At 39.6% G+C, this 60,948-nt stretch overlaps 1 protein-coding gene across 1 annotated transcript; it reads right to left on the reverse strand.

The window, feature by feature from the left end:
* Positions 1 to 26,791: 26,791 nt before the first annotated feature.
* RRM2B (ribonucleotide reductase regulatory TP53 inducible subunit M2B) lies at positions 26,792 to 60,748 on the reverse strand. Its single transcript, XM_043601498.1, has 9 exons — positions 60,411 to 60,748; positions 51,560 to 51,715; positions 46,615 to 46,731; positions 45,355 to 45,488; positions 44,378 to 44,472; positions 40,251 to 40,384; positions 33,404 to 33,508; positions 31,977 to 32,090; positions 26,792 to 30,738 (listed from the first exon to the last, which is right to left on the reverse strand). The coding sequence occupies exons 1-9, from the start codon at positions 60,717 to 60,719 to the stop codon at positions 30,586 to 30,588; spliced, it is 1,317 nt and encodes a 438-aa protein (XP_043457433.1). The 5' UTR covers positions 60,720 to 60,748; the 3' UTR covers positions 26,792 to 30,585.
* Positions 60,749 to 60,948: the final 200 nt, after the last annotated feature.

Consider the following 60,948-nt stretch of genomic DNA (forward strand, 5'->3'; position numbering starts at 1 on the left):
CACAACCTAACCTTACACCTTAAGAAGCTGGAAAAAGAACAAGAAATAAAACCCCAAAACAGCAGAAGACAGGAAATAATAAAGATTAGAGCAGAAATTAATGCTAATGAAACCAAAAAACAAAAAAAAACAACAAAAAAAACAGTAGAACAGATCAATGAAACCAGAAGCTGGTTCTTTGAAAGAATTAACAAAATGGATAAACCCCTCGCCAGTTGGATCAAAAAGAAAAAGGAAAGGACCCAAATAAATAAAATCAAGAATGAAAGAGGAGAGATCACAACAACACTGCAGAAATACAAACTATACTAAGAGAATATTATGAGGAATTATACACCAATAAAATGGGCAACCTGGAAGAAATGAACAAATTCCTAGAAACATATAAACTACCAAAACTGAAACAGGAAGAAATAGAAAATTTGAACATACTCATGAACAATAAGGAAATCGAATTAGTAATCAAAAATCTCCCAAGAAACAAGAGTCTAGGGCCAGATGGCTTTCTAAGGGAATTCTACCAAACATTTAAGGAAGAGTTAACACCTATTCTCTTGAAGCTGTTCCAAGAAATAGAAATGGAAGGAAAACTTCCAAATTCTTTCTATGAAGCCAGCATTACCTTGATTCCAAAACCAGACAAAGACCCCACTAAAAAGGAGAACTATAGACCAATTTCCCTGATGAACATGGATGCAAAACTCCTCAACAACATAATAGGTAACTGGATCTGACAGTACGTTAAAAAAGTTATTCACCGTGACCAAGTTGGATTTATTCCTGGGATGCAGGGCTGGTTCAGTATCTGCAAAACAATCAGTGTGATTCATCACATCAATAAAAGAAAGGACAAGCACCACATGATCCTCTTACTAGATGCAGAGAAAGCAATTGGCAAAGTATAGCATCCTTTCTTGATAAAAACCCTCAAGAAAATGGGATAGAAGGATCACACCTCAAGATCATAAAAGCCATATATCAAAAACTCACTGCCAATAGCATCCTCAATGGGGAAAAACTGAGAGCTGTCCCCCTAAGGTCAGGAACAAGACATGGAGGTCCACTCTTGCCACTGTTATTCAACACAGTATTGGAAGTCTTAGCCTCAGCAATCAGACAACACAAAGACATAAAAGGCATCCAAATCAGCCAGGAGGAGGTCAAACATTCACTCTCCACAGATGACATGATACTCTGTATGGAACACCCAAAATATTCCACCAAAAAACTTCTAGAACTGACCCATGAATTCAGCAAATTCACAGAATTTAAAATCAATGCACTGAAATTGGTTGCATTCCTATACACCAACAATGAAGCAACAGAAAGAGAAATCAAGGCATAGATCTCATTTACAATTGCACCAAAACCCATAAATACCTAGGAATAAACATAGCCAAAGAGGTGAAAAATCTATACACTGATTATACAAAGCTTACGAAAGAAATTGAAGAAGACACAAAAAAATGGAAAAAATATTCCATGTTCCTGGATTGGAAGAACAAACATTGTTAAAATGTCGATACTACCCAAAGCAATCTACATATTCAATGCAATCCCTATCAAAATGACACCAGCATTCTGCACATAGCTAGAATAAACAATCCTAAAATTTGTATGGAACCAGGAAAGACCCTGAATAGCCAAAGCAATCTTGAAAAAGAAAACCAAAGCAGGAAACGTCACAATCCCAGACTTCAAGCTCTACTACAAAGCTGTAATCATCAAGACAGTATGGTACTGGCACAAGGACAGACACTCAGATCAATGGAACAGAATAGAGAACCCAGAAATGGACCCACAAACGTATGGCCAGCTAATCTTTGACAAAGCACGAAAGAATATCCAGTGGAATCAAGACAGTCTCTTCAGCAAGTGGTGCTGGGAAAACTGGACAGCGACATGCAGAAGAATGAACCTGGACCACTTTCTTACACCATACACAAAAATAAACTCAAAATGGATGAAAGACCTAAATGTAAGACAGGAAGCCATCAAAATCCTAGAGGAAAAAGCAGGCAAAAACCTCTTTGATCTCGGCGGCAGCAACTTTTTACTCCACATGTCTCTGGAGGCAAGGGAAACAAAAGCAAAAATGAACTAATGGGACCTCATCAAAATAAAAAGCTTCTGCAAAGCAAAGGAAATAATCAGCAAAACTAAAAGGCAACCAACAGAATGGGAAAAGATATTTGCAAATGATATATCAAATAAAGGGTTAGTATCCAAAGCCTATAAAGACCTTATCAAGCTCAACACCCAAAAAACAAATAATCCAGTGAAGAAATGGGCAAAACACATGAATGTAGACACTTCTCCAAGGAAGACATCCAGATGGCCAACCGACACATGAAAAATGCTCAATATCACTCATCATCAGGGACAGACAAATCAAAACCACAATGATATACCATCTCACACCTGTCAGAATGGCTAACATTAACTCAGGCAACAACAGATGTTGGCGAGGATACAGAGAGAGAGGATGTCTTTGCACTGCTGATGGGAATGCAAACTGGTGCAGCCACTCTGGATAATAGTATCATGGTTCCTTGAAAAATTTAAAATAGAACTACCCTAGGACCCAGCAATTGCACTACTAGGTATTTATCCAAGGGATACAGGTGTGCTCTTTTGAAGGGCACATGCACCCCAATGTTTATAGCAGCACTATCAACAATAGCCAAGGATGGAAAGAGCTCAAATGTCCATTGACGGATGAATGGATAAAGAGGTGGTGTATATATATACAATGGAATATTACTTGCTAATCAAAAAGAATGAACTGGAGCATATTATGCTAAGTGAAATTTGTCAGAAAAAGACATATATCATATGACTTCACTCATATGAGGAACACAAGTTACAAAACAGATGAACACAAGGGAAGGGAAGCAAAAATAATATAAAAACAGGGGTGGGGGGATCGTCTAAATTGGTAAGGGGCATTAAGGAATCTACTCCTGAAAATATAGTTGCACCATCTGCTAACTAACTTGGTTGTAAATTAAACAATAAATAAATTTAAAAATTAAAAAAAAAAAGAAAAACAATGCTCTGTCCCAAAGGTATTTTTTTCTGCCAAAGATGATAGGATCAGTGTGTTAAGAATGTAGAAGTAAAGAATAAACAGCTTGGTCTTGTGTGTTTGGGTTTTATTTTAACCACTATACAAAGGGAGACCGAGAACTGGTGTTTTACATACCAGAAATTAGAACATAGTTTTAAGAGTGTTAGAACAAAAAACTTAGCTTTTGGCAGGAACAGAATTTAAACTCTTGAAAGTTTATTTTAAGTTTAGTTATATCTGAATTGACTAACATACATAGTTTATGAACCATTATTATTCTAGTCATGTTTTGTGACTTCTCATAATTATCTAGAACGTACTTTATGGTTCTTGAGGGGCACAAACACCTGGCAACTTTATATAGTAGGTAAGTAAAAATAGGTTCTTGTAATAAAATAATTTGACATCAAGCTAGTCCTCATCTTGCCACTCTACACTGAATAGCAAAGAACTTCACCACCTAGAACAGTAAAGTTTGAGATGTTTTCATTAATTATTCATTCTATAATTAATTCATATTCAGTGAATAAATATTTAGCTCCTGAAGGTGAAAAATATACTGAATCCTCTGACTTTTCTTATCAGCAAATAGAAAAGAAAGAAATTCACAAGCAGTTTTAGAATAAAAGTTTCAAATGTTTCCTTCAGAGTTTCACTGTTAAAATGAATTTCCTTCTTAAAGGATGCCTCATATTTCTGATTCCTATTTTTCTTTCTCAAAGAGAGAACTCTTGTTACTCTGTTTTCAGAGAAGATAAACATACCAACAGACTGATGGGGGAAAGTAACCAGAATAAGCTGTAGGAATATGACCAAGTGGGTGGGAATAAGAATGCAGATTTCTAGTCAGTAGATCTGTGTGTGACCTGAGATTCTGCATGTCTAACAAGCTCCTGGGTGACATGTACAGTGCGGGCATGAGAACCACACTCAGAGGAAGAAAGGTATAAGTAGTTTGAGGTCAGGATGAGCTGGGTGGGACAGCACATCCCATAGTGATCAGGGGGGTAAGCACGATAAGAAAGAACTAGGAGAACAGTGCAAATATTAACCTCATAGCCAAGTGACCAAGGCAATCTCTACTAGAGCAGAGTATCCCTACAAGTGTACCCGAAGACACTGACTCCTCAATCTTCCAGTGACTGGAACCCTGACCTGGTCACCCTCATACCCTTAAGCCCCCAGATCTTGCCAGTTTGCAACAGTACATAACAAAAATACCATTTTTTCAGTGTGCTATGATGGGTGAAAGATTGGGAAACACTGCTTTAGAAGCCTGAAATCTGGTGTGGCTTTCATGAACAGATACCTAAGAAAAAGTCTTCAGAGGCCATGCAGAGGGCAAACTGTGGAACAAAATGTGAGCTAAAGCTAGCTCAACATGGGAAAGTCCAGAGACCAAGAGAAGACAAGGCCAGATAGCTGCATAAGAATGCAGTGTATCCTTGTGGTAAACCCCTGTGATTCCTTGAGAGGTACTGAGGATATTTAGGAGTTTGAGAAGTAAAGACCAGTATGAAATTCTAGCAAAGAACACAGCCTGGGACCAGAAGTACAGAGTTCAGGAAAAGTGGGCTAGAACCAGATTTGAGATTAGCTGTTCATGGCTAGAAGATTTTACCAAAATCTTGAGAAGGTATTGGAATTTAAGCAAAAACACCTGCAATGTATAGTATATGTACTATTGACATGCATGTGAATGATCTTTTTTTAAAGCAAACTTTGTATCATTCATCTATAGTCATGTTTTTGTTCTCAGCTCATTCCTTTTGTTTTTTCCAAAGACTGGAGCATTAAAGAATACCCTCAGATACTGTAAACCAATCCTCAGTCTCGAAGCCTGGGCAAACCCAGCTGAGCACCTTGATCCTGATGTCTTTTGTAAGGTCTCCCCTTAACTAGGTAGCCATGTACCCAGTGATCTGTGTCTGGTTGCCAGCAGCAAAGGAACTATGCACTTAAGTTCTCCTTTTAGGCTTTTCCCTAAAGTCCTATACAAAACAAGTTATCAGTCCACCAGTTCCCACACTGAAGATGGTAATTTCATTCCCTAGCAAAACTCAACTTCACTTTCCCAGCAATATCAATCAGTCTCTTCCCAGGGGTTCAACTTTATCTTCCTTCCTTGCCCTCTCTGGAATCCTCCTTGATCACATGTAACTCTTCAATTTAAAGAAGTCCCAGTACATAAAATTAAACCTTTTTTGCTATTTTTTCCAATACAGGCAATTGTTTAGACCTGTAAGGTAAGTCCAGTCAATTCAAAGCACTTGACATTTCAGGATCTCTTTGTTCTTCCTCTTTCATATGCTAAATTGAGTGGTAAACAAAATGAAACTTTATTTTTGTTCCCCAATGACCTTTTAAAATGTGTTCAATGAGGATACTATTTCCCTGACCCTGGGTGAAAACTTAGTAAATCCTATGGTTTTTTTCAGTTCCTTCTTGGAGTATAGACTCTTCTAGGGTCCATAAATTGCAAATACAGATCAGATGAGTAATTTGAATATCCAGTAAAAGATATTAATCAAAATTTCTAACTTGATTATTAAATATACCAAATACATCCCCCTCCTTCAGTTCAAACAGATTTTCTTGCAGAGGAAAAAAGCACTGTGTTTGGTTTTGTCTCAGGATCATCACAATTATGCAAGTTGGGTGAAGGGAAGAGTGCCACCACTCATATCCATAGACTTTTCTCTGATTTTCACAAAGAAGCTCTTTGGTGAAAAGAGCTTTGGTTTTCCTCTCCACCTCTCCCCCTCTCCAGCTTGCCTGTGTCAGAAGAGGAGGAAGGAAGTATGGAAAGGAACAGAAAATTGCCTCCCGAAATTGGTACATCCTGCAGCTAGATTTGCCCTTTCTGGTCCGGCAGACGTGTAAAGCTAGCTCTTTCTTTTGTGGGCTCTTCTGAAGATTTGGGGAGGAGTCTCCCATAAGCCACTCCAGTTGCAATCTCATGACGTGGGTGATCCCAACTTTCCTCTCTCTGGCAGCTTTCCATCACCTTTAGCTTCCAGTCTCTTGGAGGACAACCCACACATACCCTCACTGATAAGAGTACCCTTCCTTCGCTCTTGGTTAGGATTGAGACAGGTCCAGGCCAACTCTTTCTCTCTGGTCCATGGGAATTCCTGCAAGGCCAGTCTCGCACAACCACCTCAATTCTGCTGCCACAGCACCAGAGTTCTCTCAGCTGTGAGCACAGCACCCCCCACACCCGCCATGTTTCTCTGCTGCAGGGAACACACATTAAGCTCTCCAAGGGATCCCTCACTAAACCTGAAATGGAAGTAGCCCTCATCCTTTCCTGGAGAGCAGCGAGGCAACTTTGCCAGCCTCTCAGACTACCTGGGTCTAGGAGATTTCATGGAAACAGGTGAGGGAACAACTGGGATCTGGGAGACTGGACACAGTGGTCTTTATTTGCACCCATGAGTGATTCACACAAAGACAGCATTTCTCTCCAAATAAATCCACCCACATCCTCTCTTTGTTCCACTCCAACCCCTACTTATATCTGGCTAAAGGGCCCAAGCACTGTGGAATCGTTCTGCACCATTTCGTGTGTACATTCTGCATCTGGGGGATTGGTCTTGCATGCATTTTCATATCTAATGGCCATTATCTTGTGGTCTTTTGAAATTAAGCCCCAGTTACATCCAGTTTAGTCACTCTTCCCCTCCTACTAGTAACAAAAGCATTAAGACTAAGCTTCAGGGAAAATCATAATTCTCTTTTTAGATTTAATACAAAAGACAACAGCAAAGTTCACTGAGTAACAAACATTGCCCAGATCCCTGCAGGACCTGTTAGGCAGCCAAGGTGAAGGTCAGATCAGGACTCTCTCAGACACCAGCTCCATGAGAGGCAGGCCACCTTCTGGTCCAGTCTGTGATGATGTGGTTCTTTCCATCAAGTTGGTAATTGCCCCAGGGCTAATGAACAAGTGTTAATACATCAATTTAAAAAACACCCTGTGAGTGACAGAGAGAAACCCCAAGGCATTTGGCTGTGAGATGAAAGTGAATTTCTTATAATTACATTTTTTACAACTTTATTTAACATTTTGAGAAATCCCACCCAGATTCTCCCTTGCTAACCACAGAACAATCTCCAAAAAGTATCTCTTCTCTGAGCATCCAAATTTCAGCATGCAAAGGTCTCCAAAGACGCCCTCTGTGCTCCAAACCCTATGACCAACTGTCTGGGATGAAACTGAGTTTGCAAAGCAAAATTACCCACTGTCCTTAGTTGCAAGGAAGGTGTATAGTAAGGAAAGACATCTCTCTAGCTACTGGAATCTTGGCTATAACACTGGACAATGGACTGGAAAACCTAAAGTCAAAGTCTTCGTGCTCCTGCCCCGAAGGACTCTAATAAACTTGGTGTCCTAGCATATGCTGAACTACCAGAATGTCCTAGTTCAGTCCACACTGGAATCTGAAATCTAGTTCCCTGAAGAACTCATGGGTTGTTCAAGGAGTTTATTTTCATGAGCCGATGGATCTAAAAGACATCTGTATACATACGTGTGTGTGTGTGTGTGTGTGTGTGTGTGTGTGTGTACAGACCTACCCAATCCCCTGGACTATTCTTTTTTTTTTTTTTTTCCAACGTTTATTTATTTTTGGGACAGAGAGAGACAGAGCATGAACGGGGGAGGGGCAGAGAGAGAGGGAGACACAGAATCGGAAACAGGCTCCAGGCTCTGAGCCATCAGCCCAGAGCCTGACGCGGGGCTCAAACTCCCGGACCGCGAGATCGTGACCTGGCTGAAGTCGGACGCTTAACCGACTGCACCACCCAGGCGCCCCCCCTGGACTATTCTTTAATCCCTTTGAAGAAAATTTTGAGGCAGACCTTGGAGGAACTGCTTTCACAAGGGAATTGGAGACACTGGGCACACACAGTATTACTCTCACAGGGCACCACTGAAAGTCTTTTGCTGAATGGAAGACATGGCAGAGGGAGTGAGAGGCAGACAGGAGATGTGGAAGACCCCTGTGGTGGTTGTGCCTGAGAGACTGAAATGGGAGCCACATGAGGCAACTTTGCCAGCCTCTTAGACTACCTGGGTCTAGGAGATTTCATGGAAACAGGTGAAGGAAGGACTGGGATCTGGGAGACTGATCACAGTGGTCTGTATTTGCACCCATGAGTAATCTCGTGACACCGAACCAAGAAGGAGCCATTTACAAAATATACCTGGATATGATTCACGTTGCATGGATTAAGGCTTATTCTGGGGAAAATCCTTTACTGAAAACAAGTTCACCACCCATTCAAACCTTGGAGTGCACAAGAAACACTTTCAGATTCTCTTTAGGCATGAAGAAGTCTGGGGCACCTGGGTGGCTCAGTTGGTTAAGCACCTGACATTTAATCTCAGCTCGTCTTGATCTTAGGGTCGTGAGTTCAAGCCCTGTGATGGGCTTCACACCGGACATGAAGCCTACTTAAAAAATAAAATAAAACATGCAGAAAGTCAGGCTGAGTGGATCTGGGGCCCAAGAATCTGCTAGCAAGGACCCTCAGGTGCTTCTGAAGCTAGTGAACTGAGGCACATGCTTTGACAAACACTGACTTACAGTAATGTACCACTGGGCTTGTACATAAAGCCACAAGTTGGGGACATTTTAACTTCCACGATGAAATTAAAGGTTGAAAACAAATCAGCACACTATTACTGCCAGGGTTCACTGTCCATGTGCCTCTCCTTACATGAATCACAGGAATAACCTTTGAAGATGGTCATGCTGCTTCTAGGCTCAAAGGTGACACAAGTGCCACCTGGCTGCCAGGTGGAGAGCTGGCCTTTTAAAGCAGGAACTTTTCATCCAAAGGCATCTGCCACTCTTCATATAATTGCATTTTGATTAGAATGAGATCAGGAGTGAAAGGGTCCTTGAACAAATGAATTAGGCAGATAAGTGAGGTGCCGTTGTTTTGCTCTGAAAGTTGCGATGAAGAACGTGTGTTAAGTTGCCCAATAACAGGGAAGGCACCAGGAACCATCCCCAGTGATGGAGACTTCTGTGCAATTCTTTTCATGAGCTTGTGAGAGATAACTAAATGTTCAAGAAGCTCAGCCTCCAAGATTTCAGAGCCCCAGGACCAAATGTGGGGTGGTATGGAAGGTGACAGATGGAAGGGGGCTATCTAGAAAACAGTGTTACCACATTGAGGGGGTTGGTATCTGCTTTGGCTTGGGAAAGAGCCAGAGTGCATGAAGAGGTGGGAAGAGAAAGAAGACAGGCTGATGAGACAGCCAGGCAGAGCCCAGGGAATACTCTGGGGCTGAGCAGGAGACAGGCCAATAGCCTAGCAGGCAGAAATACCAAGCTTAACCAGGGTTGGCATTCTGTGTGAAACATGTCTGATTGTATTGCCTTTAACATTTCCTGCTGTTATTTGGCTAATATTCCAACATCCTCTGACAGGAATAAATTACCAGTTTTACTCCATTCCACAGTCCAGTGGTCTTCAAACATTTATCTGTATCGTAAATGCAAATAAATGGAGGGCCTATGAAGACACCCATCTATGGACCTCAACCCAGGTCTTCTGACTCCATAAACCTGGGACAGGGCCAGAGAATCTGCATTCTTACAGGTTCCCAGGTGATGCGACTGCTGATGTGAGTATCACTTTAAGAAACTGATATAATTCATCCTTCCCTCAAACAGGTGAAAAGAGGAGCATAAGAGGAAGTTGGAGAAAGGAGAAAGAAGAGGTCTGACAAGAGGCAATATGTGACATTGCAGGTGGGCCAAGTAATTCTGTGGACAATGTGATTTCAGTGGCCATCGAAAAGTTCAGATTTTTTAAAAAATGTTTATTTATTTTTGAGAGAGAGAATGCAAGTGGGGGAGGCACAGAAAGAGAGGGAGACAGAGGATCCAAAGCAGGCTCTGTGCTGACAGCAGTGAGTCCAGTGTGGGGCTCAGATTCACAAATGGTGAGATCATGAGCTGAGCTTAAATCAAGAGTCACATGCTGGGGGGAGGAGCCAAGATGGCGGAACAGCATGGATTTTTTTGTGTGTGTCTCGTGTCCATGAAATATAGCCAGATCAACACTAAACCATCCTGCACACCTAGAAAACTGATTTGAGGATTAACACAACAATCTGTACAACCTGAACCACAGAACTCAGCAGGTGCACAGTGCAGAGAGGTGAACTAGGGGAGAGATAAGCCACAAAGGGCAGGGAACTGTTTTTGCTTGCAGAGAGAGGACAGAGACAGTCGGGGGAGATGGAAAAAGCACCCCCCCTCAGCGCCAAAGCAGCTGGAGAGAAAGTGGAAAAGTGGAAACAGCCTCAGGGACTGAACTGAAAAGGGGGAAAGGAGAGGGTTTAAATTCCATTAAGACTCTATAAACAGGGGGAGCGCAGAGTCTGAAACACCGCAGCTAGATACCTGGTGGTGCTCTGGTGGGAACGGTGAATCCACAGGAGCAGAGTGGGGTCTGGGAGATTCTCAGACCACACAGGGAGAAGCGGTTCCACTGCTGGGAGGAAATCTGGTAGAGGCTGAGTGGCCCCCCCACAGGAAAGACCCTAGTGGACCCAGGAGAACAACCACATTTGCTGGTGCTGGAACAAGGTCATTGGGGGAAGCCTGGTGCCAGATGTGTGTTGTGGTTTTCCAGAATCTCTGAAACACTGCTGCTACACAATCACGTAAACTTTTTCTGGGGCAGGCTGGCATCTGGCCTCATTTTCTGGGCATCGGCAGCAGCGCAGTCTCACAAGCTTTCCTGGGTGTGGCTGGCACCCAGTCGTCACTTGGTAAGACCCTCCTTACCAGAGGGGCAGAACGGGTCAAAGCTGCAGTCCCTCAGAAATAAGGGGTCGGGAAACACAGCCGCATTGGAGATAAAACTCAGAAGGGAGGTGCTCAGAAGGGCTTGGTCACCAACAGTGTAAAAGTGGGGAATGGACAGAAGCTGAAGGCAAAGGACAGGTGTGCGATAGCTGATCAGGGAGAACAGAGTTCCGATACTAGAGACAGGTTAGCGGGGTGATGCCATTTTCACCGCTACCGCGCAAGTGCATGCACACTTACAGGCACCACAACATTCCAGCCCAGTAAGCTAAGCAGCACCACCTAGTGGAGAATGAAGCCATTACACTAAGCCCCGCCCCACTGGGCCAAACTCGCTCATAAGGAACATAAATCTCTCTGCTTGCTTAGTCTATGGACTATAAGTGCTTCATATTTGACTTCTAGAGGAAACAAAGTAATTTCAATCGTACTTCACTCTGTTCGTTGGTCCATATATTCAATTTTCTTTTTTTTTCTGTTTCATTTTCTTAAATACAGAAAGAGAAAAAATTTACTTTTATTTTCCATTTATATTAAAAATATTATTCTTTAATTTTTTTCTACTATATTTTTTATTTTTGTGTGAATTTTTTCAAATTCTATTTTACTTCCATCATTTCATTTTATTCTATTTCAGAATAATCATTTCTATTTATTCTATTCTTTAAAATTTTTCAAACTATTTCCTTTTCTTTTCTTTCCCCTTTTTTCTCTAATCTATCAAACAGCTTTCAACACCCAGACCAAAACACACCTAGGATACACTATCATTTATTTGATTTGTGTGTGTGTTTGTGTTGTTTTTAATTTTAATTTCTTTTACCTCATTAATTCTTTTTCTCCCTTCAAAATTACAAAAAAAAAAAAAAAAAGAATTCACCCCAAAAGAAAGAGCAGGAAGAAACGACAGCCAGGGATTTAACCAACACAGATACAAGCAAGATGTCTCAATGAGAATTTAGAATCACGATAATAAGGATTCTAGCTGGGGGTGAAAATAGATTACAGTCCTTTTCTGTGGAGATAAAAGAAGTAAAACCTAGTCAGGATGAAATAAAAGATGCTATAACTGAGATGCAATCTCAAATGGATGCCGTGGTGGCAAGGATGGATGAGGTAGAGCAGGGAATCCAGGGTATAGAGGACAAACTTATGGAGAATAATGAAGCAGGAAAACGAGGGAGGGGGGAGACTAAGACAAAAGAGTACAATTTAAGAATTAGAGAACTCAGTGACTCATTAAAAAGGAACAACATCGGGGTGCCTGGGTGGCGCAGTCGGTTAAGCATCCGACTTCAGCCAGGTCACGATCTCGCGGTCTGTGAGTTCGAGCCCTGCGTCGGGCTCTGGGCTGATGGCTCAGAGCCTGGAGCCTGTTTCCGATTCTGTGTCTCCCTCTCTCTCTGCCCCTCCCCCATTCATGCTCTGTCTCTCTCTGTCCCAAAAATAAATAAACGTTGAAAAAAAAATTAAAAAAAAAAAAAGGAACAACATCAGAATTATAGGGGTTCCAGATGATGAAGAGAGAGAAAAGGGGGTAGGAAATTTATGTCAGCAAAGCATAGCAGAAAACTTTCCTAACCTGGAGAAAGACATAGACATCAAATCCAGAAAGCACAGAGGACTCCCATTAGATTCAACAAAAACCAACCATCAACAAGGCATATCATAGTCAAATTCACAAAATACTCAGGCAAGGAAAGAATCATGAAAGCATCAAGGGAAAAAAGTCCTTAACCTATAAGGGAAGACAGATCAGGTTCACAAGAGACGTATCCACAGAAACTTAGGCCAGAAAGGAGTGGCAGGATATATTCAATGTGCTGAATCAGAAAAATATGCAGCCAAGAATTCTTTATCCAGCAAGGCTGTCATTCAAAATTGATGGAGAAATTAAAAGTTTCCCATACAAACAAAAATTAAAGGAGTTTCTGACCACTAAACCAGCCCTGCAAGAAATTTTAAGGAGGACTTGCTGAGGGGAGAAAAGATAAAAACAACAACAACAACAACAACAAATGACCAAAAGCAACAAAGACTAGAAATGACCAGAGAACACCACCAGAAACCCCAACTCTACAAGCAACATAATAGCAATAAATTCATATCTTTCAGTACTCACTCTAAACATCGTGGACTAAATGCTCCAATAAAAGACACAGGGTAACAGAATGGATAAGAAACCAAGATCCATCTATATGCTGTGTAAAAGAGACCCACTTTAGACCTAAAGACACCTTCAGATTGAAAATAAGGGAATGGAGAACCATCTATCATGCTAATGGTCAACAAAAGAAAGCAGGAGTAGCCATACTTATATCAGACAATCTAGACTTTAAAATAAAGCCTGTTACAAGAGATGAAGAAAGGCATTATTATCATAATTATACTAATTAAGAGTCTATCCACCAAGAAGACCTAACAATTGTAAACATTTATGCTCCAAACATGAGAGGACCCACATATATAAATCAATTAATCACAAACATAAGGAAACTCCTCATTGATAATAATACCATAATAATAGGGGACTTCAACACCCCACTTACGGCAATGGAAAGACCATCTAAACAGAAACTCAACAAGGAAACAATGGCTTTGAATGACACACTGGACCAGATGGACTTACAGATATATTCAGAACATTTCATCCTAAAGCAGCAGAATACACATTCTTCTTGAGTGCACATGGAACATTCTCCAGAACAGATCACATACCGGCACACAAATAAGCTCTCAACAAGTACAAAAAGATTGAGATCATATGCTGCAGATTTTCAGACCAAAACTGAAAACTATGAAACTCAAAATCAACCACAAGAAAGAAAATTGGAAAGATAACAAATACTTGGAGACTAAAGAACATCCTACTAAAGAATGAACAGGCCAACCAAGAAGTTAAAGAGGAAATTAAAAAGTACATGGAAGCCAATGAAAATGATAACACCACAACCCAAAACCTCTGGGACACAGCAAAGGCAGTCATAAGAGGAAAGTATATAGCAATCCAGGCCTTCCTAAAGAAGGAAGAAAGTTCTCAGATACACACCCTAAACTTACACCTCAAAGGCCTGGAAAAAGAACAGAAAATAAACCCCAACACAAGCAGAAGACAGGAAATAATAAAGATTAGAGCAGAAATCAATGTTATCAAAACGAAAAAACAGTAGAACAGATCAATGAAACCAGAGCTGGTTTTTGAAAGAATTCACAAAACTGATAAACCCCTCGCCAGTTGGATCAAAAAGAAAAAGGAAAGGACCCAAATAAATAAAATCAAGAATGAAAGAGGAGAGATCACAACAACACTGCAGAAATACAAACTATACTAAGAGAATATTATGAGGAATTAGACACCAATAAAATGGGCAACCTGGAAGAAATGAACAAATTCCTAGAAACATATAAACTACCAAAACTGAAACAGGAAGAAATAGAAAATTTGAAGACTCATGAGCAGTAAGGAAATCGAATTAGTAATCAAAAATCTCCCAAGAAACAAGAGTCCAGGGCCAGATGGCTGTCTAGGGGAATTCTACCAAACATTTAAGGAAGAGTTAACACCTATTCTCTTGAAGCTGTTCCAAGAAATAGAAATGGAAGGAAAACTTCCAAACTCTTTCTATGAAGCCAACATTACCTTGATTCCAAAACCAGACAAAGACCCCACTAAAAAGGAGAACTATAGACCAGTTTCCCTGATGAACATGGATGCAAAACTCCTCAACAACATAATAGGTAACTGGATCTGACAGTACGTTAAAAAAATTATTCACTGTGACCAAGTTGGATTTATTCCTGGGATGCAGGGCTGGTTCATATCTGCAAAACAATCAGTGTGATTCATCACATCAATAAAAGAAAGGACAAGCACCACATGATCCTCTTACTAGATGCAGAGAAAGCAATTGGCAAAGTACAGCATCCTTTCTTGATAAAAACCCTCAAGAAAGTGGGATAGAAGGATCACACCTCAAGATCATAAAAGCCATATATCAAAGACTCACTGCTAATAGCATCCTCAATGGGGAAAAACTGAGAGCTGTCCCCCTAAGGTCAGGAACAAGACATGGAGGTCCACTCTTGCCACTGTTATTCAACACAGTATTGGAAGTCTTAGCCTCAGCAATCAGACAACACAAAGACATAAAAGGCATCAAATTAGCCAGCAGGAGGTCAAACATTCACTCTCCGCAAATGACATGATACTCTATATGGAACACCCGAAATATTCCACCAAAAAACTTCTAGAACTGACCCATGAATTCAGCAAATTCACAGAATTTAAAATCAATGCACTGAAATTGGTTGCATTCCTATACACCAACAATGAAGCAACAGAAAGAGATATCAAGGAATAGATTCCATTTACAATTACACCAAAACACATAAAATACCTAGGAATAAACATAGCCAAAGAGGTGAAAAATCTATACACTGAAAACCATAGAAAGCTTATGAAAGAAATTGAAGAAGACACAAAAAAATGGAAAAAATATTCCATGTTCCTGGATTGGAAGAACAAACATTGTTAAAATGTCGATACTACCCAAAGCAATCTACATATTCAATGCAATCCCTATCAAAATAACACCAGCATCCTGCACAGAGCTAGAACAAACAATCCTAAAATTTGTATGGAACCAGGAAAGACCCTGAATAGCCAAAGCAATCTTGAAAAAGAAAACCAAAGCAGGAAACGTCACAATCCCAGACTTCAAGCTCTACTACAAAGCTGTAATCATCAAGACAGTATGGTACTGGCACAAGGACAGACACTCAGATCAATGGAACAGAATAGAGAACCCAGAAATGGACCCACAAACATATGGCCAGCTAATCTTTGACAAAGCACGAAAGAATATCCAGTGGAATCAAGACAGTCTCTTCAGCAAGTGGTGCTGGGAAAACTGGACAGCGACATGCAGAAGAATGAACCTGGACCACTTTCTTACACCATACACAAAAATAAACTCAAAATGGATGAAAGACCTAAATGTAAGACAGGAAGCTATCAGAATGCTTGAGGAGAAAGCAGGCAAAAACCTCTTTGATCTCGGCGGCAGCAACTTTTTACTCCACATGTCTCTGGAGGCAAGGGAAACAAAAGCAAAAATGAACTAATGGGACTTCATCAAAATAAAAAGCTTCTGCAAAGCAAAGGAAATAATCAGCAAAACTAAAAGGCAACCAACAGAATGGGAGAAGATATTTGTAAACGACATAACAGATAAAGGGTTAGTATCCAAAGCCTATAAAGACCTTATCAAGCTCAACACCCAAAAAACAAATAATCCAGTGAAGAAATGGGCAAAACACACGAATAGACATTTCTCCAAAGAAGACATCCCGATGGCCAGCTGACACATGAAAAATTGCTCAACATCACTCATCATCAGGGATAGACAAATCAAAACCACAATGAGATACCACCTTACACCTGTCAGAATGGCTAACATTAACAACTCAGGCAACAACAGATGTTGGTGAGGATGTGGATAAAGTAGATCTCTGTTGCACTGCTAGTGGAAATGCAAACTGGTGCAGCCACTCTGGAAAACAGTATGGAGGTTCCTCAAAAAAATTAAAATTAGAACTACCCTAGGACCCAGCAATTGCACTACTAGGTATTTATCCAAGGGATACAGGTGTGCTGTTTCGAAGAAGCACATGCACCCCCATGTTTATAGCAGCACTAACAACAATAGCCAAAGTATGGAAAGAGCCCAAATGCCCATCAATGGATGAATGGATAAAGAAGAGGTGGTATATATATACAATGGGGTATTACTCGGCAATCAAAAAGAATGAAATCTTGCCACTTGCAACTACATGGATGGAACTAGAGTGTATTATGCTAAGCGAAATTAGAGAAAGACAAAAATCATATGACTTCACTCATATGAGGACTTTAAGATACAGAACAGATGAACACAAGGCAAGGGAAACAAAAATAATATAAAAACAGGGAGGAGGACAAAATAGAAGAGACTCACAAATATGGAGAACAAACAGAGGGTTACTGAAGGGGTTGTGAGAGGAGGGGATGGGCTCAAAGGGTAAGGGTAAGGGCATCTACGCCTGAAATCATTGTTGCACTATATGCTAACTTGGTTGTAAATTAAAAAAAAAAAAAAAAGAGTCCGTTATGGGGTTCCTGGGTGGCTCAGTCAGTTAAGCGTCTGACTTCAGCTCAGGTCATGAGCTCATGTTCCATGAGTTCGAGCCCCGTGTCAGGCTCTGTGCTGATAGCTCAGAGCTCGGAGCCTGCTTCGGATTCTGTGCCTCCCTCTCTCTCTGCCCCTCCCCTGCTAATGCTCTCTCTTACTCTTGAAATAAATAAACATTAAAAAAAATAATAAAGCCAGATACTTAACTGACTGAGCCACCCAGGTACCCTGACGTGAAAGGTTTTAAAAGCCAAGTTACCAAGCAAAATTGAATGTGAAAACTAAAGACCTAGGTCTAGTTGCAGTGACTGCTCTACCTTGCAATAGCTATGGGACCTTATGCAAGCTTCTTGACTTTTCTGGACCTTAGTTCCCTTGTCTACAGAAGAAGCCTGCACTAGATTATCAGGTGGCATTCTGAGAGTCACAGAGCTCTAAGGAGGGCCTGGCCTGACCACATGAGAGTCAGTGATCACTCGATCACTGTATTTAATTGTATTTGACAGTTAAAACCAAACAGGACCAGCTCAGCCACAACTGGGACTTGGCCCCCACCCCTCTCTCCCAGCACGCTCCTCTTTCCATTCTCAGCTCACATCTGCGTGCCTCTTAATTCACTGCAGTGAAGTGCACACCCTATACTACAACTCCTTTAAATCTTGAATCCATAGGCATTCCCATTTTACAGATAGAAAAATTGAGGTTCAGAGGAGTTTAAGTCACTCACCCGAAGTCATAGGGCTAATAAATGGTAGAGCTGAGACTTCCTATCCCATTTTCCCATCTGACTAAAGCATTTCATCTTTCCAGTTTACAGCTCTCCAGGACTCCCAACCCAGCACTGTTTTCACTGCACCACACATTGAGAACTTGGTCTCTGCCCCACTGGATCTTCTGCCCCTCCTCCCACTCTCTCCTCAGTATCTAACCCTGAACCAGGCAGGAGGCTTTCCTTACAGCCTGCCCCTTCCACCCCAGCTGCTCAGCGTGAGCACACATTTCTGTGCCACTCCCTCCCTCCCCCTCTGCTGGCTGTTTGTGAAAGTTTGGGCTGTAGGGTGGAATAAGCCCTGTAATTTATTTCTGATGCAGGAAATTTGAATATTAGCTAAATCACAACGGGAAACCAGCCATTCAGGAGTAATGCAATCAAACACTTCACTCAGTCCAAACATACCTGCAGAAGGGAAACCGATCCCAGCCGTCTCTGAGTCTAAAGGAATCACTAAGCTCGTTGTCTTCCAGCACAGGCACCTCATGCACTATTTTCAGGACAAAGGTTCTTGTTTGAACATTAAGCCTTTCTAACTTGGTCTCAGCTAAAAGGCACTAACACAGAGATCCCACTCACTGAGACTCCTCCTCAGGAAAGGGGCACAGTCGTAAAATGAGGAGCAGACAGGGCATGACAACTCAGGAGGGCTTCAGACACCTTCTCCTCTGACCTCGCTGCCGTGGAGGGGGAGGGGTGCGGCCCAAGGGAGGGGCCACAAGGAAGGTGGCTGACTGTTCAGGGCTCCCTTGTGCCCTCTGCCAAGACATGGAAAAGCCAGGCTGAACCAGGGCTGGGTGGGCAGGAATGTTTGTGAAGGACGCCAGAATTGCTGAGAAATGGATCCCGGTGTCTTACATTCTTAAACTTTCTGTAAAGAATGTAATCGGGCTGGGAGTATTTAAACCACCCTATAGCGTCTGGGTGACTCAGTCGGTTAAGGGTCTGACTCTTGATTTAGCTCAGGTCATGATCTCACTGTCATGAGATGGAGCCCCATGTTGGGCTCTGCACTGAGCATGGAGCCTGCTTAAGATGCTCTCTCCCCACCCCTCTGCCCCTCCCCCACCCCTCTCTCTAAGTAAAGAAATACATACACACATACATACATACATACATACATAAAATAAACCACCCCATGGGTGAGGAATGCAGGATGAAAGGGAAGGGATGATCAATTCATTTTGAATTGTTTTAAAAAGGGGAGGTTGTTTCAAATCAGATGTATTTGTTATAATAGAAGCCATGGGTAAGAATGGCTTAGGTAATCTTGGTACTTCTTGTCTCACAGAACAGAGAATGGGAGGTAGGAGTTATCATGGCTGGTCCATGTAGCAGTATCTTCAAAACCCAGGCATCTTTTGCCTTTTACCTTTTCCATCTTTAGTGTCTTAGCTTTTTTTGTTCTTCCTCATGCATGTTGCCTCGCTCATTATAAGGTGGCTGCCGCTGTAGCAAGATTACATCCTCACACAACTTATTGAAGGCAGGGCACAAAGGAGTAGTCCTGGCAGAGATTTTCTTCTCATAAGCCTTACTCTGAGCAGTGAGGAAAAAACATTTCCCCGTAAGACCCAACAGGCTTTGCTTTATGTATTTTTTTTAGCCAAACTGGGCCACTTAGCCGCTTCTAGCTACAAGGGAGTCTGAGAAAGCAAGTATGTGGCTTTCCCAACTTCTATCATTGAAGTGGGCAAGGGTTGGGAATGACTTTGGAGTAGACAACTAAGAGTATCTGCCATAGGGATAAATAGAAGTGTGGCCAGAAATAAAAATAAAAACAAAATTTTTTCACCTAAGTCCAAAGATGAAAGTTTTAGGGGTGCCTGGGTGGCTCAGTCGGTTGAGCGTCCAACTTCGGGCCAGGTCTAGATCTCACAGTTCGTCAGTTTGAGCCCCACGTTGGGCTCTGTTCTAACAGCTCAGAGCCTGGAGCCTGCTTCGAATTCTGTGTCTCCCTCTCTCTCTCTGCCCTCCCCCACTTGTCCTCTGTCTCTCTCTCTTAAAAATAAATAAACATTTAAAACATTTTAAAAAGAGATAAAAGTTTTAAAATATATCAACAGTTTTAGTAAAAAAAGAAAGAAAGAAAGCAAGCAAGAAAGAAAAAAGTTTTGTATGTAAACATCTGCATTATCTAAAAGAAAAAAAGACAGGCCTGGGTGCATATTTTACTTCCATACACAGTTTAAAAAAAAACAAAAAGTGAGGCAACTTCAGAATTCTACATTCCTCTGACCCAATTTATCCCAGAGAAAATCACGGATCTGTATAAAGTTGTATATGTACATGTATATGTATAAATATATACGGATGTTCACCACCTATTGTTCGCAACAGCAACAAGTTGCAACAACTAGGCACCCCTACTTCACAATGCTCTGCCAGGCACCAAAGTCAAGTACAAAATTCGTCTGGAAAGGAGAACCGACCTCTCCCTTTGTGTTCCCCTCTGTGTGGTTTGCATCCCAACATGGGCAAGGGTGTGTGAAACCATTCAAGGTCTACCTTCCCCTTTGCTCTGCCTGGTAGGGTTTGTGTAGTGGCTTCCATGCTACATTCAAAATCTCTGCCCAAACCTATCACTTGGGTCAGACCTATCAGATCTGTCTCCTCCTTGCCTCAGGGCTGATTCTCTCCCAGGAGACCCCAGGCTAAGAAATTTCAGTTGAGTCACCATATGAATAGTGAGTCATGGCCCAGCCAATCCTAAAGGCCAGTGGTAGGGCCTAAGCTCAAACTGAGCTCCCTGTTGCAAATGATAACCAGTCTGAATCCCACCTGGTGCAAGGAGGGACTTTTAAGGCAGAGGACCAGCGAGTCTGCACCCTCAAACTCAAACTCTCAATCTAGTTGCGGGAACAACAGGACCAGATCTACTGGGACCCAGGGTTCTCCTTAGAGCAGTGATACGCTGTGGCGCTAAAGCTACTTGACTTTGCTACTCATAGAACCAAATAGGAATTATTCATTATTAGGGATTGGGATTTGTTTATTAGCCTTAAAAGGCTAATGATAATGACAACGGATGTTAAACCTGTAAGTATAATTAAGGTGAACTGACTTTAACTTACTCCTAATGTTGTAGGAAGAGTAAAAGTCTCTTACTTGTTAAGGAAGCACAAAAATCTATTTCCCAGCCAATGAACATGCCAGATACTAAGACTGTTTATAAATCTACGCTAAAAATTTGGATGACCAGCCTGTAAGAGGGAACTGAAACCTATATAATGATGAAATTGTTAAAGGTGACATGGGAAGAAGCCCATAGCTCAGCCTTGGAGGAGCTATTGACTCTGAGGTCACTCTAGCTAATGGAAATGTTGAAATTTTAATGCTAAGCAGAAGCTTGGAGATAATAGCTTCAATTCCTGAGTGCTTACTATGTGCTGGGTCTATTTTAAGTGTTCTGCGTATTTCCACAACGACACAAGAAGTCATACTGTTGTTCCTCCCAGTTGCACATTTAACCTGCCAAAGTCATCCAGCCAGTAAATGCTAGAGCCAGGATTCGAACCCAAGTGGTTTGGCTCTAAAGCCTGTGTTCTTCCACACCTCACCATAGCAGAGTCCCATACCTGGAGGTACTTCCTATGAGTTGCAAGGGAGTTAACTGAGGCAAGATGGACTTAGTGTTCATAGGGTAGAGTATCATTTAATGACCCGTAGCTCTCAAGAAACCTGCTCCCCACACCTGAATTGTTAAAATATCCTGCCCTGACCATAGATATCACCTTCCCCAGACAGAGGTGGATGGGAGCCTCAGGTATCCAGGGCCAAAGGAATGGCGTGATCCATTCTGGTACAACAGACAAGAGCTAGTACCTTCCCCTCCACTCTCAGATCCTCTCAGAATGGGCCAGAGGGTAAGTGCTGTCTTTCTGCCATTTCTGACCCTCCCCTCTCCACCACCCCTCCCCCAAAGTGATGGATGAGCAAATAACAAAATCACAGGTAACTCTGTGACTAGTCCAGGGCTCCTGATACTTCATAAAAATGTGTGGCTTTGTCAGTTGCTTCATAAGTGCTCAGCATCCCTCTATGGAAAGAGGCTTTTCCTCTTTCAGTTGGTACCAAAGTGCAGGGCTTTCCCTTACGGTACTGTCACCTAGACTTTCATTTCTGTACAACCAGCCAGGGGTGAAATTGCCCAAGGCAGTTTGCCTTTCTAAAGGGTCAGTGCTGAGCAGGAATTTCTTCTGTGTGTCCAGAGGCCTCCCTCTCGCCCAGTAGCCCAAGCTCATCTGGAAACAGCATCGTTCTTCTTTAAAATCTACCTCCTTAAAAAAAATGAGGTTAGAGTGGGAGAGAGCCAAAGCCTAAGAGACTCTTAAAAACTGAGAACAAACTGAGGGTTGATGGGGGGGTGAGAGGGAGGGAAGGGTAGGTGATGGGCATTGAAGAGGGCATCTTTTGGGATGAGCACTGGGTGTTGTATGGAAACCAATTTGACAATAAATTTCATATATTAAAAAAAAAGAAAAGAAAAAATCTACCTCCTTAATTCCCACAGTGAAGGAGCAGCCTCTGAGCAGAGAAACCAGTGGCTCAAGGGCTCCACCATGAGGAAATCAGGAAATGAGACCTCTGGCAAAGCATCGTGATCTTGCACCTGCAGGCAGTCAAAGGTGCAGATGGGGAACAGAAGGCCAGTGGGGCAGCCAGGTCACAGTTGTCCAGCAAGAAAGGGGACTTGGTACCGTGTGCCCCCCCACCTTCCGCCACAGTCACTTCTGCTTCACCCGACCTCAGGGAAGGCGGGGGGCCACGACAGACTCCTTTGTCTTTTTCCATCTCCGTGCAGGACACATGGGGGCTGGCAACTCTGAGCTTTACGCTGGTAGCAGCTGGCAAGATGCTGAAGCTATTCTTCCCTTGTGGAGAATTAGATGGAATTAGCTTTGCTAAATTCCCATCAGCCCTGCCCACCAAATGCCCCACTGACTACAACAGAGCCGCCCGGCAGCTGAGGGTAGGATGCGGCAGTGTCTGACCCTCACCTCCATGGGCTTCTCCCCTGCAGCCTGAGCAGTGCCTGCGGCTGCTGACCCTCATCTCAGGCTGCACAGCCCTTTGAGGTGGTTTGGGACCCACCGCCCATGGGACCTGGGACTCTGCTCATCAGAGCTGCAGAGATGTCTTTATCAGGGGAGTCTAGGAAAAGCATGAACTGTATCAAACCAAACTGGGGCAGAATCCTGGCTTTATCTGTACCACTTTAAGGAAGGAGTAGATAAGGAGTAAACCCTCTCTGAAAGTCACCTTGAAAATAGAGGAAATAACTCTTTAATATGTGTCTACCCCACTATGCTCCATGAGGCAGACGTCAGGTCTGTTTTTTTCATAGTTTGATCTCCGGCACCTGGCACAGTGTCTGACATTTAGGATAGACTAAATGAAGGGATGAAGGAAAAATAAGTTACAATATGATTAAGAGCATAAAATGATGTGATATATGTAAAGCAAACAGGGCACATGTGCTTTGTAAATGACAGTTTCTAGCGACCAGCTTATTCTGATTACATGAAACCAGGCTTCATGATTCAACTAATAATGACTGTCATTCATTCATTCATTGAGGAAATACTGATAAACTGCTACGTCCACACGGAAAACACAAATGTGAAAAAAAAAAAAAACGAACTTCTCATCTGAAAGTGGCTCAGTTAAATGTTAGCCAGATATAGAGAGCTATGAGCACACAGAGGAAGGACTTTCCCAGAGGATGAGTAGAGGCCAGCCAGTAAAGAAGGTAGGAGCAGAGAAAAAATCTGAAAGGGAAAAAACTCTGTCAAACTCTATGGCCCATCGATGAAGCTGAGTTCCTAGAGATAAGTATAATTGTATCACACACAGGAGAGATGCTTGGAACAGATTTTTACTCAACTGTTTTCTCAGAGACGTAAAGGTTGATTGTGTCTGGATGTTGCCTTCAGTGGGTTTGACTCCCTCTTAGCCACATGAAGGACGGTGTACATCCTCTGGAATTTGGGACTCTAAACCTAGAGACCCAAACCAACAGATGACAAGAATTAGAGGCACGTGCTCCCCTATCATCTGAATTGTAAACAAATTGAAGCAAGTATGTCTTTGTTTGCTACCACTTTTTAACCTGAGTTCCGAGAAGGACTTCTTGGGGAGCTCTGATCTGGACACCTCAACATTTTAGACATGAGAGATTTGGTTTCAGGTTTCCAAAATTGTCATATGCAACCACTGCCAGGATATGCCATTCTGAGTTCCACCTGTACTATTACTTTATCTAATTCTTTAAAATTTACTTTTTACTTAAAGCAATATTTTTGAAGATATATATCCCAAATATGATTAGAAAATAAGTATCAATTGCCCTTGCAGCTCTGATGTCTTCAGACCTTATTGCCAATCCAACCAGGCCTCACCAGGTAGGCCCTCTCTGCCCCCTCCATTAAGTGATGTTTAAACACAATTCCCAGCAGGCTTTGGGGGAGAACAAGTGAAGCTCTAAATTGACACCTGCCAACAGAGTGTGTTAGGAAAGCGCAGAGGTCAAGGAGATCTATCCCATGAAAAATATCACCAACGGTAGGAATAGAAACCTGGGTGCACTCAGCGACAAGATGATGGGATTTAAAGCTGTAACACCTGCCTCTTTTACTAGTTGTGCGGTCTCAGGCAAGTAACTTAACCTGAGCCTCAGGTCCCTTTTTAATATTATTGGGACATGGCAATTTCTTATAAAATGAGTGAACCAACGAAGTGGTTAGAATAATAGGATTGCAAAATCACCTTACAAGCACTAAAGTATGTACAAATACTTATTATCTCACTGGGAATTAAGTTTTCGCACAGAATTTGGACACTATCATGAACAGTGAGAGAATATCAAGAACATACCCCTTGGCCTTTACTCAGACAAACTGGAGGATGCTCTTGTTTCCCGTGATGTGGAAACATGCTAACCTGGAGAAATGAGCAGAGCAGATGTGGTTTGAGTGCTGGCACAGTGTGCAGAAAGCCCAGGTGCTCAAAGCTCCTAGAAAGGTCCCATAAAACGAGGACAGCTGTTTTTCTTATTACAGGATGACCATGCAGATCGTGGACACCACATTCATTGGTAACAACCCTGCTCTTCTAAAACTCACAACTCCACTGTGCCTCCCTCTCCTCTTCACCTCGCCCTCTCCACAGTACTTCAGTTTCACTGAACACTTCACCTGGCTCTCAGGGGCCTCTCCAGGAGCAAACCCTGGGCTCTCAGCTTCTTGACTGATACATACCCGGACGCCCTGATTCTTCCCAATTCCTTTTTTGTTTCCAGGGGCTAATTTTTGTTCCACCTAGGGTCCTTTGGGTTGCAAATCAGGAGACTTACACTATCTTAGGCAAAAAGTAGTCATTTATTAACCTTTATAGAAGATAATGAAAAATTGCAAAGAATGGGGATATCGTTAGGCCTTGGGGGCAGCTGGAACTAGGACTTTTTCTCTAGCTTTGTCATTCGAATAAAAGTGCTTCTGTGCCTTTAGTTTCATTTAGACATGACTTAGGTAAGGATGTGGCTCCCTCCTGGATCGCCTGCCTGACCCCGGGCCGAGACAGATAGGAGCACGCACTTGGCTTGGCAGCCCTGGGAACCCCACGCGGTGGGAAAGGGAACAGCAGCTCCCACAAATAAGTGGCTCTTATTCCCAGAAGGGAGGGGAATGTGGGTGATGGGCATTGAGGAGGGCACCTGTTGGGATGAGGACTGGATGTTGTATGGAAACCAATTTGACAATAAAGTATATTTAATATTAAAAAAAAAGAACAGCTAATGTCCTCAATCGCTCTCTGATTGCAAGGACTCCACAGGACAGAAATCGTGCACAGACACTTGTATATTGAGTTATCCTGCGGCTTCTTAGGTTCTAGATTTAGGACTCCTCTAATTGTCATATTTCTCAGCCCAGAATATCGCTCGTGGGCCCACAATTCACAAAGAAAAAGCAGATGACAAAGGCACCTTCTTGGGGAGTGAGGGTAGTAGCAGAAGGTGGGCATAGTGTGGAAAAGCAATTGTGGAGAATGGAGAACAAGTTTACCAGGAAATTGTACTAGAGTTATCAGATAGTGCTGAGGTAGGTGCTATAAACTGAATGCTGTGTCCCACCAAAATTCATGTTGAAACCTAATCCCCAGTGTGCTGATGTTTGGAGGTGGGGCCTGGGTGACTGGATCATGAATAGGGTTAGGGCCCTTATGAAAGAGACCTCAGAGAGCTCCCTCACCCTTCTTCCATGTGAGTACACAGTGAGTAGACAACTGTTTATGAACCAGGAAGCGAGACTCACGGGACACCGAATCTGTCAGCACCTTGATTTCTCAGCCTCCACAACTGTGAGAAGTAAATGCCTAGTTTCAGCCCCCCAGTTTATAGTAGTTTTCAATAGCAGCCCCAATGGACTAAGACAGTAGGTAAATGTTTACATGGATTTATAGTAAGGAGATCCAATTTGTCTTACATGTCCTTTTCTCTAGCAGCATTTGGCTGCTTATTGAGGGAAATATGGAAAAACTGATTGTCGTCATGTTTGTAACAGGGTGGGGAAATCTCCTTGACTTTTCTATGTATGGTATAAATGCAGAAGAGGAACAGAGTTCAGGGTATTGGTAAAGTACACATATTACCCCTAGTAATATTATGTATTGTGGAATCTCAGCTGGATATAAAGAGACATGGATTGGGTGAAGGCAGATGAGAGGGAGGACTGGGGGAATCCCACTTATGTCAAAAGAACAGTGTGTGTGTGTGTGTGTGTGTGTGTGTGAGAGAGAGAGAGAGAGAGAGAGAGAGAGAGTTGAACAAAGTAATACCAATATGTATTTATCTGTATGCACAAAGAGAAAACATATACATTTCTTAATTAGGGTAGCCCCTTCACTTATAAAGAAATACTCTTACTCAAAAAGAACACACACAAAATGATGTAGCTATGATACAGTTTATTTCAACACACTAACCCCCCAAAATAACAAAACAACCTATTTCCTTGGGGAAAAAAAACCCCCAACATTCTACATATTCAGGGTTGGCTTGATTGACCACAATGCATTTTAGCAAAAAGACTTAGGTACACCACACCTAATAAAGCTCTCTATATACACAGTAAATACCAAATAGCTTTGCTAAATTACCAGACATTTGGAAAAAAACAAAACATTTTTATAAAAGAATCAAATGCACTAAGTTAACAATCTTGTGAACTTAGAAAAAGACTTGAATTGTTGCATTTTTATCTGTACAAAAAAATCAATCTCTATCCTTCCATTTTTACCTATATTTTCCTTAGGCCCCAAATTTGAAAGCTTAAATCCTTTCTTTCTAAGGCCCTGGGAATATCAAGTTTTCCTTCAAATTTACAGTCATCTAAAAAGGAGATTATCTAAAGGCTGGGAAAAACAAAGAAAAACTAGATTTCACTTCTGTACCACTCATGCAGATTCCACTGAGAAGAGCTCCTGAGTTGGCTACCAATTCATGCCAATTTAGTTCAAAAACATAATACCTGATTATAGGACTAAACTGGCTTTTATGCAGCTCAGGAACAGATTTCTTTATCACTGAAAATCAGCGACATTAAGCCCTTAGCTTAATCCATGCAAATGCAGTATGGGAATTCTATGACATGGAAGTTAGCATATTTAAATGTAAAATGCAAAGTTATGAATATTAAATAATATGTGTTTTAAATATGCAAACTGCTATGTTTTCTCAATACAGTTGACCCTTGAAGAACATGGGTTTGACCTGCACAGGCCCACGTATATGTGGATTTTTTTCAATAAATAGAGTATAGTACTGTAAGTGTATTTCTCTTCCTTATGATTTTCTTAAAAACATCTTTTCTCTAACTCACTTTATTGTAAGAATACAGTACACAATACATATAACACACATAATATGTGCTAATCAACTTGTTTGTGTTATTGGTAAGGCTTCCAGTCAACAGTAGGCTATTAATAGTTAACTTGTGGGGGAGTCAAAGGTTACATGTGGATTTTCAACCGTGTGGGGATTTGGTGCCCCTAAGTCCCATGTTGTTCAAGGGCCAACTGTAATCACTTTTTATGAATAAAAAATAAAATGTCAAAAGAAGAAGAAAATGTTGATATTCCAAAACGAGACACTAAGACATGACTCGAGTAAGCTTATAGGTAAAAACAATTGTTTATTATTGTGTGTAACTGAACAACAAAATAGCCTTGTCTGAAAGCACTGAATCAAACTGTCTTCCTAAGTCCTTCCAAGTCATGATTCTACATACTACAATGAAGTTATTTTTAATAAGTGCTGTCATGAACTACAAGTTTTTACATTCCTAAATAACAAACTTAACTTTACTATAGCAATGACTTAAGTACATGTGCTATTAAAAAAACTTGTAAACATACTCTGAATTTCTTTACCTGTGAGATAGTATTAAAAGGCAATTCCACAATTTCTTCATTCCTTAAGAACTAGGAACCAAAATACTAAACATAATAAATAAATATGCAACCTGAAGGCCTGGAAAAGGATATAGAACACTGAATATAATAAACCAGTGTATTAAAAATCCAGTATTTCAGTATTAAAACTTCCTCATCTCAACACAGTTAGGTTTATTGCTACTATAAATAAGCTTCATATTAAGGCACCTGTCATTACCTATGAGAAAGATCTGGATTCAAAACAAAGGGAATATGCACTGAAAACTTTTTTCTTTCATTCCAATATTATTGCAGATATTCTCAATTTATAATGTTAAGTGTTTCTACAGTAGTATACACATCTTTGAGCATACTACCTGAATATAGGTAAATAATTTACATAACACCTTAATAAAGTACATGATACCTGAATGAGAAAATAGGCAAAATCACATCAAGATGGATGTAAAGGACTAAATACAAGGAAGATGATAATCTCTAGGGAAAAAGAATTCTACTGCAAGGACAGTGATAAGAGCCCACCTTGGCCAAGTCATTTAACTTCTCTGAGCCTCACTCTCTCCTAGCAGTAAAATGTCAATATTAGCTGTCAAGCTTATAAGGCTGTTGTGTGATCACGTGATATGATGTAAAACCAGCTGGCCAACCATGAAGCACTGAACAAACGGCACTGTAATAGGCCAAAATATCACAGGCTTCTGACAGTTTCCCTAACAAGGTTATGGCCTGGTCCTCTTGCATCCACTTGAGAACTCCCATTTTTAGTCATCAGAACGTTGCTGAATGAATGGAGCAAAAATTTATGCAAAGTGAAAAATCTCTAAATTCTAGGTTGCAGAATGTTATAAAGCAGTTTGCTGTTAAGTGGGGAACCACACTGTTTTGGGGGCTCAGGCTACCTCGTGGCTCTTCCTAACGATAAAGAGGGGTCCATGGCCTCTCCTCACTGTCTCCTCTGCAGAAACCTTTGTCTCCCTTGCCATCTGCTATCGTGCAGGATGCAGAGTTCCATTAGGACTCTACCTTTTAACAGCATAAAAGAGTTTGAAGAGTATTAAAGAAGCACAGCTGAGGTCAGTCTCAGGTACGTTACTCAGCTCGGCACAAATATGGTTTAGTAAATCCCTCCAGGTCTCCTTTGCCTAGTCCACAAGTCCTTCCTCTGTGTACAAAATGGTTCTAGGGCAGCCTTTTCCAAACTATATTCAGAGGAATACTAGTTAGGTGAGATGTTAACAGGTAAACTACAGATCTTTGTTAAGTAAGTCTGGGATATGCAGGGAGAAGTAAGTTTTATGTCCTGAAGAATTTCTCTCTTTGATGTACTGACTATATGCTTCAGAGAGGAAGAAGGGAGGATAGCATTTCCCAGGTTCATCTGACCACAGAATCCCATTTTGCCCCACAAAATATCTAGAGGGGCTCACAGCTTTTAGAACATTCTTGAGGAAATGCTATTCTAGCTAATTCACCTAGGGTTTAAACATTTCAGGGCTAGCTATGTCTGGCAATTGTTACCTTTTTGATTTCTAAAGGAGCAAAATCATTTTACTTACAAGGTCAACTGCCAGGCTGATCTCCCGAATTTCACTTCATAAGTGTCCTGCCCAAAGCAACTGAGAACTAAATTTCCTTTACTACATGCTGAGGAATTTGAAGAAGCAATTCTCAAGTTAATGAGAATTATAATTTTTAAATGAAATCTTTATATTCTCCCTCAAACATTAAAATATAAAGATCTAATTCTAGATCTTAGAACCTAGAATCAAAATTACTTTGAGGACAGGGGAGCATTTTATCACAACATCACCATAATTAAGACTGTTAATAAGTAGTAATGGTGGTGGTCGTGGCTAAGCACCTATTTTGTGGCTTAATCCTCATATCCACATGATAAATTTAGGAGCTACTATTACACCCACTTTAAGGATACATACATTGAGATTTAGAGAGATTAACTGACTTTCCAAGGATCACACAAAGCAGTAAGGGCAGAATCTCAAATCTGACCCCTCACCTCATGCTCTTAATCACTACATAACACCATCTTATATTTTCGTGACAAAACAATAGAATTGAAGTCACATCCTGAATGTCAAATGGGAAAATTAGAGTGTATTTCTATAAATCCAACTTATTGAAATTTGGTTTTGGATTTCCTTTTAAGCAAACTTCTGTTGCCTAAGGGAGCTACTTTGTTTTTTTGTTTTGTTTTGTTTTGTTTGTTTTTTAAAGCAGAGAAAAACAGACTGCTATTTACCAGTGATAGGTTTATCTATGGGGAGAGTTCTAAAAATCTGCATCCAGGGTGAAGACATTATCTGTAGTTTCTGCCATAACTGCAAAACGTTGATACTCTGCAACTCGTTTCTCAAAGAAATTTGTTTTCCCTTCCAAAGAAATGTTTTCCATAAAATCAAAGGGATTTTCTGCCTGAAAAACCTAAAAAGAAAAGAAGTGTTATTAGACATTCTGAAGAAGCCAAATTACACCCATAAGAACAACAACACATAACAAGGCTTCTCATTAAATACAACTTAAGCTTACATTTCCATGCTAAGAAGTTAAAACCTATAATTTCTAATTACCATCGCATATACAGTACATTGTAAAGTTCCGTGAATATCCAATTATGGTGAATACAACATGACCACTTAGTATGTATTTACTGTATGTCTGATAGTATTTTAAGTGCTTTATGTATACCAACTCATCAACAATCCTTTCTGGTAAGTATTATTATTATCTCCCTTTCGTAGATGAGGAAATGAAGGTAGAGGTTAAACAACGTGCTTAAGGTCACAGAGCTAGAAAGTGGCAGAGCCAGGATTCAAACCCAGGTAGACTGGCTGCAGCCTCCACCTGTTACATCATGTGAGAAGCACACGACTTTATGAAATTCAGGTATATTATCTCTGATAAAAAAAAGATGAAAAATAACTTAAAAGGCAACTGAGTTCAAAGGACCAAATTATGACAGTTAATGTCTTCCTAATAACCATTTGTATTTAAAAGTATAAACGTTTGGATGCACCAATCTCACTAAATAAGTAAAAGGTAAACAGGTTTCTTTTTTATTTTTATAAGCTTATTTTATTTATTTTGAGAGAGAGAGAACACACATGGGAGGGACAGAGAGAAAGGGAGAGAGAGAGAGAGAGAGAGAGAGAGAGAGAGAGAGAGAGAACCCTAAGCAGGCACTGCACTATCAGCAGGGAGTCCAATGCGGGTCTCAAACTCACGAACCATGAGATCATGACCTGAGCCAAAATCAAGAGTCAAGACACTTAACCTACTGAGCCACTCAGGTGTCCCATAAGTTAAACAAGTCTTTAAAAAAAGTATTAATGCAAAAATTACAACACAGACCCATGAGGATTTATGAGGGTAACATATATATATACATATTAAATCCAATTAAAGATAATCCTATTAAATACCTGCAATTATTACAAGTAATTTATTGAACTTATTAATTCTAAGATTTATCAGCTTCTTCCTTCTGTTATGAATTTCCAGTTTCAAAGGATTTTGCAAACAAATTTGTTCATGCAAAACAAGGCTGTCACAGTAATTTTAAAAAGTAGGCTGATGTGATGCAAATGCTTTCAATGAAATATAGTATTTTAGTGGTCTTACTAACATTTTAGCTAGTAGTAATAAATTTTTAAACATCTTACCTTTGAGAACCCAAGTTCCACAAGTAATCTGTCAGCTACAAACTCAATATATTGTTTCATCAAAACACAATTCATTCCAATGAGGCCAACTGGCAAGGCTTCTGTTAGAAACTCCTGAGATATGAACAAAAACAGAATCAAGTACAAAGACAGAATAATAAATAAGTATTTTCCAAATAAAAACAGGGTATTAGTTTTAATCTTCTAAGTCCCTGAGGAAAGTTCACTAGGGTAAATTCTTTCAACATGGCAATATCCATTTGTTTAAAAATGTTTGGGGTTTTACTATTCACAGTATTTCACATTCTCAAATAGCCAAAGTAAACTGAAACTGTCAAATTACTTATATTTTACAATAGTACATATAGGACCTAAATTCACAGACTTTCCAGAGAGAAAAGAGGGCATACTTTGTCCTGAAATATCCGGAAAAAGATTCACCAGAGATGATCACTGTGGGAAACATGGTTATGGAAGGGGATTAGGAAAGAGAGAAACACATTTAACAAAGAAAATGAGAAAGAGAAATGGATCTGGGGGTTAAACTGAACTCCAACTATATTGAAAGACAGGAGCAAAGTGTTAATCGAGAAAAAAATAAAAATACTAACCATTTGGATTTAGTTCTCAAAATGATTAAAAATACTAAAATGAATTTCATTCCTTTTCACCCCTCCCAATATGAAAACTATGGCTATTGAACTGTATGGTATTTTTTTTAAAGAGTCAAAAGTTTTTATTTTATTTTTAAACTAGTTCTTTCAAATGATAAAAACATTAAGTGGAACATCCAGGTCTTTGTAGTCAGAAATTTTTACATTCTATAAATTTTTACTATTTGTGAACTCATTGACTTGTTAATTCTATAAACATTTGGTGCATGCTTCAAGCTAGATACACTGCTTGGTTTTGAAAATACAAAACAAAGAAGAAACTATCACTTCCCTCCAGTAGCTTAAAATCTAAAAAATATAAAGCTGAAATGATTAAAATAGTTTGCTATGGCACAGAATGTGACAGATCAAAGGGACAGAAAAAAAAATCCTGAAATAGGTTTTAATATACATAAACTTTAATATATCACATTTACTTAGTAACCAAATTATAAACTGACATAATAATTGAAATGCATCATCTTTTCATAACATACATACATAAACCTTAATGTATAACATTTACTTATGAACCAAATTATAAATTGACATATATACATAAACCTTAATGTATAACATTTACTTAGTAACCAAATTATAAACTGACATAATAATTGAAATGCATCATCTTTTCATACTGTCAGGTTGACTATATAAAATTACTGATATTTGCTTTGGCTTATAAGTGGCAATTTCAAATGAGTCAACCTAACACAATAATTACAAACATCAGAGAAAAAGAGATGTGCTAATCATATAAGCTACCCTGCTTACCTGCTCAATTTCAACAGCATTAACAATGATCTCCCTGACCCTTTCTTCTGATGGCTTATTTACTAAGTATTGAAACATCAGGCAAGCAAAGTCACAGTGAAGTCCCTAAAATAGAAGAAAAGTACCACTGTCAAAGAACGTCTAATTTTCACACAGGCATATGTCAGGCATCATATAAGTAGGTTCTAGGAATGCAACACAGAACTTATGGAAGATAAAAGAATTCACAGTACCAGGAACTACTTTCCTTCAAATCTCATTAAAATGCCAATTATAATAGCCTATCATGAAAATTTTTCAGTGCCAGCCAATCTTAATTCATAAACATGACAGATGAATTAATCAACAACAACAATAAAAATCTGCAACCAAAATCGTTTCAGAAAGGAAAACAAAGCAAGGGCTAGAATGAAAATTCATTCATTTCTAATGTATAAAAAAAAATTAAAAATCATTGAAAATAATAAGTATTTAAAGAAAAAGGTGAGGGGTACCTGGGTGGCTCAGTTGGTTAAGTATCCAACTTTGGCTCAGGCCATGATCTCATGGCTCATGGGTTTGAGTCCCCTTTCTGGCTCTCTGCTATCAGTGTAGAGCCTGCTTTAGATCCTCTGCCCCCTCCCCCCAACTTGTGTTCTCTCTGTCTCTCTCTCTCTCTCTCAAAAATAAACAAACATTAAAAATAATAATTAAAAAAATAAAGAAAAGATGAAACTCATGAGATTTCAGAAAGACATTTATCTTAAATAAGAACAGCTCAAGATAAAAATAAATTTAGTGCAATGAAAATGGAGACTGAAGAATTAAGAAAACCATTTGAAGCTATACAAAGTAGAAATGACACTGCAGATAACCAATAAGAAAATAAACTTGTGAGATACCTTGAGAACAGAATGGTTATGCAAATACAAGAAATCGTAGAGAGCTTTAAATAGAGAACAGAGCAAGGAGATCCAACCTACAGTGATCAGGATTCCAAAACACAGAACAGATGGTAAAAAGCTGAAAACAACAGGAGTAATTGCAAAAAGTCAAAAGAAAAAGAGAGAGAGGCCAGAGACAGAGAAAGATGATGCAGTGCCAAACAAAATTAAGCTAGAGACTGACCTCAAGGCAGAGTCAGTGAACATTTCTAAACTGCAAAGAAAAAGAAATAATTTTGTAGGAGGAGAAGGGGCAGAAGGTGGAGGAAGGAATGTGCACTTTAAATCAGAGTTTACTTGGGTTTTTCTAAATAAATCAGCAAAAACCAAAGACAAATTAAAGATAAGACTCAAATCAAAGGTTGTATTCCAAGGATTATTTACCTAGTTATCATTCCCAGAAGAAACCATCAGAAAAAAGTCCCTTTGAACAGCTAATCTTAGAAGATTTGCTAGTCAAACATTTTTCCCAGACTGGACTCAAGAGGATACTTCAAATTACCAAAGGCTGAATTTCAAATAAACTGCGAAAGCTGTTACAGAAAGTGTTGATTAGAACTGAGAGCTAGCTACCTATTACAGAGATGAGGAAATCAAAGGTAGGCCTCATTCTGCTAAATCAATAAGTAGATAAAATTAATTTTGAGGTTTAAAGTAATTCCAATCAAAATTTCAATGGGATTGTTTCTAGTTAAAAAATTATGGAGCTCCTGGGTGGCTCAAATGGTCAAACATCTGACTCTTGGTTTCAGCTCAGGTCATGATCTCACAGTTCGTGAATTAGAGCCCCACATCGGGCTCTGCACTGACAGTGTGGAGCCTGCTTGAGATTCTCTGTCTCCTTCTCTCTCTCTGCTCCTCCCCTGCTCTACCTCTAATTCTCTCTCTCTGTCTCTCAAAAACAAAAAACAAAAAACAAAAACCCCACATTAAAAAAAAAATCTAATCTGAGGGGCACCTGAGTGGCTCAAACAGTTAAGCGTCTGACTCTTGGTTTCAGATCAAGTCAAGATTTCAAGGTTTGTGGGTTCAAGCCCCATGTTGAGATCTGCACTGACAGATGGAGACTGGTTTGGATTCTCTCTCGCGCTTGCTCGCTCTCTCTGCCCCTCCCCTGCTCACACACATGGGTACTCTCTCTCAAAAAGTAAATAAACATTAAAAAAATTAATCTGAGACGAGAACTTAATTATTTGAACTACCAAAAAGATATAATTATGTAATGTGATAGAGGTCCAAATTATTGTTACAATGGCAATCGTATCACAACAGAAAAATGTATAAAATTAATATGTTACATATCTTAAGTTTGCACAATATTGTATGTCAAATACATTTCAATTAAAAAACTAATCTGGGGTGCCTGGGTGGCTCAGTCGGTTAAGCATCTAACTTCAGCTCAGGTCATGATCTCACGGTTCATGAGTTCAAGCCCCACTTCAGGCTCTGTGCTGACATTTCAGAGCCTGGAGCCTGCTTTGGATTCTGTGTCTCCCTCTCTCTCTAGCCCTCCCTCACTTGCACTCCATCTCTCCCTCAAAAATAAATTAAGGAAACATTACAAACTTAAAAAAAAATTAATCCTTAAGAATATATGGGCAGAATCTTATAAGAACAATTTTAATAGGATTTAAATTTTCAATAGGATTTAATGTTATGGGATTTATCCTAGTAGTTATCAAAACATAAAAAACAACAATAATTAAAATTGTTTGTTTGGCATGGAATTCGATAGATAGGTTAATGAAAAGAAAAAATAGCCCCCAAACAGATTTTAGTACACTTAAAAACTTTAATATATAATAAAAAAGCCATCACAAGTCAATGGAGAAAGATGGATTACTTAACAAAAAGAACCAGGAAAATTTCCTAAGAGTGTGTGAAATAAAGTTAAGTTAAATTCTAACTTATCCTATATTTGTACCAAATTCTATACTTAATACTAGACAAATTCCAATTGTATTAAAGTTAAATGTTCAAAAGTCAAGAGGAAAATATGTGTGATTATTTAATTATCTCTGGAAGTGGATCACATCAATTTCAGGGTTTTGTATGTTAAAAGAACAAATAAAATTGAAAAGCAAAGGACATGGCACAAAAACAGACACTCAGATCAATGAAACTGAACAGAGAACCCAGAAATGGACCCACAAACATATGGCCAACTAATCTTTGACAAAGCAGGAAAGAATATCCAGTAGAATCAAGACAGTCTTTTCAGCAAGTGGTGCTGGGAAAATTGGACAACGACATGCAGAAAAATGAACCTGGACCACTTTCTTACACCATACCCAAAAATAAACTCAAAATGGATGAAAGACCTAAATGTAAGACAGGAAGCCATCAAAATCCTCGAGAAGACAAAAAAGAACTATTGGGACCTAATCAAAATAAAAATTTTTTTAATGTTTATTTATTTTTGAGACAGAGGGAGACAGAGCGTGAGTGGGGGAGGGGCAGAGAGAGAGGGAGACACAGAATCTAAAACAGGCTCCAGGTTCTGAGCTGTCAGCACAGAGCCTGATGTGGGGCTTGAACCCATGAACCGTGAGATCATGACCTGAGCCAAAGTTGGATGCTTAACTGACTGAGCCACCCAGGCGCCCCTGGCCCCTGGACATAATCAAAATAAAAAGCTTCTGCACAGCAAAGGAAACAATCAGCAAAACTAAAAGGCAACCTACAGAATGGGAGAAGATATTTGTAAATGACATGTCAGATGAAGGGTTAGTATCCAAAACCTATAAGGAACTTATCAAACTCAACACCCAAAAAACAAATAATCCAGTGAAGAAATGGGCAAAAGACATGAATAGACACTTCTCCAAAGAAGACATCTAGATGGCCAACCGACATATGAAAAAATGCTCAACATCACTCATCATCAGGGAAATACAAATCAAAACCACAAAACCACAAAACCACCTCACACCTGTCAGAATGGCTAACATTAACAACTCAGGCAACAACAGATGTTGGTGAGGATGTGGAGAAAGAGGATCTCTTTTGCACTGCTGGTGGGACTGCAAACTGGTACAGCCACTCTGGAAAATAGTATAGAGGTTCCTCAAAAAATTAAAAATAGAGCTACTCTATGAGCCAGCCATTGCACTACTAGGTATTTATCCAAGGGATACAGGTGTGCTGTTTCGAAGGGACACATGCACCCCCATGTTTATAGCAGCACTATCAACAATAGCCAAAGTATGGAAAGAGCCCAAATGTCCATCGATGGATGAATGGATAAAGAAAATGTGGTATATATATACAATGGAGTATTACTCGGCAATCAAAAAGAATGAAATCTTGCCATTTGCAACTACATGGATGGAACTAGAGGGTATTATGCTAAGCGAAATTAGCCAGTCAGAGAAAAACAAATATCATATGACCTCACTAATACAAAACAGATGAACATAAGGGAAGGGAAGCAAAAATAATATAAAAACAGGGAGGAGGACAAAACATAAGAGACCCTTAAATATGGAGAACAGAGGGTTACTGGAGGGGTTTTGGGGGAGGGGTGGGCTAAATGGGTAAGGGGCATTAAGGAATCTACTCCTGAAATCATTGTTGCACTATATTCTGACTTGGATGTAAATTTAAAAAATAATAATTATTATAATAAAGATAAATTTAAAAAAATTTAAAAAGCAAAGGACAAACTGGGAATGTATTTACAATAAATATGACAAAATTAATATTTTATATAATATTTATGCATAAATATAACAAATTCAAAAAACAAACACCTATTGAAAGAGCCCCATCAGTCACTGTGCATTGGGAATGTATATCAACAGAAATAGAGGCAAAAGACAAGAATAGATAAAAGGGAAAAAAAATACAAATAACTAATATCATTATGAAAAAAAGTTCAATCTAAGTAGTAATCAAACAAATGCAAATAAAACCAAAAATAAGAAACCATTACCCCTATCAAATTTGTCAAATATTTAAAACAGAAATCCAAATTTTGGTGAGGTTATGGTAAGAAAAGACACATTCATACATTGCTGGGTAGGGCTTGCTATAAAATTTCTGGGAAGAAATCTGCAAATAAATATGGATAATCTTTAAATGTTTAAGCCTTATAATCTAGTAACTTTATGTATAAGCAATCTAGCATAGGAAAATCATATGAAATTGGGACAAAGCTCATATACAAAGACATTCATTTTGCATTATAGCAAAAGAACTAAACAAAAAACCCAGAAATAACCTGAATCCCCAATTATAGAATAGTCAAATAATTGATACATTCCTTCATTAGAATATTATATATCTAACATAACTACTCTTTCTAAAATTCCTTAGTTTCATAGAAAAATGCTCACAATATTCTAATAAATCTCAGCTCATAAAAATATGCAAAAAGCAGAGTATTTTAAATCATAAAATTATGATGTTCATATATCTACATAGACTTAAATGTAGAAAATTGTCTAAAAAGAAATACAATGAAATACTAAACGTGGTTATCTCTGTGTTAAGATTGAGTGATTTTATTCTCTGACGTCTCTATAATCACCACATAAGACATTTATGATAAAAATTATTAGAAATTGAAAGACATGAAATAACAAAAATTATACAAAGCATTTTATGGCACTTAAAGAGTATTTTCACACATAATCGTTCATTTTAACAAAATCCTATCAAGGTTTATAGTGGGAGAAACTGAGGCTCAGAGAAGTTAACAACTTGACAGTGTCACTTAGAAATAAGCTGTCCTGAGATTCTCTGCCACTCTTATGTGGATCCTGAGAAACTTAACAGAAACCCATGGGGGAGGGGAAGGAAAAAAAAAAAGAGATTAGAGTGGGAGAGAGCCAAAGCATAAGAGACTCTTAAAAACTGAGAACAAACTGAGGGTTGATGGGGGGTGGGAGGGAGGGGAGGGTGGGTGATGGGTATTGAGGAGGGCACCTTTTGGGATGAGCACTGGGTGTTGTATGGAAACCAATTTGACAATAAATTTCATATACTGAAAAAAAAAAAGAAAAGAAAAGAAATAAGCTGAGGGGCCAGGATTAGTGCAGTCAATCAATATGAACTGAAGGCTGTGATGGGCTAAATCTTGAGAACAGAAAGACAAATAAGACAAGGTGTTGCACACAGGGAGCCTAGAGTCCAACAGAGGAGAGAGGAATAAAGTACAGAATATGTCCGGACTCTAATATAGGGACAGGTACCAGTTTCAAAGGGATACATAAAGGAAAGAGTGGTCCATTCTACCTAATTGAGTCAGGAAAGTTTTGAGTTGTCACCTGTGAGAAGGTAATCAACAGATGGAAAAGTTGGTAGAAAGATGGAAAGGACCGTGCAGGCAGATGGAGACAAGATTTAGTTACTGGTTGGATGTGGCTAAGAAAGAAAGAATGCAATCTAAAATGACTCCCAGATTTCAAATTTGGATGACTGAATAGAAGGTAGTATCATTCAATGATACAGGGAAAACCGAAGAATGAATCTGGGGAAAAAGGGATGCATTTTATTTCTGAAATATTAGGTTTGAGATATCTGTGGAGCCTTTCAGGACAAACTATCTAACACGCACTTGAACATATGGGTTTGGAGCTCAAAAAAAAGAATGTCTGCGCTAAAGTTGGGGTTGTTATGAGCATCTAAATGGTAGCTGATTCCATGGAAACAGAGAAGATCAGCCAGGAGGTCATGTACAGTGAAGGAGAGAGGCCAAGGTGGGAACCTAGGATTTAACGATATTTAAGGATGAGCAGGGAAGACTGAGGAGGAACAAGAGGCAGAAGAAAAACACAATGTCTTAAAAACCAAGTAAGAAATTACTTCCTATTTTCTTTTAATTACCAGGATATGTGTCATTATAAGCATTTTCCAGGGGAAAGAAAAATAAACACCAAAAATGAATACAAATATAACTAGAAGAATACTTCCTTCCTTACTTCATCTCTGCTGATGAGTTCATTGGAAAAAGTGAGTCCAGGCATAAGACCTCTTTTCTTCAGCCAGAATATAGCAGCAAAAGATCCCGAGAAGAAAATCCCTTCTACAGCTGCAAAAGCCACCACTCTTTCCCCTGGAGACAGAAAATAGTTTTCTTTTCTGAAGTATCATATACTGCAGACATTTTCAAGCTTACATATATAAAACACACATATTTTTACATATATATTTATACCAATATCACAACTATTTTGCCAAGAAACAAAACCAACAAATTAGTGCCATAGTCAAGCGTGTTCAGAGGAGGAAACCCACCACCTCTACCTACTACTGCAGAAAAACACGTAGGTGTGTCGACTTCAAATCGTATGTCAGACACTGCACTCCTGTGGGTTAGGGTATCTAGACAAAGGAGATCTTTCCCTACTCAAAAAAAGAGGCAATTTATCTGTGCGCCACAAGTGCCTATGAGTGTAGTATGTACATATAAATGTGGGCATGTATTGGAAATACAGAGTAGAAGAGAAGATCTTATGATATATGATTTACAAATATTTTCTCTCATTCAGTATGTTGGTTTCTTTTGTTGTGCAGAAGCTTTTTAGTTTGATGTAATCCCACTTGTTTATTTTTGCTTTTATTACCCTTGCTTTTGGCGTCAGATTCAAAATATCATCACCAAAACCTATGTCAAGGAGTTTACCACCCATGTTTTCTTTTGGGAGTTTTATGGCTTGGGGTCATACATTCACATCTTTAATCTATTTAATTTTTGTATATGGTGTAAAATAGTGATTCGGTTTATTCTTTTGCTTGTAGTTGTCCACTTTTCTCAATACCATCTTTTGAGGAGACTATCTTTTCCCAATTGTATATTCTTGGCTCCTTTGTCATCAGTTAATTGGCCATATATGCATGGGTTTATTTCTGGGCTCTCTCTTCTGTTCCATTGATCTATGTGTCTGTTTTTTTATACTGTTTTGATTACTATAGCTTTGTAAAAGAGTTTAAAATCAGGGTGCATGATGCCTCTAGCTTTGTTCTTTCTCAAGATTGCTTGGCTATTTGGGATTTTCTTTGTAGTTCCACATAAATTTCAGAATTGTTTATTCTATTTCTTTGAAAATGCCATTGGAATTTTGATAGGGATTGCACAGAACCTATAGATTGCTTTGGGTATTATGAACATTTTAGCAATATTGATTCTTCCAATCTCTGAGCATAGAATATTTTTCCATTTATTTGTGTCTTCATTTTCTTTCATCAATAGCTTATAGTTTCCAATATCCAAATCTTCATCTCCTTTGTTAAATTTATTCCTAGGTATTCTATTCTTGTTGATGCAATTATATATGGGATTGTTTAATTTCTTTTTCTGATAGTTCATTATTATTGTATAGAAACACAACAGACTTCTGTATATGAATTTTATATCCTGCAACTTCACTGAATCTTTTTATTAGTTCTAATAGTTTTTTGTTTGTTTGTTTGATGGAGCCTTTGGGGTTTTCTATGTACAATATCATGTCATCTGCAAACAGTGAGTTTTACTTCTTCCTTTCCAATTTGGATGCCTTTTTTTTTTTCTTGCCTAATTGCTCCAACTAGGACTTCCAATACTTTGTTGGAATAAAAGTGGTGAGAGTAGGCATCCTTGTCTTGTTCCTGATCTTGAAGAAAGGCTTTCAACTTTTCGCCCTTGAGTATAATGTTAGCTGTGAGTCTGTCATGTATGGCTTTTACCATGTTGAAGTATGTTTCCTCTATACCTGCTTTTTTGAAAGTTTTTATCATAAATGGACATTGAATTTTGTCAGGTGCCTTTTCTGCATCTGCACTATAGGTTTGCCCTGGGGGCAAGCAATATGGAGAATTTCACTGGAGCCCTCATGTTGCTACATGGTGGCTACCGCCCTCCTCTATGTTCTCTCTTTCTAGGTTACTTTCTTTGGTAATCATGAAATATATGCTATCTGAGAGCCTGTTCATCATTTGCCATTGGTACCTATCCATACTCATATTTTTGATGCATACTGAACACTTTGACGTTTTCCTCCTTTTTCAAAAATGTGTATTTATTTTGAGAGAGAGCAAGAAAGTGAACGGTGGAGAGAGAGAATCCCAAGCAGGTCCTGTGCTGTCACCGCAGAGCCAGATGCAGGGCTGGATCTCACAACCACGTTATCATGACATGAGCCGAAATCAAGAGTAGGACGCTTAACCGACTGAGCCATCCAGCGGCCCCTCCTCCTTTTTTCTTTAAAGCTGGTATTTCTTAAACCACTCATGAGAGAATCAGCTTGATATAAAATGCAGATTCCCGGGGCGCCTGGGTGGCGCAGTCGGTTGAGCGTCCGACTTCAGCCAGGTCACGATCTCGCGGTCCGTGAGTTCGAGCCCCGCGTCGGGCTCTGGGCTGATGGCTCAGAGCCTGGAGCCTGTTTCCGATTCTGTGTCTCCCTCTCTCTCTGCCCCTCCCCCGTTCATGCTCTGTCTCTCTCTGTCCCAAAAATAAATAAACGTTGAAAAAAAAAATTAAAAAAAAAAAATGCAGATTCCCCAGTCCTATCTGGGCCTCCTAAATCACTCTCTGGTGAGGACCAGGATTCTGCAGAGTTTTTCTACAAACTCTTGGGTGATTTTTTATGCCCATTGAGAACCATCACTTTTCTCATTCTTGAAATGAACTGAAGGCAATGCAGACATCTGTTTCTTCCCTGATATGAAACAGGCTTGCCCCATACCCTTCTCTACATTGCTGGTTCTCAACATGTGGTCCAGAGGTTCCCTGGAAATCCACATACTGAGGAGGTATGGGGTCAAAACTATTTTCATAACAATGCTAAAGCACTATTTAGTTATTTTTTACTACCATTCTCTCATGAGCATACATTGGTGTTCATCCACAATAATCTAACAAGCCTGGTAAAGTAGTGCTCCCTTTTCTAACTACCCATCTGAATAAGATTAGATTTTCTTCATAACTATACAATAAACTACAAAAATATTCTACAACAAATTGAATGTAGCAGCAGATATAATCCAGTTGTCTTCTATTAAATCAGACATTTAAAAGGTTGCAAAAATTTGGGGGGTATGAAATAGGTTTTTTCATAAATATGTGCTATTTATACTAAAATATAATGAGGTATTACTGTTATTTTATTTATAATAAAATATAATGGGTTATTACTGCTATTTTAAAATGATTTAATAACCCAAATTTCAATGATGTAAGTTTGTTTTAATTTCTAATATGGAAATATCAACAAACCACACAAATAGAGGAGTCCTCAATAGTTTTTAAAAGCATAGGGGCGCCTGGGTGGCTCAGTCGGTTAAGCGTCCAACTTCGGCTCAGGTCATGATCTCACGGTCCGGAGTTCGAGCCCCGCGTCGGGCTCTGTGCTGACTGCTCAGAGGCTGGAGCCTGTTTCAGATTCTGTGTCTCCCTCTCTCTCTGACCCTCCCCTGTTCATGCTCTGTCTCTCCCTATCTCAAAAATAAATAAACGTTAAAAAAAAATTTTTTTTTAATATATTTTTTTAAAAGCATAAAGAAATCCTGAGACCAAAAATTTTGAGACTTGCTTCCCTATATAATGAATACAACCAGAAAGTAAAGACCACCAATTATTAAATAGATGAGAATGAGAAAGGTACTTAGAGATATTCAAATAAAGTATCTGAATATTTTAATTAAATTTAATAAATATTTATTGAGCAACTACTATGTATAGTTTTTCAGAAACTACACACTTGTTCCCTGAAAAAAATGTGAGTTTGACTTGCTTTAAATTTCTAAAATCAACATTCATGAAAGCAGAGACAAACTGTGCTTGCTATAATATTCTTGTTAGATTCTACGTGACTTTCATATACCTGTAATTATGTACTAGTGTCTTAACCTTTCAACTTACAACTTATTAAACAAAATAGATAACAGCTTTAGATTATTTTATCACTGGTTCCTAAGAATTAGGAATGATTCCATGAAAGGTGCATATGGTGACATTTGTATTCCTTTTCCATTCTGTGACTTTGATTAGTACCTGATGGTCATACCACATAGAAAGTGTTATATCAACTGAGCCAAATTTGATGATTTTTAAATTAAAGCTACTTACCAAAAGTAGATTTTCTATCTGCTATCCATCGTAGGGCCCAATCTGCTTTTTTCTTAACATATGGCATTGTTTCAATTGCATTAAATAAAAATTCCCTGTAAAAACAAAAAAATTAAGAAATTTGTTTTTCTTAATCAGAATAATTTTCATAGTTTAATCATCAATAATAATTGCAACTCGGGGCACCTGGGTGGTTCAGTCAGTTGAGCAACCAACTCTTGACTTCAGCTCAGGTCATGATCCCAGGGTCGAGGGATTAAGCCTTAAAATGAAACTAAAATTCAAATTAGTGGTTTGGATCTGTGCTGATACAAAATTGGCTAAAGTCAATATTCAATTTCTAAAAAGATTATGCTAATAAACAATTTTTTAAATATAATACTCAAAGATGAACTGGTTTTCTACCGGTTTTTTTTTTTTAATGTCTACTTATTTTTGAGATAGAGAGTGTCACCAGGGGAGGGGCAGAGAGAGAGGGGGACAGAGGATCCAAAGCAGGCTCTGCACTGACAGCAGCAAGCCAGACATGGGGCTCAAACTCATGAATTGTGAGATCAACTGACTATGCCACCCAGATGCCCCTATACAAGTTTTTTGTTTTTTTTTTTTTAAACTCAACACATTATTAAACGATAGAAAACATTTGAATAATCTTTCCCTAACATTTAGTTTTGGAGTAAATTCTGCCTTTTTTTTTTTTTTTTTTTTTTTTGAGAGAGGGAGAGAGAGCAAGAGTGCTCATGCAAACAGAGGAGATGGGCAGAAGGAGAGACAGACAGACAGACAGAGAATCCCAAGCAGGCCCTATGCTCAGTGCAGAGCCTGGCAGGGGTCTTGATCCCAGGACTCTGAGATCATGACCTGAGCCAAAATCAAGAGTCAGAAGCTCAACCGACTGAGCCACCTGGATGCCCCAGTTCTGCTCTTAACATAAGCAATAGCATAAACCTTTGTAAATAAAATCCCAGTGGTAATACCTTTTCTTGGGATCTCTGATGTACGTGTCTATTAGCAAACTGTACATCTCTGAGTGAACATTCTCGATGAGAATTTGAAAGCCATAGAAACAGCGAGCCTCTGGAACCTGAACCTCCTGACTAAAGCGCTCCACCTATGAAAATAAGGGAAACATATATATCCAATTCTGTGGGCTCTCATTAAACATTGCAAGTCAGAATCTGGACATCATAATTATCATTTAAAAATTATGTCATGCCACGAACAGGTTAGACAGAACTTACAGATTATTTTAAGCAGTATTGTTTATCTATCAATCCTCCACAATAAATTAGTTGCATAATGTATTTTTTCAAATTATTTTATGCATATATACAAATGATTCAGACCTGTATCTTTTATTATCTATTTTGCTCACTTAATACTATGCACAATTTGCCAAAGCATTAAATATTCTAAAATATTTTTTTAATATGAAATGTATTGTCAAATTGGTTTCCATACAATACCCAGTGCTCATCCCAACGGATGCCCTCCTCAATGCCCATCACCCACTTTCCCCTCCCTCCCACCCCCCATCAACCCTCAGTTTATTACCAGTTTTTAAGAGTCTCTTATGGTTTGCCTCCCTCCCTCTCTTTTTTTTTCCTTCCCCTCCCCCATGGTCTTCTGTTAAGTTTCTCAGGATCCAGTTGCATCATGTATTCTTAAGCAATTAAATGAATTAATCTATTAAGTAGAGACACTCCATATAGCCAAGTACATCGTAGAACATCAAAAGTAAATACTTTGCTTTGTAAAACTGACCTTAAGTCTTTTTGTTTTCCCCAACAGCTGATAGATTGAACAAAACCCCTTCTAATTCACGATGAAAGTTTGTATCTTTCTAATTCTCTTTAACAAGAAAGCATGCCTCCTGGCCAACCAGAATACAAGTTTAAACAAGGGGAACCAGAATGTAGAGCTCAATTACACAGTTCTAGAAAGGTTATTAAGGTGCAGGCTCTCTATTAAGGTTACTATCTAAGGGTAAAAATCAAACTCATGCCTATGCATTGTAAGTAGTTTTGATTGGCACAATATGCTTGATTTCATGATATTTTGCTGGTCAAATGGGAGAAATGTATCCTTTTCTCTGACACTTCATCAGAAAAACATTTCTGAGAGTTAAGCTACATCCACTTAATTTCCTAGACATTATTTTTCAGGCTCGGACTGTTTTAACACTATTATCATGATTTAGCTTCTGAATGGAAACAGAAATAAAACAAAAACCTTACCAAATTTTCATTCACAATGCCATCACTGGCTGCAAAAAACGCTAATATGTGAGAGATAAAATACTTCTCATCAGATTTAAGCTTGTTCCAGTGAGGGAGATCCTTTGATAAGTCAACCTGGAAATAAAAAGATTTGCAAGAATTTTAACTTGGTGTTTAATTCTTCTCAAAGTGTTTAGAAAACTAACTTTCATCTCAAAGTTCGGGAGAGACATCTCAGTAGCAATAAAATTTGAAAAAGGAAAAAATGTTAACATAACTGCCATAGACTGAATGTTTGTGTTCCCCACCAAATTCATATATTTGAAACTAATGCCCAATGTGATGGTATTTGGAGGTGAAGTCTTGGGCGGTGGTTAGGTCATGAGTGGGGAGCTCTCATGAATGAGATTAGTGCCCTTATAAAAAAACTCCCCAGAGAGCTTCCGCACCTCCTCTGCTATGTGAAACACAGAAAGTAAACAGTTATCTCTGAACCAGGGACTGAGACCTCACCAGGTACCAAATCTTCCAGAGACTTGATCTTGGAATTCCCAGCCTCCAGAACTGTGAGAAATAAAATTCTGTTGTTTGTAAGCCATACAGTCTAATGTATTATTATAGCAACCCAAACCGACGAGACTATTACAAAGGAACACAATAAAAACATTATGAAGGACTCTATATTCTGACTTAGAAACTGGCCAGGATATTCTTTCAAAGTATTAAAATTAGCATAACTATCATCACCACAAAAAAGAAACGGTAGGGGCGCCTGGGTGGCGCAGTCGGTTAAGTGTCCGACTTCAGCCAGGTCACGATCTCACGGTCCATGAGTTCGAGCCCCGCGTCAGGCTCTGGGCTGATGGCTCAGAGCCTGGAGCCTGTTTCCGATTCTGTGTCTCCCTCTCTCTCTGCCCCTCCCCCATTCATGCTCTGTCTCTCTCTGTCCCAAAAAAAATAAATAAACGTTGAAAAAAAAAATTAAAAAAAAAAAAAGAAACGGTAATTATTGCACAGGATGCAGGTGTCAGCTAACATATTTTGCAATATATGTGTATCAAATCAGTATGTTGTACACCTTAAACTTACACAATATTTTAGGTAAATTATATCTTAATAAATCTAGGGAGAAAAACAATCTAGTGGCTCTAGAAAAAATGAAGGAAGGCCCAAAGGGGGTAAAGAGATTAAAAACTGATCAAGAAAGAACTGAGGCAGGGACATCTGGGTGGCTCAGTTGGTTAAGCGTCCAACTTCAGCTCAGGTCATGATCTCGCGGTTCATGAGTTTGAGCCCCATGATGGGTTCTGTGCTGGCAGCTCAGAGCCTGGAGCCTGCTTCGGATTCTGTCTCCTTTTCTCTTTCCCCTTCCCCTGCTTGCTCTCTCTCTCTCGAAAATAAACAAACATTTAAAAATTAAAAAAAAAAAAAAAAAAAAGGAACTGAGGCAGAATAAACTAATGACTTTCAGCTACCATTGCTTTAACATGGTATATAATACTTACTGTAGTGTTAGATTAACTACCTAGTAAGCAATAGTAGCTGCTACTTTACGGGCAGCTAATCTACTTTTATACCCAGAAAGTAATGCCAGGCATGTAACGACCCAGGTTTTAAAGTTATTTACAGGTATGGCTTCCTCTGGGAATAGAAATATTTCTGAAAATGCTTATTAGAACTAGTCCTTGCAGTTAATAGAGGAAGGTACTCTAGAGTTTGATGGACTCTATAATTTAAAATAGGATTTAAATGTACCTTGTAGATATTATTTTGTCTTAGGAAGATCTCTGAAGTATTTTTCACAATAACTTCATAAACATTTGAAATATATAACTGTCCTTTGTCCTCCTTTTATTTATTCTTACGAAGCCCTAATCTCTTTCACCATTCCAAAAAGGATTAATGTTCATTATTTGTGTTCTTTTTTGAAATCCTTTTTCCTGTTACTTTATTCTTTAAATGTTTACTTAGCACCTACAACATGCCAGACACTGTAAAAAGTGTTAAGAGATACAATGCTGTTGTGTGTGTGTGTGTGGTGGTGGGGGGGGGGGATATGTTGTATATATCTTTTAAAACATGCAAGCTAATAACCAGATCCTATTCTCTTAAGAGCTCAACTCAGGATTAACTTAAGGGTACCTTCTTAGTTTTTGTGTATTCTACTCCTGATATTAAATTTTAATACTATAATATGCTCACTCTTAAACATTAAACTTACCCCTTCAAACACTCAACTTCAAATAGTCTTATAAGTTTCACTTATTCTCAATTTCAGTATCTAAATACTGATCCTAAATTACTCATTATTAGAACTGCCTGGTAGCTTTAAAAGAAAAACCCAAACCCTAGACCTTTTACTTCTGAATCAAGATTTCTGATGATCAGACATATTTAGGAATAATCCTAAACTACAGATAACACAATGACTAAATTGGAACTAACGTAATATGTATGAAGGAAAAATATGTGAAACTAAATGTGTCTTACTTCCTTTTAAGAAGGGTATTTAGGGGCAACTGGGTGGCTCAGTCAGTTAAGTGTCTGGCTTCAACCCAGGTCATGATCTTACAATTCATGAGTTCGAGCCCCACGTCAAGCTCTGTGCTGACAGCTCAGAGCCTGGAGCCTGTTTCAGATTCTGTGTCTCCTTCTGTCTCTGCCCCTGCCCCACTCATGCTCTCTCTCTCTCTCTCTCTCTCAAAAATGAAAATAAACTTAAAAAAAATTTTTAATGGGTATTTAAATCTTCCTATAAACTTCCTATAAAATATGTACCAACCTATGTATTTTAATTTTTTAAATTAGTATTTCTTAGTCATAATACAACATGTATTATATTTGCTAAAAGATGCAAGTAATTTTCAAATGAATTCTGAGAAACCCAAGTATCACAAGTAGCTTTTTAACATGACGAGTGAAAAAGCCACCTGTGTACTCCATTTGTTCAGTTAACCATATCTAACAAAACACCTCCTAAAAACGACAGTTAGAAACAATCAGACATGCCAAGCAGTACGACCCAATTTGAAAATACTGGGGTTTTATTTTGTTTCAGATTTTTGCTCTGTATGTTAATTATAATATAACAAAGATGTTAACAATATAACACAGATGGATAAGTGGGTAAAATTAGTGTAATAGAAGCTTCAACAATTCATGCCTTCTGATTTTCCAATGAGGACTGTGAGAAGTTAACCAATGTTCCCGGTTCCACAGCTAGTAAGTGGTGGAGTCAGGATTGGTACCTAAGCAGTTTGGCTCCAGAGCCTGCATTCTTTCTTTTCTTTTTTCTTTTCTTTTCTTTTCTTTTCTTTTTTCTTTTTTTTCTTTTTTTTCTTTCTTTCTTTCTTTCTTTCTTTCTTTCTTTCTTTCTTTCTTTCTTTCTTTTTTTAGAGAGAGAGAGAAGTGAGTGAAGGGCAAAGAGAGAATCCATGGGGGCCAGAGAGAGAGAGAGGGAAAGAGTGAAGAGGGACCCACCCGAAGCGGGGCTCAAGCTCACAGGATGCGGGACTCAAACCCACAAACCATGAGATCATGACCTGAGCTGAAGTCAGACGTTTAACCAACTGAGCCATCTGGGCGCCCCCAGGGCCTCGATTCTTAACAGTGCATGTTTACATGTGTGAAATCAATCTTCTGAAAAATAGACAAATGGATATATTTAGATAGATTTGGATCTATTTATATAGATAAATACATACGTACACACAGAGCAAGTGTGCAAGTATCATCCATTATATTCAGAGAGGAACATAATGACTATTTGTGTGTTCAAACTATGGAGCAACCACTTACATGACCATCTGTCCTTACCAAACCAGCAAGGATTCTAACTTATTGTTTTCAACTCTTTTTCAAGATGGAAAATGCCCCTAACATACAGCATTCTACAGCCACCCTGTCTGTTGGAGCAGCAGCGCCAGGTTTGATGTGGCTGAAGGCGGGGCCAGACTGGGAGGAGCTCCAGCTGACAGCTCAGAAGGGAAAGCACTGCCTTAGTGGTCAGATTCCCTGGCACAGCTCTTTCTGCACAACAGGTAAGTCTCTCAATGGAAAGCAGGGTCTCCAAGGCTTTCACCGCCATTTTTTGGCTGTGATGAATTTTTTTTATTTTGCTGGCCATAAATAGAGACTAGTTTTATTTGGTCATAGCAAATCAAAAGTCTCTTTAAAAATAGAAAATGTTTAGGGCACCTGGGTGGCTTAGTCCGTTAAGCGTCTGACTCTTGATTTTGCCTCCTGTCATGATCCCAGGGTCGTGGGATAGAGCCTCAGGTTGGGCTCTGTGCTGGGCGTGGAGCCTGCTTAAAATTTTCTCTCTCTCTCTCTTTCTGTGTGTGTGTGTGTGTGTGTGTGTGTGCGTGTGTGTGTGTGTGTGTGTGTGTGTGTCTTTCTCCTCTCCCACCCCCTCCCCCCCTGATGTTCTCTCTCAAATAAAAATAAAATAATTAATTAAAAAAATAGAAAATGTTCTAAAATATATTGAAAGTAAAAGCCTGGGAGACTGAGGCCACTTTTGCAGCAGGAATCATGTTTACAGGCATAGACGGCAGTCTAAACATAAAACATTGGAGAACACTGTTATTTAGTTTCATCAATTTCAAACATTATCTTATTTTTTTTTCAACGTTTATTTATTTGTGGGACAGAGAGAGACAGAGCATGAACAGGGGAGGGGCAGAGAGAGAGGGAGACACAGAATCAGAAACAGGCTCCAGGTTCTGAGCCATCAGCCCAGAGCCCGACGCGGGGCTCGAACTCACAGACCGCGAGATCGTGACCTGGCTGAAGTCGGACGCTTAACCGACTGCGCCACCCAGGCGCCCCTCAAACATTATCTTAAACAACTGATCTTATCCAACATATCTTACAATATAAGTTAACATTTTTCAACGTCCTATGACAGAAGATATGAACACTGCACTAGAATATGACTGCTGTCAAAGGTAATGCCACTTACCTCTTCTGCTGTCCAGAAGGATGCCTGTGCCTTTTTATACATTTTCCAAATGTCAGGGTACTGGATTGGAAAGATGACAAATCGGCGAGAACTCTTTCGTAGGAGTGGCTCTTCATTTGACTTCACTTCATTTTCATTGGAATCTGAAGACAACCTCTTTGGAAAATAAAATACACACACACATTCTGTGTAGACATTACCTCTTTATACATATCTAAACACCAATTTGGGGGAATTAAACAGACAGCACAGGTTGAGGAGTCCGTCTGCCTGGGCTGAATCCTTGCTGTTATCTGGTACCTGGTTAATAGTGTTTGGTTAGTTCTGTGACCATCGAAAGTTGCTTAACTTCTCTGAGCCTTGGTTTTTTCCTTATCAGTAAAATAACACTTAACTCGCAGGTTAATCTTAATGGTTAAAAGTGCTTTAAACCAACCCTGGTGCATAAGGAGCACTCAGCAAAATTGTCATTATTGCTACTTTAAGGATAAGCACAAAACTAGATCCCTAAGTGTCATGGTGGGCAAATCTCTAAGTCTGTGCACAAAATGTCCCTTCAGTGCCTTTCTCAGAGATAGGATGCTGGCATGAATAGGCTATTATTATAAGCTACTTTCTTATTTTAATGGGGTTTTTTTTCCTAATCTGAACTGAAATATTAGAATACTTAACTGAAAACTCCTTACCAACAATTTATCAACCTTTGCTCATCTGAACCTTCCCATTTACCAATTGGTTATTACTATTTGCTTGTTAACATTACTACAGATGGTCTTACTGTGGGCTGGCTCAAAGCGTTGTAGAATTGAGTGAGAAGCACACACCTATATACATACAACCTGGAAATGATGGCATTCCGAGGGGACAGTGCCAGGTTTTTGTTTTTGTTTGTTTTTGTTTTTTTTAACAGTCAGCAAGAGTATCAGAAGAGTTGTGCCTTGCATGAGAATGAATATATACAAAGTACATACAAATGGGCTAAAAAATAGATAAATCAAGATTATTGGGATACATCTCTATTCCAGACTCCTAATTCAAACTCTTTTTCTCCAGTGCCAGGCCCATCATGTTCCTTCATCCTTTTCATTGCTTCCACCAACCACAACTCTCCGAAGCAAGTGTACTCTCACAGATGAAACTAAAGCAAAGCAAGATGAGAAAAAGGCTCAAAATTGAAGCCTGAGGCTATCCCAATACAGGTAGGGCTTATACACTGCACACATACTGCCACTATAGTATATATAGACTCATATTTTGTTTTTTTTGTTTTTTATGCTCTTATTTTTTAGACTGTCTTATTTCTTTTTTATTTTTTTTTTTTTTAAAAATTTTTTTTTTCAACGTTTATTTATTTTTGGGACAGAGAGAGACAGAGCATGAACAGGGGAGGGGCAGAGAGAGAGGGAGACACAGAATCGGAAACAGGCTCCAGGCTCTGAGCCATCAGCCCAGAGCCTGACGCGGGGCTCGAACTCACGGACCGTGAGATCGTGACCTGGCTGAAGTCGGATGCTTAACCGACTGCGCCACCCAGGCGCCCCTAGACTGTCTTATTTCATAACTACTTATTTGAAGGTGTAGGCTTCCCCAGATAAAGCACTTGAGCCCTGGGGAGTAGAAAGCAGTTTTTATTTATTGTGGTGTTCCCAGAGTACTGTGTCAAGCATAACATCAATACACATTAGCTAAGTAAGTGAAGGGGCTGCTAATTTCTCTTTATCCTGTACTCAAATCACTGGATACCTTTAGAATTCAATTTAACATAAGACCACAGTACATCAGTGAGATACCCTAACAACCACTCAAATCAAGCCTTTTCCGAGTACTCCCACATTTTCCTTCCTCCCAGGCCCCTAAAGGGGGGATTTGGTCCCCCACACGGCACATAGTTCACTGTAATTTAATTCCTTATTATTCGTCTGTAGTCTCCTCTAGACTAGGCTTCTCGAGAGTAAAAACTAACTTTACTCTTGTGGAATCCCTAGAACCTAGCACAGTACCTGGGATTTAGTTGATATTCATTCCCCAAATATTCAAGCAAATTTTTAAAATGGAAGTCGTTTTTTGTTTGTGTCGCTTTTATATATTTTGTCACTGGCGTACAGGTATATATTTGGAGCTGGAATTCTTTACCTTCAGTGTATTTGCTATGTGAACCATCATAAGCAGTAACCATGTAGCAGCTAAGCACTCTGGCCCTGAAAGTTTTTAAATGCTGATTAATTGATCAATGTCAGAATCTTTGAAAACGGCAGAAGACTAGCACCTTTAAATTGGAATGAAAGTCACTTTTGAACATATATTCTTCCTGTTCCGTTCTGATAATTTGTGAACTGTTAAGAGAAGTAGTTGGATTAGGAAGGCATTATGAAAGAGTTTGCAGTATGAAGAGAGGAGGGTTTAATCAACATAAACCTCTGAATTGGACTAGAAATGACACATTACTTATTTCCATGATCCTTAAAAAAACCCACACACACTTTAATACAATGTCAGGAAGGGCATACATCCCAGAGGTCTAGGTTTTCTAGAATATCCTCTATGGACCTAAGAATTTTCCAAGAGAAAGCAATGTGAAAAAAAGTCACGATGGCATGTACTTTCTAAATCTAGACCTTACCGCATGTGTGGGACAATAGGAGAAGAAACCAGAAAAAAAAAAGCAGAGGACACTTCCCGATGACTTTCTCAATACGTTCTAAAGAACTCTGGGTCCCTCTAATGTCACAGATGCTAGATTAAAATTTCATTATGAAATATTTTTTACTACAATTTTAACAGGTTAAAACACAACAGATGGTCTGTATATACAGAAAGAATGCCACGAATGCATGCACTTGTGTTTCCAGGTTGTCATTTTTCTTTCCTTTTTTGGGCGGGGAGGGGGAGAGACCTCAGATAAAAGTTTCTCTAGCCATCTCTGCTTAACTAAAGAACACATGAGATTAAGAGACGGGCAGTTTAAAAAAACAACAAAAACAAACAAACAGAATCTGTAATCATTTGTATTTGTTTTTCAGGAGTGAACCTAGATTTTTTTCAAAACCAAACAAAAAGGATAAAACAATAGTACAATAATAATAATAAAACAGTAGAAGCCCTTTTATGCAAAGTGATCCAAACTGGCAGTTAGAAATTGGCTAAAGGAAGGAATCATAAGAAAATGATATATGCCTTAAAGTATTTAACTTAAAACATGTAATTTACATTTACTTACTCATTTTCTGCTATAAAGTCAAAGCTTTTTGTTGTTGTCAATTTGGCTCACTGGTTGGACTCCCAAGTCTTTCTGACATAAACATGATATAACACATCATTTACACTTTCTAGTTTTAACATACTTAAGGTGGAACACTGAGTGCAGAGTCCTTATCTCTTGTAGGATTCCCTCCCAATCTTTTTATACTTGTCTTGTTTACATCTCTTCTACAGAATTTGTTTTTAATGAGTCATCTTCACTGAGTTCTCCATAGCTTCCAATTTAAGTTTTCACAGAAACAACTTCCTTCTCATTCTCATAGTTTACACATTTAATTAAATTATAATAATTACAATGCAAATCCAATAGGTATTATAAATGAGATTGGAAACAAGACAACTGATTTGGTAAGGTATAACTCAGCCAGTGGGAACAGAAGTATGTGGGTGCATCAGAGAAGAATCTACTACTCTTACATTCTAAAGCCAGTGGCTGTCCACTTATTTTATAGGGTTGGTAAATCCACAAGACTGACTAGTAGTAAATTGATTAAGAAAACTTTGATAAGGGGCCCCTGGGTGGCTCAGTTGGTTGAGCATCCGACTTCGGCTCGGATCATGATCTCACGTGTGGTTTGTGAGTTTGAGCCCTGCATTGGGCTTTCTGCTGTCAACACAGAGCCTGCTTCAGATCCTCTGTCTCCCTCTCTCTCTGCCCCTCTCCTGCTTGCCTGTGATCTCTCTCTAAAATAAATAAAAACTTAAAAAAAAAAAAACAACCACACAACTTGTGATAAATATGCAAAGAAATTGTTTGCTAAGTTTGATATAAATCTTCACTTACCATCTGTACCCCAATTCAAAATGATGGGTTCATCAAAACAGCCTCACTATTCTATTAATTGATTTTATAAGTAATGTTCTATACATTAACTTAAGTAAAATTATACTAATAAAACAAAGGTGGATTTTATCTATTAGTGTTGGGCTTACAATTTTGTTTGGAAAATACGGTCAGGTATTAAAGCCATGGGAAGAGGACTGTCAGTGTAAATATACATGAATTTTGCCACAGTGGTTTTTCTATAGTCATTTTGATACAACTGTTTTGACACTTTCTTTTTTACCTCAAAGTCATCATTCTGCTGAAATGAAACAAGCAAAAAATTTTAACTTTTCACTTTTAAAATATATACTTTGTCTCTAAGCTTTATCTGAAGTTAAGGTAGGTATGTATTTTGAATGTTAAATGGCTATTAAGATGCTGGTTTTCAAAAAATGTTGAAAGTGTTCTGTTTTGATATATAACACTTTAGCATCTGGCCTCTATCACATAGACTATTAGGAGACTTAGAAAGTTTCTAAATCCTTTTTTTTTTTTTTAATGTTTACTTATTGTTGGGGTGGGGAGGGGCAGAGAAAGAGGAAGACACAGAATCTGAAGCAGGCTCCAGGCTCTGAGCTGTTAGCACAGAGCCTGACGTGGGGCTTGAACTCAAGAACCGTGAGATCATGACCTGAGCCAAAGTCAGACACTCAACTGACTAAGCCACCCAGGTGCCCCAAGACTTAGAAAGTTTTTAATTAGACAAGAGACATAATCAGGTCTGTCTTTTAAGATCACTTTTCCAGAAATGTGGTCATATTAGAAGAGAAATTGCAGGTGAAGAGAACAATTTAAAGATTATTACCCTACCCATATCCTGCCTGAACTAGGGTACCAGCAGTGGAAACAAAAGAAGACTGCTTTAAGAGACAGTCAGTGGGAATGCAAGCTGGTGTAGCCACTCTGGAAAACAGTATGGAGGTTCCTCAAAAAACTAAAAATAGAACTACCCTACAACCCAGCCATTGCACTACCAGGCATTTATCCAAGGGATACAGGTGTGCTGTTTCGAAGGGACACGTGCACCCCCATGTTTACAGCAGCACTATCAACAATAGCCAAAGTATGGAAAGAGCCCAAATGTCCATCGATGGATGAATGGATAAAGAAGGTGTGGTATATACATACAATGGAGTATTACTCGGCAATCAAAAAGAATGAAATCTTGCCATTTGCAACTATGTGGATGGAACTGGAGGGTATTATGCTAAGTGAAATTAGTCAGAGAAAGACAAAAATCCTAAGACTTCACTCATATGAGGACTTTAAGAGAAAAAACAGATGAACATAAGGGAAGGGAAACAAAAATAATATAAAAACAGGGAGGGGGGACAAAACAGAAGAGACTCACAAATATGGAGAACAAACTGAGGGTTACTGGAGGGGTTGTGGGAGGGGGGATGGGCTAAATGGGTAAGGGGCCCTAAGGAATCTACTCCTGAAATCATTGTTGCACTATATGCTAATTTGGATGTAATTTTAAAAAATAAAAAATAAAATTAAAAAACAAACAAAAGAGTCAGAAGTAGAATTAATCATTCTTGTTAAAATTTTGGATTTTAGGTTACAGGATAAGGAAGAGTTGAAGATGCCCTTGATGGGTCCAGCAACTGGATGATCATAACAAGAAATGAGAGACAGAGAAAGTGTTCAGCATCTGGAGAATAACTGAATAAATCAGACAAAAACTCTTGCTTCTCACATTAGATGTTTAACAAAAGCTTAATTTGAATGAACTCCCCCACAGACCCGAGCCATAACAACAATAAAGAGTTACAAACGCAATAGTTTTTAAAAGGTCAACTTGGTCAATAAAAAACATAATTTGTTCAATTTGAAGATATCCAGAAGGCAACTAAAAATATAACACTGCGGCAGAGGAGTGGTGGTGACCTATCCCATTAGTAGTCACCAAAGGGATTATCCTGGGAGAACATCTAGAGAAGCAGCATGGCTGAGGAACTGCCTAGAAAACGCAGACATTGAAAGGACAGATGGAAGAGGAGCCAGCTGGGATTAAAAGTGGCTGAGACGAATGTAGGACAATCAAACGCAAAGAAGTGATCTGATTTGGCTAAAGCCATGCTCTGTCAACAGATGAAACAGAGAACTCTAAAGGATCCACACTCTGGATATCAATCAGGTTAAGAGGTTAGGAATTAATTGTGTGGGCCAAAGATTTTCGAACATCTGGGGGACTGAGAGGTTCATATTCCAACTCTCACCACTTGCTCTCTAGCCCCCAGGGACTGGCATTCATTGTGGGGCAGTTTGAAAATCATTCCTGTGGGTGGTCATGGAGAGTTTCTGAATATAAATTAACATGAATAGGAGTGGCATGAGGAGGATTCATTGGATACCTATGTGCAGAATGAGCTGGAAAAGAAAAAAAAAAACCCTAGATGTTGGTAGCAACTATGGTATTGATCTCAAAGGTGCAAATGGCAGCCTGAGTTAAGATGTGGTGGTTAGCATGAAAAAGCTGCTTATAAGGGCTTTGCCAGCCTAAGGGATTGGCCATTCTTGATGCGAATCGGGACCCTCTCAAGAATTTTTACTTGGGAGGAGTGACATAGAGGCACTGGTTTAGTGAAGGATTAATTTAGTAATGGTTAAAAAAAAAAAAAAAGGATTAAACAGTGGGTAAGACTGAAGGTAGACAATTTGTTGTAGCTGCACAGGTATGAAGTGATAAAACCCTGAAATAAAGTTCCACACAGGCATTCCTTGGCAACATTCTATGGTCTCATCCAGAATGGTGACCCTAGATCCTGCCTGCCTTAGTTTCTGGTCACTTCATCACAACAGGACATGCCAGGGCAGATTCCCCAGCTAGTCCTCACCATTCACTGGTCTAGGCTGGCATGCTATCAGGCCCCTCCCTCCCAAACAGCCCCAATCCCACCACTTTCACTTATTTGCCTTGGCCTGGAGAAGATTGAGTGAAGACAACTATTTGGATGCTGATGTAGTCATATACTATTTGTATTTGCCCAGGTGTCACTTTCATTTTCATTTTTCTATTCCCACCAGATCTGACAAAACAGAATACTGGCCCACAAGCAAGAACTTGGTTTTAAGCCCTGCTCCACTGTTCAGTCATATGGTCCTGGGTATGTCATTTACCTTTTCTGGCCTAAACTTTCTTACCTTGAAAACAGTACTATCAATTGGATTAATGATAGTTCACTTTGAGAAATTGATGAAAGCCAAGGACCTCTTTCTCAGGAGATTCATATATGCACATACAAAATCTATAAACTCCAGGAGATTGATTCATAAACCCCCTGCAAGCCCATCTATGAATGCTTTAAGGCAGTGTTTCTTAAAATATGTGAACCAGAATCACCTGAAGTACTTGTTAAAAATGCAGGCCCAAATCCATCCTAAGAGATTTTGATTTACTGTGTCTGGAATGTAGGCCCTGTAATTTATACTTTTTACAACTCCAGTTGATTCTAATGCAGGTGGCCCATGCTACACCATCATATCTAGAGAAACAGAGTGCTTAAGGCATCCCGGCATCTCAAGTTAAAAACTTTTGGACCAGATGCTCACTAGAATTCATTCCAGGGCTAAAGTTCTGCTTCTGTCTTTGTGGGCCTGTGTCATTGAGAAAGGGATAATAAACAAAAGTTAACTTTTAGGTCTTAAGTCTGAATCATTGCTGGTGCCATTAGCACAAAAAGAAAACTCTGAATTGTCCTTTTGGAGTGGGGATATTGGTACTCAATGTATTTGTTTCAAAGGGACAAGAAAGAGTTTAAGGAATATTTACAAGTTGTGAATTAGTTACTAAGTGTTTACAAAATCAAAATCAAATAAAATAAAACCCCAAATCTGGACTCTACAACTTTCTAAAGAAATGTAGGGCGAAGTATGAGTCTCTGTAAGCTGAAACTTGAAGATACCACACACAGCAACAGGTTCAAGATAAATGCAAAAAGTATTTCTCTTGGACACAAATGGTTTACAAGTATTTGTAAAGTAACAGGGTACAAAAATTATAAAGCAACAATTTTAACTACCCTACAACAGTCTAATAAATTGATTTACTGTTATTATGTACTTTTATTATAGAAGCAGAAGATAAACATGTTAACAGGTTTTGTGAGGCACCCACAATTTCCCTGGCACTTTGCATAAAGCCTTTTACTTAATCCTCTGTGAGAGAAGTATCACTTCCACTGTATAAATGGAAACTGACACCTCATAGAGTCACAGCTAGTTAAGTGGCCCAGTCTGAGCAAATCTGGCCTCCTAACCTGAGGTTTTTCATTGTGAGGATTTCGCGTCGCCCTTCTACCTATCATCACCACCCCATCCACCTGTGTCAATTTCTGCCTGCGTCCTCCCACTCCTTTTAACCATCCCAGAGATGGGATGCATTTCTCCAGGAGATCTACCTGTCTTCGTTCCTTGCCTGGGTTTCCTTAGCCAGAGCTCCAGACATGCAAGGATTGGGGGGAGGGGCTCCTCGGCCTGGCCTGAAACCTCAGAGCGTTGCCCTTGGCTGGCTCCGGAGCAGAGCGGCGGAGCAGAAACCCGGCTCCCTCTTCACTCCTCCCCTGGGACGGCCTCCCGGGCACTCACAACCACGAAACCAGGCTGCGGCGAGGGCTCGCGGCCGGGCCTGCACCGGATTGCCGACCACAATGGGTAAAATTTCCTACAGCTGTCCTGCACCTTGCAGGTCCCTGCTACAATTTGCAACCTAAAGGCCAGGCGTGACTGTGGGGCGGGACAGGGAACGGCAGCAACATTTACCTCACCCAGCTCGGGCCTGGACGCTTCCGGCCTTTCCGGGTCACCCATCGCGCAGATTCCGCCAGAGCTACGGGAGCTGAAGGAACCAAGAGCAGTGGACCACCTCCAACTCTGACAGGACCCAGGTGGCCCACTGGCCCACTGAGTCCGCCCCGCCTCCTGCTGCACAGACCCCTCCCACTCCCGTCGGCTCCGCTTTCTCGCCGGCCGATTGAACAACTCCCCCTGCACCCGCCTGGCCCGGCCTCCCGGCCTCAGGGACCCGCCTACTCCGGCCGGCCCCGCCTCTCGCTTGCGGCCTGCGGACATCTCTCGGCCTCGCCCAACCCCGCACCAACCGTTGCGCGGACCCCGCCTCCCGCCTGCCCAGTGAGGGACTCCCAGCGCCTGCCATCCCCGCCTCCCCCGTCTCGAGGCCCCGCCCGCTCCAGGAGGCCCCGCCCACCGACCTCCCGGCTCCGCCTCCCGCCGGCCCCCAGCAGAACCAGCCCGGAACCCGCGGGCCTCGCCTACTCGCTCGCGGCGTGAGGGATTCGGC

The sequence above is a fragment of the Prionailurus bengalensis genome, chromosome F2 (genome assembly GCF_016509475.1).
Source record: "Prionailurus bengalensis isolate Pbe53 chromosome F2, Fcat_Pben_1.1_paternal_pri, whole genome shotgun sequence".
Classification (NCBI taxonomy): Eukaryota; Metazoa; Chordata; class Mammalia; order Carnivora; family Felidae; genus Prionailurus; species Prionailurus bengalensis.

What these genes read in the sequence shown, in the direction of transcription:
- RRM2B (XM_043601498.1), bottom strand. Translation starts at nt 60,719, where the DNA reads ATGTCCGCAGGCCGCAAGCGAGAGGCGGGGCCGGCCGGAGTAGGCGGG. An exon ending in CCTTCTGGACAGCAGAAGAG is followed by an intron (nt 46,732 to 51,559) that starts GTAAGTGGCATT and finishes TTTTATTTCCAG; the next exon opens with GTTGACTTATCAAAGGATCT. An exon ending in AACTCATCAGCAGAGATGAA is followed by an intron (nt 33,509 to 40,250) that starts GTAAGGAAGGAA and finishes CTTCTATTTTAG; the next exon opens with GGACTTCACTGTGACTTTGC.